Source organism: Musa acuminata, chromosome BXJ1-6 (assembly GCF_036884655.1).
Source record: "Musa acuminata AAA Group cultivar baxijiao chromosome BXJ1-6, Cavendish_Baxijiao_AAA, whole genome shotgun sequence".
Lineage (NCBI taxonomy): Eukaryota > Viridiplantae > Streptophyta > Magnoliopsida > Zingiberales > Musaceae > Musa > Musa acuminata.
In genome coordinates, this window is record NC_088332.1 from 37,472,231 (window position 1) to 37,544,319 (window position 72,089).

The 72,089-nt window shown below is 33.9% G+C and overlaps 4 protein-coding genes across 10 annotated transcripts in view; all 4 read right to left on the bottom strand.

Moving 5' to 3' along the window:
* Window positions 1-12,306: 12,306 nt before the first annotated feature.
* Window positions 12,307-17,903, bottom strand: LOC103989031 (sulfite reductase [ferredoxin], chloroplastic). The gene is made up of 8 exons (XM_009407764.2): window positions 17,577-17,903; window positions 14,878-15,657; window positions 14,502-14,798; window positions 14,175-14,372; window positions 13,767-13,901; window positions 13,459-13,575; window positions 12,876-13,034; window positions 12,307-12,786 (listed from the first exon to the last, which is right to left on the bottom strand). The coding sequence occupies exons 1-8, from the start codon at window positions 17,745-17,747 to the stop codon at window positions 12,727-12,729; spliced, it is 1,917 nt and encodes a 638-aa protein (XP_009406039.2). The 5' UTR covers window positions 17,748-17,903; the 3' UTR covers window positions 12,307-12,726.
* Window positions 17,904-29,291: 11,388 nt separating this feature from the next.
* Window positions 29,292-32,742, bottom strand: LOC135676810 (guanylate kinase 1-like). 5 transcript variants are annotated; one of them, XM_065188403.1, is made up of 11 exons: window positions 32,517-32,740; window positions 32,062-32,095; window positions 31,768-31,878; window positions 31,593-31,669; window positions 31,376-31,505; window positions 30,598-30,960; window positions 30,358-30,479; window positions 30,111-30,246; window positions 29,969-30,014; window positions 29,782-29,887; window positions 29,292-29,698 (listed from the first exon to the last, which is right to left on the bottom strand). In XM_065188403.1, the coding sequence occupies exons 2-11, from the start codon at window positions 32,062-32,064 to the stop codon at window positions 29,584-29,586; spliced, it is 1,209 nt and encodes a 402-aa protein (XP_065044475.1). In that variant the 5' UTR covers window positions 32,065-32,095; window positions 32,517-32,740; the 3' UTR covers window positions 29,292-29,583. The 5 variants fall into 5 exon arrangements, with proteins under 5 accessions (XP_065044475.1, XP_065044474.1, XP_065044473.1 ...); XM_065188402.1 differs by having other exon boundaries at window positions 29,782-30,014; window positions 32,535-32,742; XM_065188401.1 differs by having other exon boundaries at window positions 29,782-30,014; window positions 32,517-32,742.
* Window positions 32,743-38,411: 5,669 nt separating this feature from the next.
* Window positions 38,412-54,199, bottom strand: LOC103989034 (uncharacterized). Of its 2 annotated transcripts, none has more exons than XM_065188406.1 (5): window positions 53,926-54,199; window positions 46,068-46,379; window positions 41,836-42,037; window positions 39,205-39,433; window positions 38,412-38,965 (listed from the first exon to the last, which is right to left on the bottom strand). In XM_065188406.1, exons 1-5 carry the CDS (start codon window positions 54,007-54,009, stop codon window positions 38,734-38,736), a joined length of 1,059 nt encoding a protein of 352 aa, XP_065044478.1. In that variant the 5' UTR covers window positions 54,010-54,199; the 3' UTR covers window positions 38,412-38,733. The 2 variants fall into 2 exon arrangements, with proteins under 2 accessions (XP_065044478.1, XP_009406043.2); XM_009407768.3 differs by having other exon boundaries at window positions 46,068-46,382; window positions 53,926-54,196.
* A 12,521-nt stretch (window positions 54,200-66,720) lies between these two features.
* The window catches only part of LOC135676812 (vacuole membrane protein KMS1-like), a 9,991-nt gene continuing 4,622 nt past the window's right edge, over window positions 66,721-72,089 (bottom strand). The window contains exons 3-8 of one of the 2 annotated variants that reach the window (XM_065188408.1): window positions 71,888-71,966; window positions 71,005-71,310; window positions 69,169-69,320; window positions 68,732-68,848; window positions 67,288-67,473; window positions 66,721-67,201 (exon numbers count right to left, since the gene is read on the bottom strand). In XM_065188408.1, coding sequence (XP_065044480.1) covers window positions 67,037-67,201; window positions 67,288-67,473; window positions 68,732-68,848; window positions 69,169-69,320; window positions 71,005-71,310; window positions 71,888-71,966 — 1,005 coding nt within the window. In that variant the 3' untranslated portion in view covers window positions 66,721-67,036. Of the gene's footprint in view, window positions 67,202-67,287; window positions 67,474-68,731; window positions 68,849-69,168; window positions 69,330-71,004; window positions 71,311-71,887; window positions 71,967-72,089 lie in introns of both variants that reach the window. The other variant, XM_065188407.1, reaches the window with a different exon arrangement.

Sequence of the window (72,089 nt, forward strand, 5' to 3'; positions counted from 1 at the left end):
AAATTGATTTTCTTAATCATGTGGACAAGTGAAAAAAATTTATCAATCAATTAAATTATCAATTAATTTATTATTTAAAGAGTGATGTGAATTTTAGAAAGTAAATTATTTGAATTTCATTTTTTGTGTATTAATCATAAGAAATAAGTATTATAATTATATCTTTATGTGTGAAAGTAAAATAAAAATAAATTAAAAATAAAAATTAAATTATTATTTTTTTTTAGAAAAGCTTATCTTCTCCCATATAAAAGACGGCTCCGCCTCTCTTATTCCTTACCGAACTAGTGGGAGGATTGAGAAGAGGATTTCTCGAGAAGAGGATTTATAGGAGAGGTAGGATCTTATATTCTTTTCTTATTAGTTTTTGTTTATATTTTAAAATTTTTAATATTAGAATTATTATAATTTATAAGATGCGTAATAAAATTTTAATTTTAAAATTTTATAATTAATAAATTATGATCATTAAATTATGATATTAGAATAATTCTTTAATTTAATAATAGTTCCAATACATTTAATTAGATATATTTATGTTTTAAGAAATTATATGTGAATTTTTATCATTTAATGAATTTTAAATTTAGAATCATGGATTTAAATTAGTTAATTCATGGAAAAAATAAATTTAAGATTAATTATAATTTTATAATATTTTAAAGTATATTAAAAATATTAAAATCTAATTTAATAAGCAGGATCATATTGGGATCTGATCTGAGTTAAATTGATTGACTAAACCAGCCCATTTAGCTAAGTATATTCTAACACATGTGGTCAGACATAATCTAACCTATATGTTTAGGTATGTTCCAACCCATGTAGTTAGATATGACCTAATCCATATGGCTAGATATAATCTAGCCCATGTGACTAGGTACAACTTTACCTATGTGGCCAAATATAACCTAACCTATGTGGCCATGTATAGTTCACGTCATGTTGTTAGAATAATTAATTAATTTAATAGTAGTTCTAATTCATTTAATTAGATATATTTATGTTTCAAAAAATTATATATGAATTTTTATTATTTAATGAGTTTTAAATTTAGAATCATGAATTTAAATTAGTTAATTCATGAAAAAATAAATTTAAGATTAATTATAATTTTATAATATTTTATAATATATTAAAAATATTAAAATCTAATTTAATAAGTATGATCATATTAGGGTCTGATTTGAGTTAAGTTGATTGACTAAACCAACCCATTTAGCTAAGTAAGATCTAACACATGTGGTCAGACATTATCTAATACATGTTTATGTATGGTCCAACCCATGTAGTTAGACATCACATATTCCATGTGGCTAGGTACAATATGTTAGGATCAAGAGCACTAAGAGGGGGGGGGGATGAATTAGTGCAGCGGAAATCTTTCGACGATAAAAAACGTTCGAATGATAAAAGTGATTTCGGTGTGAAAGCCGATTCTAAGATTACTTTAACTTAAGATCAAGCGAGATGACGTTAAAGTCAATCTATGAAAGTAGTTTGCAATTATGATGAAAATCAGAATATAAGCGCAAACTGAAATACGACGTTCGTATGATAAAAGCGATTTCGGTATGAAAGCCGATTCGTAAACCACTTTAACTTGAGATGAAGCGAGATGCAGTTAAGCAAAGATATAAAGGCAGTTTACAGTTATGATGGAAATCAGAACGTAAGCGCAAACTGAAATATGATGTTCGTACGATAAAACTGATTTGCGTCTAAATGTAGATTCGGAAAGCACTGAACTTTGAAACACGTTCGTAAAAGCATAGAAGGCAGTAAGCTATTGAGGAGGTTTGCAGTAAAGATAAGATACTCAAAGTAAATGCAAACTGAGATTTAGAGTGGTTCGGTCAATCTTGACCTACTCCACTTTTGGCTTCCTCCACCGACGAGGTCACCGATGTCAACTAGAGGCCTTCCTTCAATAGGAGAAGGCCAACCACCCTTTTACAGTTTCACTCCTTTTGACGGGCTTAGGAGACAACCCTTACAAAATTTTCTCTCCTCTCTTTAAAGCTCAGAACTTGGAAGAAAAGAGGGAGAAGAACTTTTGGCCTTTACAACAATTTTGAGCTCTAAAAATCACAGAACAAGATCAAGATTTCGGTGTATGTTGTCTGCTATCAGTGCTGAATGGGTGGGGTATTTATAGCCCCCAACCCAGTTCAAATTTGGAGCTCAAAACTGTCAATTCCCGGAATTCCGGGATCTGGCGGTTGCACGTCCTGACTAGAGCGATTGCACCGCTTGGCAGAGCTCGAAGACTGAGCCTCTGGGCGGTGCCACCTCTGTCAGGGGCGGTTGCACCTCCTGCCAGAGCTTGAAGACCGAGCTCGGGCGGTGCCACCGCCTGACTAAGGCGGTTGCACCTCCTGGCAGAGCTCGAAGACTGAGCTCAAGCGGTGCCACCTCTTTTCAAGAGAGGTTGCACCGCCCAATCTCGCTTGGAGACTGAGCCCAGGCGGTGCCACCTCTTGGCTAGGGTGGTTGCACCGCCCAGTCTCGCTCGGAGACTTAGCCCAGGCGGTGCCACCTCCTGGCTTGGGCTGTTCAACCGCCTAGCAGAAATCAGGGTCCGAATGGGTTGATCCATTCAGCCCAATTTGGGTTTTTCAAGGGCCCAATTGCCCCAAGATTAAGTTAATGGGATCAGCTCCCATTTCCAACTTAATCATTGTGCTAACTACGATATTTCCTAAGACATTTACTGCAATCTTGCTCCGGTGCGTCAATCGCTTCTTCCGGCGAGCTTCCGGCGAACTTCCGTGGATCATCCGATGAACCCTCGGTGATGCTCCTGCGGACTTCCGGCAAACTCCTGGACTTGCGACGATCCACTTGGGGAGTTCCGATGAGCTTCTTTGGCAAGCTCATGGACTTCTCGGATTTGTTCCCGTAGAACCTCCAACGACTATCCGAACTTCCGTCGAACTCTCAAACTCCCAACGTGATCATTGTCCTGACTCCAGCGTAACTCCTGCCACATGTCTTATTTTCATCATAGTTACTAATGCACACTTAAAACAAAACTTTGATCGAGACAATTAATCCTAAGCAATTAACCAAGTTGTCCGGCATGTCATTGGTCCCTCGACGTTTCGTCCGATTCTTCGGCGCATCGTCCTCTCCTGTAGCCTATTGCCCAATCGGCCAGTTGACTTTGCAACTCCGATATCCTTGGCACAATACCCGCTCTTCTTGGCTCGATGCCCGAGTCCACGGCCCGAAGCCTTCTGTCGATACGTCGACCGATCCACCGGCCCGACGTCCAATCTTCTGACATGTTCCTCCGGCACAACATGATTTTCTTGCTTTAATTGTCTCATCCTGATCGAAGCATCCTACGTTACTCAAAACGCAGATTAAATCATAAACATATATCAAGTAGTTTCATCATCAAAATACGAGATTCAACAATCTCCCCCTTTTTGATGATGACAACCACTTGATGATGGAGTTAAACTTAACTCCCAGAGTTTAAACAAACTCCCCCTATCAATATGCCATATTGATAGAACCTTGAATTCAAACTGAATTCAAGTCATTGTAATATTAATCATGAATACTTGCAACACGCCATCATGAACTAATGCATAAACTTAAGCATAACATCATACTTCTCCCCCTTTGTCATCAACAAAAAGGAGAAGTCCAACTATTTTTGTGTTTGGAATATTAGTTTAACTCATTGCATGAAAAACATAATATCAAGTTTTATCATCATGCAGTTTTGAAGCCAGAAAATTCAACAAATGTTACATCATGCTTAGAACATTCAAGCTATGAAGTTTTAGATATGCAAGTTTTACAACATACAAGATAACACTTTTAGAACATGCAAGCTAGCAATGTTATAACATTTTAGAACCTGCAAGCTAGCAAATTTTTGCTTCCTTTGCAATGTTTGAGCTCGCAATTTTGCTTCCATTGCAAGGTATAAGTTTAGCATATTTAATTTTCTTGAGATAGCAACTATTTGCTTCTCTTTATACTACAAGCTAGCAATTTTTACAATATGCAAGTTTTACTACATACAAGCTAGCAAAAAATTTCGAAAGCAAATGCAAGATAGCTTTCCTGTGTAAGCTTATGATTCTTACTTCCTATTGCAATGTGCAAGTTGCAAGTTTTGCTTCTTGAGATAGGCAAGCTTGTGATGTTCAAGATAACAAGCTTTTTATTCTCTTTTGAGAAGTGTCATTTTTGCTTTCTTTGCACAGTGCAAGCTAGCAAAATGCCAAACTAGCAAGAGATAATGTTTTACATGAGGCAAGCAAACAATTTGGCAAGTGTTACATTTGCATCTTCTCTTTAGAGGAGTGTAATTTTTGCTTTCATCTTGAATTGTGTAAGCTAGCTAGTTTGCCTCTTTTCATGATGTCCACGCTAGAAATTCTTGCTCCCCCTTTGTCTTTGTCAAAAAGAAGGGAAGACCCTTTTTTTTTTTTTTTTTTTCAGATTATGACAAAGGTAAGTATCAATTTTATTCGTGCATCATTATATATTCAAATTAAAACATACATAATTTCAAAAACCTTATTTTTCATGCACGATACCGAAAAATAAATCAATCATCATTAATGGGTATATCATACATGATACTCAAACATTAAAATTTTTAAGCATTTATCAACATGTTGATCATGATACCAAACATTCATCATTTAAAGCATTCATGATACATATCATATGCAATACATCATGTACATCATTGTCATAAGTATTACATGCATCATTTCATATTCATGAATATTTCATCATTGTATGCATCATGCCAAATCATAAAATATACAATCATCATTAATGCATGATTCCTAATCATCATTTATTTTGCAACATGATGGTGCCAAATTTGTCAAATTACATCCTACCATACATGATCGAAACTTCTTATTTGTATACATAAAAAAAAATTAATAAATATTTCATGTATTCTTATCATCACATAAGGAATATCAAGAAGAATTATTAGGTGATGAGATAAACATTTCATGAATACAGGGAATTGCATAAAAATCATATCATAAGTGTTTCATGTATTCATATTATCACATGAAGCATACAAGACAACAATGCAAAGAAATCATGTCATGAAGAATATCAATGTGAAAATTCAGCAAAGATCACATGATACAATCGCAAAGCATGATATAATTATGCAATATATTATGAGATGATAATTTATCATATCAATGAAAGATATCAATGAGGATCAATTGTTAGGATCAATTCGTGAATACCAAAGATATGATTCATGGTTCATTAAAATTCTTCTTAACAAGTTCACGATCAAGATTCATATAATTCATAATAAAGCAAATTGATGTACAATCATCACACAAGACATACAAGGCAAAGAAATCTTGTTATTTCTATATTATGAAATATATGATATCAAAGCTCATGATTCATTTGAAAAGATATAGCACAAAGAGTAACTTGAAACATTCTTATCAAGATCATATTTTCAAATATTCCAAGTATCAAGATATCAATATGACACTTCATTAGATTCTAAGAAATCAAAAGACAAGTTACACTTCATTTGAAGAATTCTTTTTTGATAAATGTAGGGAGCATAATGAACGATCTTGATTTATAAAGAACTTCATGTTATAATTATCAAGATCATGATTTTAATAATTATTTTCTTTAGCAAAGAATCACAAAAGCACTTTATTTTTGCATAAGAAATCTCATTGTATTGTTAGGATCAATATATGTATGTGAAACAAATCTTTGCAAGTAAAAACACTATCATCCATATTTGAAGATAGAATTTATAAGCAGGAATCATTTCATCAAATCAATTTCAGAAAAATATTTTATAATAAGTGTATAAGAAAATCCGATTGTTAGGATACCAATTGTTAAGCGAATCTGAAAATGAAATTAATACTTTCATGTATTCGGACAAGATTTTGTTATAGATTTTCAAGTTCAATCATGAAGATAAAACATGCTCATGATCATAAAAATTTTGTATCCAAAACACATAATTTCCAACATGTTATTAAGGCATGTAATAGTGTAAAATCATCATGGCAATTAAGTGATTTGAACATTGAATCAAGAAAGTCCGAAAAATAATCTTAACAAGTTCATGTATTCGAGCACATTTTTGCCATAGTTTTTCAAATACACTCATGAAAATAACACATGCTTATCATCATGTATAGCTTAAAATCTCATGCATAAAATTGTTAATCAAAATATCATTATGCATTTCTTCAAATCAAATATGATTTTTTTTAATCAAAATCGAGAAATAACAATGGAAATCAACGTAATACACATTATTTCTTCTTAACCATGATTTCATATTTTTAATCAAGATCATTTTATTTGTTTATTATAAAATATGTAATATTATCATTTTCGAAATTACTTACCATGATCATAATTTTTTTTTTAAACATGTAATTTTTAAGAAAATTAATTCTAAACAAAAAAAGAAAATACATCATGAAAGCATCAAGTAATTTCAAAATAAATTAGGGGGATTTCGATTACCTCGTTATTGAAAGCGATTAAGGCGTAGTTTGCCACCTCGCCTTTCTTGATTTTCTCCTCGTCTTCGGAGGAGCTCGATTCATCCCACTTTGTGTTTTTCTTCTTTGGCCTCTTCCTTCATTCAAGTTTATTGTTTATTTTAGATTTTTGTTTAATAAACTTATTAAGATTTAGTGTTCGAAGTTCAAGTTCATCATTGTCCTCATCACTTGAGTCATCGCTCAAGTGGTATTCATTTGTCCGGAGTTCCAAATCCTTCCTGTTCTTTGGAAGGTGATTTTGTTTATCATGTTCATCATGTGCATTGTGCACCATTTCATATGTCATCAATGAACCAATTAGTTCTTCAAGTGGTAAGTTGTTTAGGTTTTTAGCTTCTTGTATTGTAGTTACTTTTGAATCCCACTTCTTAGAAAGAGAACGCAAAATCTTGTTTACGAGTTCAAAATCCGAAAAACCTTTTCCAAGAGCTCTTAAACTATTGACGACATCCGTGAAACGGGTGTACATGTCGCCTATAGTCTCGCTTGGTTGCATTCGAAAAAGCTCAAATTCATACAATAAAATGTTAACTTTCGAGTCTTTGACTCTACTAGTTCCTTCGTGCGTGATTTCAAGTGTTCGCCAAATGTCAAAAGCCGTTTCGCACGTAGAAATCCAATTGAACTCATTTTTGTCCAAAGCGCAAAATAAGGCATTCATAGCCTTTGCGTTTAAAGAAAAATACTTCTTCTCCAAATCTGACCATTCGTTCATCGGTTTAGAGGGAAGTTGAAAACTTTTTTCAACGATATTCCATAAATCCAAATTCATAGAAATCAAGAAAACTCTCATTCGAGTTTTCCAATAAGTGTAGTCCGTCCCATTGAACATGGGTGGACGTGTAATAGAATGACCCTCTTGGTTTCCGACGTATGCCATCTTTTTTGGGTTTTAATCGGTTTGAGAGTAAACCCCGCTCTGATACCAATTGTTAGGATCAAGAGCACTGAGAGGGGGGGGGGGGGGGGTGGGGGGGTGAATTAGTGCAGCGAAAATCTTTCGACGATAAAAAACGTTCGAATGATAAAAGTGATTTCGGTGTGAAAGCCGATTCTAAGATTACTTTAACTAAAGATCAAGCGAGAAGACGTTAAAGTCAATCTATGAAGGCAGTTTACAGTTATGATGAAAATCAGAATATAAGCGCAAACTGAAATACGACGTTCATACGATAAAAGCGATTTCAGTATGAAAGCCGATTCGTAAACCACTTTAACTTGAGATGAAGCGAGATGCAGTTAAAGCAAAGATATAAAGGCAGTTTGCAATTATGATGGAAATCAGAATGTAAGCGGAAACTGAAATATGATGTTCGTACGATAAAACTGATTTGCGTCTAAACGCCGATTCGGAAAGCACTGAACTTTGAAACACGTTCGTAAAAGCACAGAAGGCAGTAATCTATTGAGGAGGTTTGCAGTAAAGATAAGATGCTCAAAGTAAATGCAAACCGAGATTTAGAGTGGTTTGGTCAATCTTGACCTACTCCACTTTTGGCTTCCTCCACCGACGAGGTCACCGACGTCAACTAGAGGCCTTCCTTCAACAGGCGAAGGCCAACCATCCTTTTACAGTTTCACTCCTTTTGACGGGCTTAGGAGACAACCCTTACAGAATTTTCTCTCCTCTCTTTAAAGCTCAAAACTTAGAAGAAAAGAGGGAGAAGAACTTTTGGCCTTTACAACAATTTTGAGCTCTAAAAATCATAGAAAAAGATCAAGATTTCGGTGTATGTTGTCTGCTATCAGTGCTGAATGGGTGGGGTATTTATAGCCCCCAACCCAGTTCAAATTTGGAGCTCAAAACTGTCAATTCCCGGAATTCCGGGATCTGACGGTTGCACCTCCTGACTAGAGCGGTTGCACCGCCTGGTAGAGCTCGAAGACTGAGCCTCTGGGCGGTGCCACCTCTGTCAGGGGCGGTTGCACCTCCTGCCAGAGCTCGAAGACTGAGCTCAGGCGGTGCCACCACCTGACTGAGGCGGTTGCACCTCCTGGTAGAGCTCGAAGACTGAGCTCAAGCGGTGCTACCTCTTGTCAGGGGAGGTTGCACCGCCCAGTCTCGCTTGGAGATTGAGCCCAAGCGGTGCCACCTCTTGGCTAGGGCGGTTGCACCGCCTAGTCTCGCTCGGAGACTTAGCCCAGGCGGTGCCACCTCCTGGCTTGGGCGGTTCAACCGCTTGGCAGAAATCAGGGTCCGAATGGGTTGATCTATTCGGTCCAATTTGGGTTTTTCAGGGGCCCAATTGCCCCAAGATTAAGTTAATAGGATCACCTCCCATTTCCAACTTAATCATTATGCTAACTACGATATTTCCTAAGACATTTACTGCAATCTTGCTCCGGTGCGTCAATCGCTTCTTCCGGCGAGCTTCCGGCGAACTTCCGTCGATCATCCGATGAACCCTCGGTGATGCTCCTGCGGACTTCCGGCAAACTCCTGGACTTGCGACGATCTACTTGGTGAGTTCCGACGAGCTTCTTTGGCAAGCTCATGGACTTCTCGGATTTGTTCCCGTAGAACCTCCGACGACTGTCCGAACTTCCGTCGAACTCTCGAACTCCCAACGTGATCATTGTCCTGACTCCGGCGCAACTCCTACTGCATGTCTTATTTTCATCGTAGTTACTCTTGCACACTTAAAACAAAACTTCGATCGAAACAATTAATCTTAAGCAATTAACCAAGTTATCCGGCATGTCATTGGTCCCTCGACGCTTCATCCGATTCTTCGGCGCAACGTCCCCTCCTGCAGCCTATTGCCCAATCGGCCAGTTGACTCTGCAACTCCGATATCCTCGGCACAATACCCACTCTTCTTGGCCCGATGCCCGAGTCCACGGTCCGAAGCCTTCTGTCGATACGTTGACCGATCCACCGGCCCGACGTCCAATCTTCTGACATGTTCCTCCGGCACAACATGATTTTCTTGCTTTAATTATCTCATCCTGATCGAAGCATCCTGCGTCACTCAAAACGCAGATTAAATCATAAATATATATCAAGTAGTTTCATTATCAAAATACGAGATTCAATCATAAACATATATCAAGTAGCATGGCCATGTATAGTCGAGGCCATGTTGTTAGAATAATTAATTAATTTAATAATTTTTTAATTTATTTAATTAGATATATTTATGTTTCAAGAAATTATATGTGAATTTTTTATCATTTAATGAGTTTTAAATTTAGAATCATGAATTTAAATTAATTAATTCATGGAAAAAATAAACTTAAGATTAATTAAAATTTTATAATATTTTAAAGTATATTAAAAATATTAAAAATCGAATTTAATAAGTAGGATCGTATTGAGGTCTGATTTGAATTAAGTTGATTGATTAAATTAGCTAATTTAGCCAAGTACGATCTAGCGCATGTGGTCAAATATAATCTAACCCATATATTTAGGTATGATCCAACTCATGTAGTTAGACATGACATAGTCCATATGGCTATGTACAATCTAGCCCATGTGACCAAGTACAACTTGGCATATGTGGCCAAGTATAACCTAGCCTATGTAATCATGTATAGTCTAGGCTGTGTTGTTGGGTATAACTTAACTCATGTGGCTAAGTATGATGCAACCAATATGATTAGGTATAACGCAACACATGTGGCCAAGCACAACCCAACTCATGTGGCTAAAAACAATTTAATTCATGTAGTTAGGCACAACCCAACCTATGTAGTCGGGCATAGCCTAACCTATGTGACTAGGCATGACTCAACTCATGAGCTAGGTATAGCTCAATTCAATAGTAAGACTTAGAACAACTCAAGTGGCTAAGTATGATCTAACTCATATGGCCAAACATGGTCTAGCCCATGTGGTCAAGGATGACTCAAGTGATTATACATGACCTAATTTGCAAGATAAGTGTGGTCTAATTTAGTGGTGAGGCTTAGCCCAATTTATGAGTGAGGCTCAGCCTAGCTTGTGAAGCTGAGCCCGCCCAACTATGTGATTAGTGCTAGACACATCATTGGTTCTCTATCTAACCCATCGTACCTTAACCCAACCTATGACTTAGAAACAAGCATGTGCAACACACATGACTCGTCCAAGTTCTATGTGGGTTAGTTCGATCTAAGTTAGCACTATGTGATATAACTAAATTTTCTCTTCCTTTATTGGTTTGAGCTTGTTAGTTGACTAAATCAAATAGGTTTGATTGATAAAAGTCGGTTCAAGGTGATTTCGTACTAAAACTTGATTAGTTTAAGCTTATTTGACCTAATTGAAATTAATCAAATCTAAATTAGACCTGTCTAGGATGATTTCAAACCTATTCTATAATGATTTGAGGTTAGTTACGTTATGTCATAATTGAATTGAGTTTGGTTTAAGTCAATTAAGCTATTCTAATTATGATTTTAGTTGTCTGAGGACTATTAAAGATGGATGCAATTTGGAAATGATAATTTATTTCTTTATATTAAATTGATATAATTATTATCATATAATATATGTGACTATATTGAGTAGTCCATATTAGAAGTGTAATTTATGAAAGGAGCTAGAGTCTTTCACAATTCGAAGCCACTAACAAACATAGTCTAGCAAATTATGCATTACGGTACCTCATAATATTTTATCATACTATTTCTTGGATATATATATATATATATATATATATATATATATATATATATATATATATATATATATATATATATATATATATATATGAATGGATAAATATAAATAAATTATAATAATTGATTATATATAAGATGATTCTTTTCGGGGATTATGCGTTATCAAATATGATGATTAGATGATCCATCTATTTATTATTGGGAAAAATATGTCCCCACTTGGATGAGTGAGGGATACCACTCTATTTGCTATTGGTAGGAATTAATCCCATAGAGTATATCTTTTTATTTGCTGTTGGGAGAATATACCATCGAGTGTGATGTATATTTTTATTATATATTATGTTTATCATCAAGATATATTGTATGTGATTGATATATAATTTTATTTACTGCATAAGAATTATAATGCGTTTATATATTAGTTAACATTGGTATATGTTTCATAAAGATTCTTTTATAATTTGAGTTTATATATTAGTTGACATTGCTATATGTTTCATAAAGATTATTTTATGATTTTTAAGACTCCTATCAACATGCATGATTGTTGTTTTTTTATCTTAATGTATTTTCAAAGTAATATATTATTTTATAATAAATCTGAGGTATTTTATAATATATCTTAGGCTTGATTATAGAAGACTTTTTCATTGCTTAGGTCCTACTAAGAACATACAATTTTTTAGTAAAAATAAATCTAAAGATAAAAAATTTGAATTCAAAGATAAATTTTTTTTATAAATTATAAAATAACGAAATGACAATTTATTTATTTTTATAAATCTGAAATGATTCGGTACACCTTTGAAGCCGCTCAATTTCTTAGTATCCTTCTGTGCTGGAAAACAACTAAAAAAGACGTATGACAACTCCCGAAATGGACCAAGAAGCTACTTACCTCAGTTGTTGACCCAGGCAGGCTTCAGTTTCCTCCACCATATGAATCTTTACTGCTCTCTACTAAATGATAAGCATGAGAAAAATGTGTTGAGATCACACCCAAAGTTACATCTAAATATGGTGGTTGTTCCTCACTTCTTGTCACAGTTCTCTTTCCATGGACGATGATCAGTCAAACCAAATAAACATCCAGTCTTTTCAGATCTCTAAACTAATATAGCAAAATACTGAATCATTGTTGCAGCTGTATCCCGAAAGGCTTTATTCCTCAGCAGTAATAGTTTAAGTAGGTTCGCTTCTAATCACTCGACAACAAACACAAACAACGAGCTCTTAGGCTTTAAACTTTCAACCACTGAAAGCAAAGTGCAAGAGAAAGAAAACATTCAATTGCCTCAGCAGCGTTAGGAACAAAACTTCAGATCAGTTCCCATATCATATTGTAAACTTTTGCCATTCAGTTGAGCTGCAACAGCTGCAAATAACCTGATTTAGATCAGTTCCCATATCATATTGTAAACTTCTGCCATTCAGTTGAGCTGCAACAGCTGCAAATAACCTCCATGGCCAACCGGATTCGTGACCTTATTCTGCTACTGTATTAACGCAGCCATGGCTTTTATATGTCTACCATCCGCAACTTGAGATTAAACTGCTATGCTGTCTCCAATGGACCCTCCCACTTCTCTACCAGCTCTTGCAATTTATCAAAACCCTGCAAAATAGTAAAGAAAATATATTTACAAATTTTACATATAATATCTGGTAATTGGTAGTATCAGGCAAATGAAATCTGATACTCACTATCCGAGTCGTGAAGCTGCCAAATGATTCACCCTGCAGGCGCTTGCTCTTCCAGCCGTAAAACAATGGCTCCAAAACCTTCTCTAGGTTTTGGACCTTCACCTTGTTCGTAAAGCATTTTGCTAACGAAGTCTGATTAGGTGTCCCACCAAGCCAGACCTGAATTGCATTTTAAACAGAACAATATAAGAATTTATGTTACCAAGGAAAGCTTGATGACTTGCATTGGCTAGTTGCAGAATCTGTATATTCTACAATTAGTAATAACTCAGGTTTTCAGCAAACAACACCACTTTTGGATGACTATTAAATGGGGATTTCACGTCCATTATGCTTGAGAGCAAAATGACACAAAGTTTTAGTTAAAACATATAAATTACACAAAATTGTTAAACCTGACTTTGATTGGTACAACTGGATAAACAACTAATGCTGTCAACATAGCAATGGAGTATGAACATCCTATGAAGAAATGGGACATACAATTCTCCCGGCTGATTTATCATTCAGATATTTCCAGTCTATATAATTCCACATATCTAACCATGCAACATTAGCACAAATCATAAGTGCATTTGAGTACCTGGTAGCTGTTGGGACCATCACCAACCAGTCCTAGCTCGGCCATGTAGGGTCTTGCACACCCATTGGGACAGCCTGTTACCCTTATCACAACTGACTCATTGTTCTCTATGCCTACCTGTGAAAAGAATAAGAACCCATTGTCACTTCTCAAAAAAATAAATCTTACCATTATGGAACCAAAAGTTGCATTTTCCTAGGAACCCGTTGTCACTTCTCAAAAAAATAAATATTACCATTATGGAACCAAAAGTTGCATTTTCATAATTATGTATAAATACATTAAGATGGATCAATTAAGGTACTAACCTTATTGAATACAGCTCGAATCCTTTTAAGAATTTGTGGTATCCCCCTCTCAGCTTCTGTTATTGCTAGTGGACAAAGTGGCAGTGCAGGACATGCCATTGCAGTTAAATTAAGAGGATCAATTTCCGTAGGTTGCTGCAAGACAAAACATAAATGCTGAATAATAAAAATACGAAACCATCCATATTTTCTTTTTGGCTATAAATACATTTACTTTCTTAGTTGTACTAAAAAGTACCTAGCCCAGTATACGTTATGAACCTACTACTAAATCAACTTGTTGGCTCTAATATCTCTAGTCCATTAGTAAACCAGACTTTCCTTTTAAAGACAGTCAACTTGGAAAATTTCTTTCATAGAGCAGAAATAATTTTCTTAAAGTGAAGAACAAAATATGACAAGCTTTACCAGTAGACCAGCTTGGGCAAGTGCTGCGGTGATAGGTTCTTCCCATGAGTGATGAATGTCGCACAAGATCAAATTCTGGTTCGGTGTAATCCGCACATTCAAGTTATACTTCTCAATTATTTCTCTTAGTGTTTTCTTCATATTCCCACCTATACGCCCGCTATCAATGTGTACTCCACAGAACAATGCACCATTACCCTGCATTGGCAGAGTAGCAATGAAAACATATTACGAAGATATAAACAGATATGGTCTGAAATGACAGAAAATTTTATAGTACCCATCAAAATGTGAAGTTAAAGGGCAAAACCGCACATGAAATTGTACCTGTTCATGCCATCCAAGGTAACTCTTGAATTCCCACTCTGGTAATTCTCTGAATGGCTCGAACTTCTTTCCATAATACTGCTCGACGACTGTGCGGAATTTGTCAATCCCCCATTCACCAATCAAATACTTCATTCTACTATACCTGCGGTCATCTCTCCTCCCATTTTCTCTTTGTGTAACAACAATAGCTTTTATAGCATACAAGATGTCTTCTTTTGGTACATAACCTAAAGGCTCCCCCAGACGAGGGAATGTGGTCTCCACCCTGTGTGTTCTTCCCATGCCTCCTCCTACCTACAAAAGCAAGTTGCAATGGTAAAATTGAGTAGATCACATAATAAAACATAACATAACCTGAAGTAAAATCTATTACATAAATATTGAAGCCTTGAGGTTCTCCATCAATATCAGAAACTACGACGACACCAATATCATTTGTCAGGATATCCACAGAGTTGTCAATAGGCACAGTCACTGCAATCTTGAACTTTCTAGGCAAGAATTGAGTGCCATAAATGGGCTCTGGAGAATCAGGGAAATTAGTCGCATGTGAGTTGTCATTACGAGCTTCGACTACTTCAGGGGGCTCTGCTGACATGATCTTTTCCCCATCTAACCATAGATCATAATATGCGCCAGCCTGTGGTGTCAAGAGTGCAGCAATATTCTCTGCAGTTTCCTGAGCAAAGACATATTCTTTTTTGGTATATGGTGCTGCAGGAGCTAATACATTTCTGTTCAGATCACCACATGCACCAAGAGTTGAGCCCATGTTTTTAATAATAGTGCCCATTACAGTTTTGAGGTTCTTCTTCAGGATACCGTGCAGTTGAAATGTTTGTCTAGTGGTCAAGCGGAGAGTGCCTGTGCCAAACTCATCTGCAAGATCATCCATAACCAAGTAGAGCCTGTTCGGTACTTTCCCACATGGATTCTTTGTACGAAGCATAAACTGGTAAGACTTGACACCACGTTCATCTCTGTTAGTTTGTTGATAACTTCCATGAAATTTGATCAGTTGGGTGGCAGCCTCATTTATGTTTGGAGCTTCTGAAGTTAACTCCTCATTTAGAGGATATCTAAGGAAATTGCTTTTCTCCTTGAACAATTCAACCTTGCTTCGCTTTACCTCAGAAGTATCTGGCCTTATAGGCTGCAAAAAGAAAGAAGGCTAGGCTGTCAAATGACATGACTTAAAGTAGCATTTAAATATAACATAATGAGGTACCTCTCAAGCTCACTGTTTAGTGAAAAAAAAAGGGTCCTTGTGATGACACAAAAGTGAAATGATTTATCTAAAACATATTAAGTTGAAGAATTGATGAAAGTTCTTTCTTTAGGCTGAATTGGGCTCCAACCTTTAGCAATTATAATATAAGCAGGATTATGTGGAGATCAGCAAAGGGAATAATTAAGAAGCTTTGCACAGACACCAGGGAATAGAAGAAGAAAGATAGGAAGAGAGATAAGAAGAGCAGTTTCACAAATCCACTAAATAGAATAGTATTTTACTAAAAATCAATCATTTTTCATGACTCAATGATTATGCTCTCAAAAATTAAAATTTTTTTCATAGAATTTATAGCGCTCCATGTAATGCTATTTATAGTTCATTAAACAATTCTAGAACAACGGACTATGATATAAGATATTCTAGTTGATCTGTAGTGTTACCAAAATTTCCTGTGACAGTATGATCCACTCTTTGATCCATACAATTATTCACTATCGTTCCCTCATTGATACTAAATTATAAAGTAAAATTTCCACTGTTTACAATCCTTTATTTAATGTCAATCAAGAAGGGATTCTATGTGAACTATAACTTGTTAGAGCAAGGTTGAATTTACTATATATTTTTTCTTATTATCTTCTTATTTTTTGCTCTTCTGCTTCTAAAATTTTCTTGCCTCTGACCATTAAGTAAACAAATTTATTTGAAAAATAAAATAATTTTATTGATCCTTTGCTGAGAGTTCGACGGCACTGGCATCATCCAAGCAATCATCTTTGCTCATTCCAATCCATGTGAAAATATGGTCGAAATTTTCTAATCCTCTTTCAAGAGGTGCGGAGAGGTATTTTATTTGCAAATTACAATTATTTCAAAAGATGCATGCTGGTAGATTCTAACCACATGGTTCAAGATAAAAGCTTATAACCAAGAGGAGCTAATCTAAACATTCTTACTCATGTGACCTTAAACATCGGACTTAAAACTGTATGAAAATATACAAGAATGCCTCTTTCTTAAAACTGCTCATGCACATATAGGTTTCGCTTGAATTTACGGTCAGAAGATAACTTGTAGCAAGGTCTAACAAAAAATAATATCTTTCCTGGGAGTATCATTCAGCATGTCATAAGTGGTTTATGACCAGTTTCTAATGATGTTAACGTATTGGTTGTTCCACAGTGTTCAATTATTGACCATAGTTGTTTAAGAGTACTTTCGATATTGCTTCTGACATACCTTGGATGTACAAAAAAATGTTCTGCATCATATGCTGATGCATTGGAGAACATCTAGACAAATGTTGCCAGATTGATGAAATTGTGGACAGAAGTATGGTACTTACATATATTATAGTACCAATATAAAAGAAGATCTTTCCTTCTTCAGAAAGGCTGACACTCCGGCATCCGCATTCCTAATTAGGGCATCAATTTCTTCTGACGCCTCTGGCAGATGGAACCGGTGTTAAGCCCATTTGAAAATTTTAGGGGTATCTAGTCCGAAGAAAAATTGATCAGCAAAAAAAATGTAGGATTTTACGTTACATAAATATGAGTTATGCTTAGGAATGACCTACAATGTTACCTAGGATTCTAGCCATCTTTAGTAGCTATTCAGTGAATATAGTGGGACTCCAATCGACTTAGAATTTATAATACTAATAAGCGAATAAGGTTCCCGACGTAGACCGGAGCTACAACTCCTAACACCGCTCGAAGAACGACAAAGAGAGGCTAAACTAACATTTCCTTTTACAATACCATCCACACGATCAATTTTCACCATCATCTGAACCAGAAAGAGAGAGAAAAACAAAGCAAATTCACAAATCTTACGGTGGAAACAGCCGTGACAACCGAAGAAGAGCTCGATGAGGACGCCACCGCTAAGCTCCAGGAAGATCGCCCAAATGGAATCAACCCCGACGACCTCAGCCCGCGAAACCTGTGGATCTGCACCCCCTGATCCGCCCCAACTCCAACCCCGCCCGCCGCTGCAGCCGCCATGAGAGATAGGCGAGAAGGCAGAAACCCTAAAGGAAATCTGGTCTTGAGTTGTTCGAGCAGGGCAGATCAAAGAGAGTGAGAGGAGCTAAAATCAGAGGACTGAGAAACAAAGCATAGATTTCCTTTTTGGAGGCCAAAAAGTTGATGGACGCGCGATATATCCACCCAATGTTTCTATATCCGATGTGTTATGTATGGATTTATTGCAGCGAGAATTCTGCGTTGGAATGGGTAATGGTGGGTGACAATAGCATGTGGGCTCCGGAGCCCAAGTTCGTCGAACCTGGATGGATTTGTTGATACTACGCGTATATATTTAAAGTCGGCAAGCAGAGTCGTGCACGTGTGTCCCGGTAGACTAACAAGCGGCCCATTCCCACTTCCATTCTATGGGTCGTAAAAAGCCCACTTAACGACGAGAAAGACAATTACCTCACCACGAGCAACATTTTTCTACCCATTTATGAACCACGAAGGCGGCAGTAGATATCAGTGGAGCCCGGTGGGTTCCGTTGGTTGCTCCTACGGCGATGTAGATGTTGCAGAGGGTAGGCTTCGAAAAATGGAATAATCATAAAGACTTGGATAATCATTTCATCGCCAAGAGATTTGACTTCTTTATTGACTTTTGTGGTGCATTTGTTCATGGGATTAGAACTATAAGAGGAATGTTAAAACTTGTTTTCCAATTGCGAAATCTAGATTCTCAAACAACGAATCATCGTGGGAAAAAGTTATGTGCGAGGGAAAGAGAGAGATGTATATTAACTTGATTTGCAAAAATATTTATCCTCTGAACATAGAGCTTGATCTGCTGACAATAAATTCTCTTCATGGGAGAGGGGTCATCATAGACTAATTGGAATCACTTGAGAATAATAGTCTCGCATGGGAACTAAATATATCATGTCTTGTACCATAATTTACTAGCTTAATCTTATGGGTTACAGTCATATTCAATTACCATGTTGATTCCGTTGATGGTTTGTCACTTCAGCATGGTTTATGATATAAGAGGGCATGTAGAGATGTATAAGAGTTCTTCCAAACGCTGACGTCACATGAAAACCCAGCCCTAATTTCATCAGTGGATGTATGACAACTAGATTCTCTATTGCAGTCATAATAATCTGCAACTGTAATTGCTGTAGCTCCGAAATATCTTTTATGGTTGAACCTATATATATATATATATATATATATATATATATATATATATATAGAGAGAGAGAGAGAGAGAGAGAGAGAGAGAGAGAGAGAGCTAAATTGTGAGTCAAAATTTAATACAATCCATATTTTATGTAGAGGGATAAACCACATTCTGTTTAACAAATCAAAATTTAATAGATAGAATTGCAATTATGACAAGTAATAATCTCCAAGCTTGATGTTTGTTTTTTTCTTTGTCCTCATTGATTATTACTTGTGCATGATCCTATCAAAGTGCCCCACAAGCAACGCAAGATGCCCAAGAGATATTGGTTTGTTCTAAGTCTAAAATATAAGCAAAACATGCACTACTCTGGTTTATTCGTTTACTTGTGTGACAAAATTCAAGGTTTGTTCAGCACAGCCAAGAGTAGTACAACAATGATTCACTCAAAGGTCTTCAAAGTTGCAGCTGATGAATATTTTTTTATGTGGCCAAAAACTCAAAGAGAGCAAATTATAGCAGTATCTGTCCCATCTATTTGTGATGTCATGATCAAATATTTTTAGTTTCCATGAGGAACTGAATGGAGGAGCATTGCAAGCAGTCAAAATCAACTCTGAATCAGTCTTAAGACATGATCTGGCACAAGGTCAACCAGGTGGAGGTAACCTTAGCTAGAAATATTCTGTTCCTCAGATCAATGATTCAGGCCATACTTTTCCAAGCTTCAGCGGAAATGGTGTACTGAAATAGGAAGAGTGAGCTGCATCTTATTCAAATTCCAGTTTAATGTAACTCCATGTAATACTGAATCAAAGATTCTCCCACTTTACGTGAGAATTAACATATAAGCGTGGCACCAATCAAACCTGCGCAGGTTTTCTATTTTCAAGAAAATGTGGGAAAGAGTGTAAGTATTAAAATCGTAATATACTATTATTATATAAAAATATTTAATAATAAAAATTAAAATTAAATAATAATAGTTTAAATATATGATACATGATACATATCTTTTGATGTTATTCAAAAAAGTTTTATTTGATCCAAGAATATATCGTAGATCCAAAAATTATAATGATACTAATAAAATTTTCTTTCTTTCTATCCGGAATTAGGGATAAAAATAAGACGAGAAAAGATATATAATCTTTTAATTATTAGTTGAGTTATATGGTCCATAAGAGATCTGATCCTTTTATAAACAAGAGTAAAGTGACTTGGATAAATAATTAGAAGGGTCTCTCCCATCGAGGTCATCTCTTAAGGAATCATATTATAATTATATATTCTTTTTATTAGTTGATAACTACAATCAAAATTTAATCATATCTCTTGTATACCTTAACTAATTAGATACAACTATATAATCTAGCATTCTACTACTTAATCTATTATTTGGTAAGATATAAAAATTTAAAAAAATTAAAATAAAATTTTATTTTAAAATAATATTATTTAATTAGATTCGAAATTTTTGAAAAATGTAATTTACACGTGTGCATAGATCTTATAAAACAAGCCAATAAGTATTAATAAATATAATAGTATATTAAGTTTAACTACTAATACGAGTCATAGTGGTTGTATATCATTAATGTCATACTTCCTTCTATGTACCACAATACTATTAGTCATTCCTAATATAATTCAAAATGATCTATGTAATTTATTTTTTTAAGACAATCATGTTATCACATTCAATCATAATATGAAAAATAAATAATTTTAATTATATAAATAAGAATATCAATTATAATGTCCACTCAAATATGTATTACCATATCTTTTATGGGTTATTTACAAACCCATTTATAATAATATACTCTTTCAAATACTTGAGACTATAAGGCCTTAGTGAATAGATCAGTAATCAATATAGTAGAACTCGATTTCTTCAATTATGTTAATTATTTTTAAACTTTTTTTTCTTTGACCACTAAATACTTTATACTATAATGCATAGAATTAATAGAGTACTTGCTATTCTTATAAAAAAAAAATTTTAAAACATGTCACATAATATCTTTAGTGACATGGCAATTGAGTCTAATCATACAAAGATAAAATTTCATAATCATAAGGCATGATTAGTGGCCTTAAAGCATATTATAAAATCAGTTTTTGTTGTCAATGATATAATAATGTATTGCATTATATTTTTCTATATAAATTATCTCTCCAACTAGTATAAATATAAAATGTAAAGTGGATTTCCTACTTATTGATGTAATTTACAAAATCAATATATGAAAATACTGTTACGTTAAGTTGGTTAAATTTTATATATGTGAGCATATATTTATTCGTCTATTCCATATATTTTATTATTTTCTTTGTAATCTTTTAGTGTTTGATTCGTAACTCTAATATCTAATATCTCTGTAGTGTTCTAACTATAAAACTGATATTTGGTCTAATATAAGTTTAAACATATAATAATATATATATTTAACTATGGCATACATAATAAATATTTTTCTTTTCTGATTCTTTTCTAAGTTATTTTAAAAAAAATTATTTTAATTAAATTTTTTTGTCATTTACTGAATAAAGTTATATACTAAATTTATCTAAGACTTGATCAATATATCCTTTTAAGATAGTCTTAGTAACCTTTGAGATATATTTCTGAACATCTCAATACCAATAATATGAGATGTCTCATTCATATCAAGCATCTTAAAATTTTTGATGACAAATTTTTTATTTCATACAATAAACCAAGATCACTATTGATAAATAAAATATCATCCGCATACAAGACCAATATAACAAACTTACTCCCACTAATCTTCATATATTAATACTGATCCATAATTTTTTTAAAATTTAAAGAAACTAATGATATCAAAAAACTTAATATATGGAGGGTTGTTTAAGGTTATCATAGATTTTGTAATTGTGCATACCAAAATTTATATTTATTTTATTTTTTTTACGAATCGTTTAGAGTAACCCATATAAATCTATATATTTATTTAGAAATTTTATTTTCACATTCATTTGATATAACTCAAAATCATAACATCACTAATGTCATGATGATTTTAATAAGTTCATTAAAAAAGCTAAATAAAATATCTTATTATGATCGATGTATTTTTTATGAGTAAAATCTTTGACGATAAGTTTGACCATTATATCATTTGATATTATCCTTTGAGTCATATTTATATAATAAACTTATTTATAGTTATTGGGCAATTCAATGAGTTCTTAAATAATATTCTGGTTCATTGATTTTAATTATCGATGTATTTTTTATGAATAAAACCCTTGACCATAAGTTTAGTTATTATTGTTGGGAAATCTTGGGGCGACATTACATACACAGTGAAGAATAGAAAAATAAAATCTTCAATTCTCAAAGATATGTTTGTCGTCATGCGAAGATTGATGCATAAAAATCTATTAAATAGAAAGTCACGTGTGAGATAGATTGTGTTACATAGGGAGATCGTATATCCCTGAATCCCTGCAGATTTCTAGGAGAGGGTGAAGGAGGTCAAGCACCCTCATCTCTAACAGTGATCCAAACAACAGGGCTACGATGATGCTCCTCAAAACTTTAAGCCTGCTCTAAGGTGGAGAGGGGGAGGAGAATAGGAGAGACAAACAAAAGACTCTAGCATATAAACCACTGATTCCCTCATATTTATAGAGGTCTTTTATCAACTTAATCCTAATGAATCATCTCATATTGGGTATTGGATCTCCATCTAACTACCTAAGCCTCTTAGATTAGTGGATCTCTATCTAATAATCTCTTATGGGTACTTATTGGATCTCGATCCAATAATTCAAGGGCTTATTGGATATCCAATAAGCTAGGGGCTCTAGCAGATATCTTACATCCGAACCTCTACTCATTGCAATACTTATTATATGTGTGTGGCCCTTTAGGCCTAATATCGAGCTGGCCGTGAATCATACCTGTCAGAACTCCTTTTAGCTCAGTGAATTATTATCTCCATAATAATTCACTTGACTCATTGATTGCAGATGTACTAGGCCACTACGTTGTAGTTTTCAGACGATACAAGGGAATCCAATCCATTAGACCTTTCTGTCCTCAGTTACCATATACCTATAATCCCTTATCCATCTAATATCCCAAAGATCATATACCGGGCATGGTGCTATCAAACCTATACGGTTTCTACTCGAGTCTTGCTCTAATCAGATTCTCTCGGAGAACTCTTTCTCTCTCAATCTGAATGACTCTAGCTATAGATTTGTCTGAGCAAGAACATATGGGACATTCCTCTCATGACACCGAAAGTGGATGATCCTTTATCGACACTCAATAGTCCTCGTATGGTTGGCTATCACTCCCAATGATCGATTGTGCTATATATGGGACATTCAAACCTATGAGTCCGATGTCAAAGAGTAGAGCACTCATACAGGACATCCTTGGTATCTCAAGTCTAAGGACCAGATACACCATTGAGACTACAAAATTGCTATTTAATAATAAAGTATCATCAACCATTTAACATTCCATAAGCAGATCAATTAGTGAACTCATTCTCCAATGTGTACTTGTACTGTATCCCTAGTGTCCCCACATGAGCAGCTATGAGACCAGCTGCATCCATCATATGGGCGGGTATACAACACACCAATCTGTTCGGTTATCTCAATGTCCATCTCGAGTAACTTATGATTGTGATTGTTTAGGATCTGTATTTAAAGGTGAATCGATCTCATTTTCGTGATCTCATCACGATCCGATTCCCATTACACAGATCCAATGACATCACAATATATATATATATATATATATACATATATATACATATATATGCAATAAGCAATATAAAGTGATAAATGTCAAAATATAATAAGCAAAAAGACTACGTGTCAAGTCACAAGTGTCATCACTTACGTGATTAGCTTGCAGGGTATATATGACTAGCAATTATATGATTCGATATTATCTTTTAAGTCATGTTTATATAATAGACTATTTTTTAATTTAGTTATTAGGCAATTGAGTTCATAGATACTATTCTGGTTCAACGATTTTAACTTTTTTTTATTATATCATATAATATTTCAGAATTATTACTTTATGTGAAAATAATGAAGAATTCTTTTATTCTTATATCATAATATAGTTTATATATATATTTGACATAATTAAAATTTTAATTCTTTATATACATATATAAATTATCTTATTAAAATTTTACTTATCCTTAAATATAATAAATTTTAAATGAGTCAAACTAAGAATAAATAAAATTAAGAATAAATTATATGTGAAAGGAGTCAACTATATTGATAGATAATATTCTTAAGCGTACAACTTTATCAACCATATTGAGGATATAATCTTAAATTTTTAAATACTATCATACTCAATTTCAATCAGTTCTTTGATTTAGGTGTTAGTTAATGACTTAATAATAAATTTAAATTAATTTTAAATATTCTAATGTGTTAGCTATAGACTATAATGAAGTCTAAATATTATTAGTAATTATTATAAAACTGAATCTTTTAGAATTTTTAAATCATTTATTTTAATTATTTATTTTAAAACCTTTAATAGTTATTTCTATGATCTTTTTAATTAGTCTAATCAAGGTCTAACACACAGTGTATAATGTATATGCTAAAGTCATTTATAATAATTTAATCCAAAAATATAGAGACAATTATAAGAATATAATGACGAAAGTATCACTATAATAAAATAATATAAAATTAATAATTTAAATTTGTTAATAAATATTAAACTATTATATCATCTCTATTTCATATTTGGGTGAAATATTGACATATCTAGTATTTACTCAAAATTATTTATGAATGACTGATAACATTCATATGGAATAGTATTTCTACCTTTGAGTATACAACCCAAAACTGTAATAATATTATCATCCTATCCCATTGCATAATTATTCAAAGTATATTCTTCTTTGGGATTATCTCTTTATTATATATATCATTATAAATATTATTTTTTTAATATAATTTAAGACTAAGTTATTGGTCTAGGCAACTTTGGCAACTATAAGACTAATACAATAATATAAAATATAATTTAAAATATCTTATAAATGATAAAATCTCATAAGTTTACTATCTCAAGCGGCATTAGTAGGTACCAATTAGATAAAACATAGGGATATGAGTTACAAATAATATTCATCAAACATAAATAATACTTTTATATAAAAATAAATATTATTTTATAATTTTAAAAATATACGTATAAATATCAAATAAATATCCAAGAACAATAATTAGATTTTTATTTATCATATGTAAAATTCATCAATATGTCATATGAGAAAACTAATTCCAAGAAAATTATAATTTATATTTTTTAATTCCATATGGAATCCTAAATTAGACTAGTCAATCCTATTTAATTGGGTAGACTCGGAATTTTTGTAGTGCTCGAATTTCACACATATTGAATTTTAACTAGCATATTATAAAAGCATAAATAATATATATATGTTATGCCCACTTAGTAATATGATTTTAGATCAAAAATATCATCTTTGTCAAATCAAACTAAACTCAATTGAAGTTGTTGTAATATTAGAATTATATTAGTAAAAGAAGAAAAAAAAGAAAAAAAAATTTTAAAGAAGGCCTAATGAGATTGAACCTTACACCTAAGGGAACCTCTTAAACACTTTTATTTTATTTTAGCCTTTTTTTTTTACCTAAGTCATGATATTTTCTCTCATTCTTTAGCTATTCCCTTAGCTTTTCTTATGGAGGCTAGGAAACGCATCTCTAGGGTTGAGATGAGAAAAAATATATTCTTCCCTTGCTAAACTTAGGGTTTCAATTATACAGATTACAAACTAATATTTTCAACTCCTCTTGAGTAACCTAAACTTTAAATTAATATTTAATTTTTTTGATATATTTTGTATGATTATCTTATAGTTTTAAGGTAAATTTAAGGACAAATTCAAATTTTTTGATTTCTTAAGAGGTAAAAATATCCTTTAAAAAAACCTGATTCTCACACTATTATCGCTGTCGTTGTGTTCCATTGCACCCACACACATGAGTCTCACCGATGGTACACCGACCGCCTACCCGTCACCTATGGTGGTGCAATTATTCTCAAGTGATTGACACATGATTATTCGCTACATTATGTTGCTGCGCCCATGCACGTCTATGTGCTGCCATGTTGTGCTATGTCATTGTGCCCATATGCGACTGTGTATGAGTTGGTGACCACACCATCACCGTGGCACAATTGTTGGAAACTCAACCTTCAATGTCCAATTGGCGTCGGTCGTGGGCAACAAATACTGCCACAACGACATTGCTATAGCTATCACACACAATGGTAACCACTGCAGTCACTACATATAGTGGCAATCGTCGTAGCCTACGACGTAAGTTGTCGCACCCTACGACGCTTCTACTGCATATGCAATCGCTACCTGCGATTGAACTGGTGACCACCAGAGGCCTTGCCCTCAACAATATTATCATTGATAGCAAATTGTCGATAGTGCTCCATCAATCAAATACGAGGAACATCGCATCATCCGTAAATAAGCAATAAGACGGAAAAGATAGAAAGCATATTGACAATATAAATAGACCATTCAAACATCGTAAATCAAAACCAGATAATACTTTTTCATAAGTGAAGGGTGATAATAAACAGATCTAAATACACAATAGATATAAAAAAAAATATAATCTAAAATATTTGATTTCAAAACATAGCTTTGGTGTCAATTGTAAGTATAAAAACTATACTATACTATTGTTATATAAAAATTTTTAATGTTCAAAATTAAAATCAAATAATAATATATTAAATATAGGAATATGTACCTTTCGTTGTTATTCAAAAAGCCTTTATCTAATATGTAGGTGCACATATTAGCGATGGATCTACAAAAAAAGCTAGACTCATTTTCTCTCTTTCTATCTTTCACATAATCACTACGAGCGATGGATCAAAGACAAAAGGGAAATGAGAGAAAAACTATAATATATTAGATTATATTTGTCCCTATAAGATCCTATCCTTTTTATATATGAGAGCAGAAGGACTAGGATAAATAATTATGAGAGTCTCTCCTATTAAAGTTACCTCATAAGAAATTACATCATAATTAAATTTTCATAACTGAATCATATCTATAGTATATCTTACTTGATTACATAATTTAACAAAGAGGAGTACATTGGATTTAAGTCCATCAATGTGGTACTTAAGCAGGATCCATTCTTAATTACATAACGACCAAATCTGCTTCTTGCTTCACTAGCTTTTAATGACCGAAATAAACAAAATGGGATATTGTAGATATGGCCCCATCCTCTTAGCTCAGGATGTCTTCGACCCTTTTTCTTAGCTCAGGAGAAACATCGACTGTAAGGGGGCCCGTCCTCCACCCTTTGTCTTAGCCCAGGATATAAACATCGAGCAGAACCAACAAGCACAAAAACACACCAAGCAATGCCTCATAAAGAATATTGACTGGGCCCTCTGTGAATGCAACATCCCTTTTCATCCATTCTTGTGTTGTTCTAAAACCAGTCAATGCCTGCTTTGATACCATGGGTTAATCCAATCTTTCTGGTAGTCCAAATGTCTAAATGTCCAATTTTTTCCTCTCATATATCTTTGTTGGAATGACTAAAATGTAATGTTGTGTTCCACAATCTCGGTAAGATCATTATATATCTGATAAGCAAATACATAATATGCTAACCTGATTTTTTAATTTAATCTAAATGAATGATTAAATGCTACTACTAATACCAAGTATCCTTTTAGGTTTAGGTTACTCGATATTCTTAAAGTTTGAAAGGGTTCACCACAGACTTTATTCCTTCATGACACATTGTGGAGATTCCTGTCTTTACCAAACTAAGATTTGTCTAACTGGCCATACAAATTATGCAAGCTATTAAGTCATTAAGTGAAAAAAAAAGGATTTGTGGTGTTTACTTTTTTTTTTTGAAGTAGTAAGAGATAAAGGAAGGTGGAGAAGAATTATTTTTGACATCATCTGCAACATTTCCTTCACTCAATCTATGTCAAAACACCACAACCTATGCATCTGTATTTAAACTTGGATCTCTCTAGGTGGCTATGGGACCATGGAGGAACTCTTTAGAGATGATTGCTCATAAAAGTCTGCCAAAGTTGGGCAAGTTTTGAGGCCATGTGAATCATTGTTCTGTACAGTATACCAAAAACTCACTTATCTCCTGATATGATGCACTCAACAAGGAAACTAAACAGGAGGCTGATGCAAGAGGCATGAAATGATGCTGCAATTTCTCAAGCAGATTGGTGGTTTTGTTCTTACGAGAAAAACACATTTACTGGTGAGTTTATACATAACCAGAAGACAAGTCCATGATAGATACTCCAATCATTTTAATAGTTGATTGCCCATGCAGATCTCCTAGGAATTATAAATATCAGAAATTTTCTGAACATGGAAAGAGCACTATGTTTCTGAACAGCTACTGACCAAATGGATCACACACACACACACACATATATATATAAAGAGGAAGGGGTACACACACACACACATATATATATATATATATAAAGAGGAAGGGGTTGAGAATTTGGGGTAGGCTACAATCCACTATAAGAAGAGTAGATTAGAAGAAAGTGACCAAACAAGGGAGGGAAATCTTTTCTGTCCAAAATGTATTCTGCATTGTTTTTCCATCTGGGTGAAGTATATTTGTTCAATCATGCTCTAATTTCTTTGCGGTGTTCTTTCAGTCAATTTCGTGCCTTTAATTTTATAATTTATGATATAATTTTGATTGGTATGCTGAGTTGGAAATTATCAAAATAGAGTTACTGACGGATTCAACTAAGATTTAGGCAATATCACAATAAATTCTTCTTTTCAATCACTTTGAATAAGAACATCATTCAGATGTCACATTTTACAGAAGATAAATCTTTCAGTCACATTAACAAACCAAACAAATAAACTTAAAACAAGATAGGCATTTTCTTGACATTTTATCTCTAATGAATAAGAACACAAATTATCAAAAGAGTTATTGACTGATTCAACTAAGATTTAGGCAATATCACAATAAATTCTTCTTGTCAATCACTTTGAATAAGAACATTCAGAGGTAGCATTTTACAGAAGAAAAATCTTTCAGTCGCATTAACAAACCAAACAAATAACCTTAGAACAAGATTGGCATTTTCTTGACATTTTATCTCTAATGAATGAGAACACAAATTATCAATATAGAGTTACTGACTGATTCAACTAAGATTTAGACAATATCACAATAAATTCTTCGTGTCAATCACTTTGAATAAGATCATTCAGAGGTAGCATTTTACAGAAGATAAATCTTTCAGTCGCATCAACAAACCAAACAAATAACCACAGAACAAGATTGGCATTTTCTTCACATTTTATCTCTAATGAATGAGAACACAAATCTTGTTTATAAAATCAGAATTTCGTAAATCATGCCTTGCTAAAGTCCATCACTCTCACAATAGTAACGGATATCTTAGGAACAGCTACCTAATTGGAATGCTTGCCAGAAACACATATTTCTCAGTGTAAGAGTTCAGATATTAATAGCTCTTGTGACAGTCTAAATCAGTCCAAAAACGAGTCAGTGCTGGTACAGATGTCCTCCGTCGGTTGCTTAATTCATGGGATGTCAGAGTTGTTTGATCCTGTTAACACCATCACGTAATGACTCAACTGTATATACATTGAGTCCTCTTGTTCGGCCAGGAGCACCTCCTTTAAGTGATGATATGTCAAGCATAAACCTACCCAGATAACAAGCAGAAGAGTCAGGATTAAGATCAGTTGTTATTGATGTGTTATCTGATGACAAAACAGGGTGACTTACAAACTAGGTACTTTTACACCAGTGCCATTAGTGCCACAGTGTAAAAGGATTTTTGGATCCGCCCTAGATTCCATGTGAGACACATGAACTTTCAAGTTCTTTGTAGCTGCATGAACAAGGTGATATATATGTTTTTCTTCCAAATAGTAGCATAATACCACAAAAGCACCAGGAGCTAGTAACTTACTTGGTTGATTTAGGGTATTAGCATTTTCATCAGAAGCAAGTAATTTCTGACAAGAAGAAACAAATCCAATTGAGACATGGTTCATTTGTCACATAATTCTTATCTAAAAGATATGTTTTTTCCATGAAAAGGAAGTAGGCACCTTAAGAGTCTCATAGCATGTTTCCAAGTCATCGTTCACCAAAATATGATCGAAAAGACCAGGAGATCTTCCTTCATCAAGCTCTGCTCTGGCATTTCTTAGTCTCTTCTGGACCTGTTCCTCAGTCTCAGTAGCACTGTGTAGAATGACTAGAGAAGCATTATGATAAATTTTCTAGGTCCATTGCACAAATCTCTGATGAATTCATGAGCAGAAATATTTAATATTTTCAAATGAGTATCTATACCGTGCACGTAGACGCTCCTCCAGCTCCTCAAATGATGGAGGACAGATAAAGATAAATATAGCATCAAGAGAACTTGCCCTCACTGATCTAGCTCCTTGAACATCAATGTCCAGAATGCATCTCTGAAAACAGAAAACCTTCCAAAATTTAAAAAGCGCAACACCAACAGAAATGTGTAATTGAAAAATCAAATATCATTGTTGTTTATATCCATGTATTCATGGAAGATTCAGCAAATACCTTCCCAGAGTCTGTAACTGCCTCAACTGCTTCAATACTTGTACCATAAAGATTTCCATGAACTGATGCAAATTCAAGAAATTTCCCATCTCTTATATCTTTCTCCATAAGGCTTCGCTCGGTGAAGTGATAATGAACTCCATCCAATTCCTTCTCTCTTGGTGCTCGAGTTGTGTGACTAACAGAAAACCCATATTTTGATGGAAATTCCTTCATAAGTTTGTTTATCAAGGTGCCTTTGCCAACCCCAGAAGGTCCACTGATTACAATTGGTTTTGGGGCACTGCCAATGACACCCTTACTCCAGGCAACTACTTCTGTTCCAAGTAATTTCTTTTGCTCTTTAACAAAAGGGGTATCCACCTACCAAATTATCCAAAGAAAAGGTGACCAACAAAAACTAAATGAAGGACAGTCTATCATCTAAATTCTGTGAGCACGTATAAATAAACAAAGTCTTGCACCAAAATGATTCCAAACGCATGGTACCAACACACTAACATAAGTAGGCCTCTAATGATGAATACTGAATTGAACTGACAATGGTCTATACACACCAAAACAAAGATCTGTACAACATGCTGATTTCTCCATGTCATTAAAAAGACTATCACTTAAACCACACACATGATTCCACTAAATAGCCTCAGAACATAAGAAATTGTTTGCCATTACAACTTTAAAAGAGATTGTTACTCAAGATAAATATTCCGAAAACATGAAGTTGTTGAATGATATGCACAACAGAAGAGCAACAAAGCTGAATCCACACTCTTACCTCAAGAAACCAGATGCAATCATCCAATGGATAATCCTTCTTTACAATCAATATCCGTCCATTGTTCAGAAGAAGAGTCGAGTGACCTTTCAGTTGAACAGGTTTCATACCCAGGACAGTAGGAATCAACCTGTTCAATTCAGTTAAAGAATTAATTGACCCAATCTTAGACATAACCTGAATAACCAAAATTAGAAGAGGCTAATATGCATCATACCATGATCTTGTCAAATTATCAAAAATTTTGACATTTATCCATGACTTGCCTCCATCCTCAGATCCTTCAACTACATACTGAGCATGCAAGTACAGGCTATTAGATCTTGCATGACATATGTTACACTAGTCATTAGCTTGACAGATTGACATAAGCCAGAATAATAATGTCTTACTGTCTTATCATCAACAATGGTAGACGTCTGATAGTCTTTCGATTCAGAATCACAAGCAACAGGTAACTGCCCATCCAAGCTGTTCAAAAGATGCTCAGGTGCTTCTTCCCCCTGGTCATCAATTCCCAAAAGATCCAACATTAATAGACATTTCATAGACCATATCTATATTTACAAACACCAAAGAACCAATCAGGCAAGTAACAAATCCATTGTAACAGGCGGATCAGAATGCAGGCATATAAATAAGAACGAATGAATCAGAGTGCGAACATATAAAAAGGATGAACTGACCATCAAAATTAGTCTTGCTTCTACAAGCCTGCCCCTGAACAAAAAGAAAAGGGAGCAAAGCCAATCAATACAGAAACAGATCACACAAACAGAACTAAATAGTTCAAACTTAATTATTTGAAGTCAACCAAGACCTAGCAAACAAATCAAATACTTCAACGAACAATTTGCACCAAAATCAATAAGATCCACTGTCCCTTTAAAAGAAAAATACGATCTTTTCCTACACATCACAGCAAAGGTTACTCCTTTCTTTCAAATCAAGATTAAGAACAGAAAACTATGTTGAAATTCCATAAAAAGGATTTTTTTCTCCAATGTAATAATCAACTAATGCCAAAAAGAATTGCCCAAGGAAAAGGAATAACCACCAAAAAGAATTCCTGAATCGAAAACCCGAACACAGGCACAGAACAAACAAGGCAGGCAGGTAAGAAAGGAAAGAAAAGGAATACCTGAATCTGAGAACCAACCTCGATCCGTGTGAGGTCTTGGAGATCTGGTGTTTCTGGTGTCAACCAAAGGCTGGTCCAGAGAAAACAGCTCACGAACAGCCAATCTTATTGCCCTTTTCCTTCTCAATTCCCTACTTTCTTCCCACCGATCTCCCCCTCCCCCTTCCTTTAAATAGAGGAGGCTGTTGGCCTGTTCTCGAAGGAAGAAGCGCGCTCTCTCTCTCTCTCTCTCTCTCTCTGGCCAGAGAAGAGAGGAAAAAACCAAAAGTGAACCGCTCTTCATCGGGGTACTGTGAACCGGTCTATGACCGGTCCAGATACGACAAAGCTATGTGCAGATGCAATCGCGACCGTCCATTTCTTCCAGTACGACGGCGGCCTGGTTTAATTTGATGGTGAGGACAATAAGTGCGAGAAATTTTGTGGCAACATATGTAAGCAATAAATAGGTCTGTCTCCCTATCAAGAAATAGATACTTGGATGCAAGTGGAATCGGATTCCAATCCAATTAATAATAGAAAATGGTTTTGTATGGTAATAAAATTTAGGTTTTCTACAAGGAAATTAACTTTAATATTTGAACAAAATAATTTTTTAAAAATAATAATAATATTATTATTATTAAATATTTCAATGCGCCAAAATTTTTTATCATCATTATTATTACTATATTGTGAGCTTCAGATTCGCCCACAAACCAATGCTTCGCATATAAATCATGAATGGAAGGGAATGCATAATTTCCATGCTAGTAAAATCTCATGTGGATCTTTTCTTAGAGAGAGACTGATGTACTATCGCGGATGGACCCACCGTATACTAAACCCCAAACATCGTATCACTAAATCGCATAGCAATCTAAGTTGAGTTGAGTATATAGATTTTTTGGAATGCGAGTGACTATGGAAAACCAGAGAGTTTTACTGTTTAAATATATATTTTTTTTCTCTATGAAGAACATTAGAGACAAGGAAATTTTGGATTCGGATTTAATTTTAGGCACCGACAAGACTAAATTTATATATCCTTAGTGGTTGAAATTAAAATCATACTTTCGAAGAAAAAAATGAAAGAAAAAAAACCACTGAAACGAAAAGAGTCAAAGTGGAAAAGAGAATTCTTTTAAAATGTTGCTTAGTAACAATATCGAGTAAGATATTTCGAATATCTATTTCTAGCTACCATATTTAATTCAAATCTTAATGCATTTTAATTGGTTTAAGACGAGTTTACATAGGAAAATAGGTATGTGTATTTAGTTGAATTCAAATTAAAGTAAAAAAATAGTGGGGAATCCGATTAAATAAATTACATGAGGAGAGATGGCTATGGGACCAAATCTAACCGACCAAGTTGGGGGAGGGAGAGCATTAGGTTCTTTTTCTTGTTGTCCCAACATGCAATGTTTCTTTCTTGCTCATATCCACAGTCATGTAAGTGGTAGAATAGAATACCACCTAGATGATGCTCAAATCACCACCTCAGCCATTACGACAAACTCAAATGCCGAGATTGACTTGGTCTTCTTGATGAATACTGCTGGCACACACAAGAACAAAGAAGAGTCCTCCATTATTTATTTATGTCGGCCACACTTGCGATGGCTTGAGTAAATCTATATTTCTTTACATATGTAATGATAAAATTACTTCTTTATCATTTATATTATAAATATTCGAGTCAAAAAAATAATTATTACATTTGTATAAAATCGTATGCACTGATCCTAAGTTTGTACCTCTACTTGTACGGTTAACATGCATAAATGTATACATGCAATGCATTGCGTTATAAATCTATCGTTGGATGAAACAATATAATGTCTATAAGAATTCAACTTTAGACATGGGCTCATGTAAATATATCGACGGAGAATGTGCTTTAGTACGTACAAAGATATACAATCATAAATCTATAGGCTCTCATATCTCAAATGACTTCAGTACTATATATCCATTTTGAAAATAGTATTTTCAATACTATATAGTGCTATAGTGACTTGGAAAAGGACTCCTTTAGCATCGTAAATAATGTCAAAAGGGGAGTTTAGCATATTGTTTCGACTATAAGACCACTGTGATATCACGTCAGCCCCAAATCAAATGGTCCCATCCATATCAAAATTAAAAAAATATTCTTTCTAACCATTTTGATTTAGAAAATCTTATTGAAAGACACATTTGTATCAACCTAACACTAAAAAGATGATAAAATAGGTGATAAATAGTATTTTAATTATTTAACACAAGATGAGAGTTCGCATTGGATCGAGATTTACTTCTACACTTGTCACATGTTATGATGTCAAAAAGATAAAGAGTTTGAGGAATGACCAACAAAACTATATTAAGGGTGTGCCTAACAAAAATATAATGCCTAATTTTATTAAAGAGTTTAAAGAATTTAATTGAGCCTAAGTCATGGATAATATGGAGAATAATTTTTCAGATTATCTAATCATTATTTAATCGTAGCATCATACATAAAAATATTAAGATAACGAGTATGGGTAACATTTCATCTTAACATTAGGACTATCAATTACCTATCTTGAGCAAAAGAACTCTCTTGTTATGTTAGGATAGAGTTAGTATCTACGTCACCTATTAACGATTTGGTTAGTATGTTGATCAAATGGACATGATATGTTCAGTTTAATCTCAAGCTCATATTCTCATATTCTATGTTCTTATTCTTTATTTGACTTTTGAGTGTCACACAAGTTTAATAAAAATATTTTTAATGTTAGTGCTCATCATAGTATATTAATAACTTTTTAAATGTTTGAATATATCAACTAAATTGGTAAAAGTTTTGATAATTTATCTTAAAATCCTAAATTGAAACTCCACCTTTTTTTTAGGTGTTCTTCGAACTTACGGCTCTATAGCACGAGGAAAATGAATCGGGTCAGCTCCGCTCTCTCTATGGGAAAGATACTAAAAGATACTAAACTTTGACATATGAATCAATATAACATACCAAAATTTCTTTCTTGTATTCGTATGCATTCTCATCTAAGCACATCACTACTCTCCAACATGGCAACAAGCAATTCTCCAAGCACCTCAATATCATCACACATGTTTCATCCTTCTTTGCATAAGAAGATGGTATGATCAGTTCTCATCGCAAGTTTTTCCTTGGTAGGTGAGGTGGCTAATAATACCACAACTATTTGCATGTGTTTCCTCGATGCATGAGTTAAATCCAAGAAAAACATTTTGGATTGGGATAGAAAGGTCAATTGTTCTCGTTCTTGGCCACTTGTAGAACGACTCTAAACGTGAAGCATACTGACTTCCTTTTTATTCATATGTATACATAATTTTCACTGTTCGAGAGAAGAAAAAGATGTTACTTCCCCCACCTTCCACACTATATAATAAGATTCAAGAAAGACTTGGAAACGGAACTCCATGTCATCGATCAATAAGATTCCAAAACCTAATGCATTATTGAAAAATCAAATCATTGATTTGCTAAGTTATTTATTAATATTAAGGAATATATGATAACTAATCAATAAGGGTTGAAATAATTACGACAACAATAACAAGTGGTAATGTCCAAACCATTTGCGAGTAACTATATGAAACTTTTGCTATCATTGTTCCTTATGAAAAAAATATACAACTATTTAAACCAAAGAGTATTTAAATATTTATTTTAATTTAAAATATAATTTTTTTAGATTTATTATTATTATTATTATTATTTTATTAATAATTATTTCATCATTTATTGCTATGACATTTATATCTCTCGTCAATATCATTCTAAATATATATATTTTTATTTTATCATCTATCAAAGTTACACATATCATTCTAAATATATTATATATATATATATATATATATTATATGGAGGGTATGCCAATAATAAGTTAAAGTCTCAAGGACAAGGCCTAAAATAATTAATCACTTTTATAAATCAATAGAATTAACTATTAGAACCAAATATGTAATGGATACATCTCCCATCCCCAACTTGGAATATTTTACAGCAGCGCACACACTTCCCCAAAATATAAAATAATATAAGAAAGTTGAGCCATCACTCCAGGAGTACTAAACATTTGTCATTATTATTGGTGGGGAACCTCCGCAATAACTAAAATATAGCAGGAGATTAGGATTCCTTGGATTGAACAAAGACGTTTTGAAATGGTCAACTCGAAGGATGCTCAGAATACTGACAGCCACGTTGAACACCCACTTTCCTCGAAATCGAACTCTGTACTATGAAGATCTGCTCTCTCGACCAGAGCGGGCAACAGCCTTATGGCGAACGGATTTCGACCTCGTCGGTGTGGCGCATGGCGCACGGCAAGAGGATGCGGAAGGAAAAGGCTGAAGCTTGTTTGGATTAATTAAAACAAGGAGACGAGACGAGAGGCTTCGTCGTTGGCCTCAAGTTGACCGGGGGAGGTCGGCAGATGCACCGAATTGTTCGGCTTTGTCATCTTCCTCTGCCCACCCTTCACTTCACGCTAAAGAAGAACAAGTCGAAAGAGGAGGTGGTGGACGTCCTCCGCTTAGATCTCAAGCAACTTTTGCCTTCATATGTCTTCTCGTGTTCAACAGTTTGACTTGAGATGATGGCGTTAACAGCTGCGTCTGTCTCTTCTCCAAGTCTGGATTTTATAGTCAATTATATCTATCTGATTCATTTAAATATAATTAAAGTGTTTAAAGTTGAATTGAAATATTTATTAACTGAATTTGAAAGATGAAAAGGGAAAAAAAAAGATACAAGTTGAGGGTTTGGATTTTGGAATAAGCTCAGGCCCACCTAAGCAACATTTATCAACTCGATGATCAAATTTGGGACCAAATTAGGTTTGATAAACGTTCGGACTCGTAGATAGGATGAAATTAGTAAGTATTTCTAATGATTGTTATTTCTCTCTTTTTATAGGTTGTCTTAATTAATTGAATTGTTGTAGGTTTATTATAAAATTTTAAATTATAGTCTAATAATGAAACTTAATGTATTTTACTTACAATGTGTGTGTATCGTTAACAACAATTATTATGTTAATGTAATGTGTTTATTGTAGTTAAATCTCTTCTTGGCTTCCTGTATATCGTTCCAACTTAAATGTTTTCCAACTCAATCGAAAGAAAGAAAGAAAGAGAAAAAAAAAAAAGACTTTGCCTTTGGAAATTTTTGGTCAAATCACTTTTCTGATTCAAACCAAGTCAGCGCTGATCATTCGTCATTGTGGTATGAAAATAATAATTTTTGAAGGGTTTGAGTTTGCTAATAATATATTTCATCACCATGAATATCTAAATAATTTCAAATGGACTCATTTATGTGTCAAGTCGGACAATTTAACAAAAATAATTTACTTTTTTGGTGTCATCCAATTTGGTCCAAAAGTATGAAGCTTTAAATCTTTAAGTTTCAATATCACAAAATTGATTTGACAACATCAAACAGATAATTCGATGTGTTTTTTTTTTGAACTAGGAAGAAGAGTCCACTATTAAATGTCACACAAAGACATCACCACGACGCAGTCTCAATAAAGAAGATCAAGTGGATAATTGATATATTAAAGGAAAGATCCTCATGAACCTTCCCATGCAACTTGCGTTCATGTTGGCAGGTCATATGAAATGAACATACCAGGCATTTTTATTGCGACCACATACCTTTAAGATTTTAGCAAATCATCAGCATGTCATTCTGATCATGTATCCAACTGTCTCACAAATCCTAGATCTATATGGTCTCAACCAAAAGCATGAATTCTTATCCACGGGCAAACCACATTCCATGTTACATGAAATGCAACTTTTGCAGCATTTATTTGTCGGAAACATTTTTAAAATGCCTCAACATGAACGATCCTGAATTAATATGATATCTCGACAACAAGATACTCATCAAATCCTTAATTCCATTGAAGCCGCGGGTCCCATGGTCTCAACAAAAAAGCATGAATCCTATTCCACATACATATCACATTCCATGTTACATGAAATGCCACTTTGGCAGCACGTATTTCTTGGAGACACCTTCAGCTTGACATGCAACTTCAATGATCCTTGAATGACAAATTAGTATTCTATTCTGGATGACAAGATACTCATCACAGAGGAAACCACACTCAGTCCTATTTACCGACATGATTCAGCATCCAAAAAAATGACACGAGGGTTCAAATGTCTGCTGTTACATCTTATGAATCTTCAGCTCATTCTAGGTCTCTACTTCACCAGCATCATGATCATCAGTGCCAGATGAACTAATATTCCCCATCACATTATCATCAGTTAATTCTTCAGCATTGGCTGCTTGGCTCTCGTCCTGTGTATAATTTATGTCTGTTGCATTATCCACAGGGTGTTGCTTCTCCATCATCCCAGACAATGCCAATTTTGGAGACCACTCAAGAACATCATCAATGATATTGTAAACCTTCTTTTGGTATCTGCAGTAAAGAAACCACCTTATATGTAATAGCAAAAAGGGCCACAAGGCAAGCAGTAAAGAGGTCAATATATCTTGAGACTCGACCAGAATTCAAGAATGTAACTAAGAAAGCTTTCCATCGGTGGCAAAATAACAGTTAAAAGGATTTATAGAGTTGGCACAAACAGTTGAAGCATTTTAACGATTGTCAATATAGGCAATTGATATAGAAAGTATACAGTTGGAAAAAAAAGATACCTAGCTCTTGCAGCCTCATCAGGAGCGTGATGCCTAAGCAACAATATGAATAGCACAGCTGCAACAGCATATGTAAGCCTGGATGTCCACTTTGGGGGTTCTTCTTCATCCTTCTTAGGCCAAAACCGAATCAACTCCCTAAATGTTGTTTCCTCAGCATTGATATTGGGGAAAAACCAAATGCGTTTTCCCAATACGACATAGAGAAAACCAAAGATTGCTCCTCTCACTGAAAGATGAAGAATGAAGCCAAAGAACATCAAAGAAAGGCCTTGTTATTTGGTTACTGTCAAGCATACAGCCACATCACACCAAGGAAATAAAGTGCCTTAGATTTTTTTGTCAAGGTGCATAAATAACCTTCTCTTAGTTGTCACTAGCAATCAGATTATTGTGGGGTTAATAACTTTTAACTTTTTCAGTTACTGAGCGTCATCACCAGAATAAGCAAAAACAATGGAGTTCCAACCAAACTAGAATCAAGGAAACATATGAATTATCCATGACACTAAATCATAACTATATCAGCTGAATTAAATTTGCATTGAAAAAATTAAGCCAAAGGCTCTAAATCATAACTTCATAAGTATTATTTTCCAAGCAAAATTCAGAAGCATTAAATTTTGAGCAATCTTCCTAAGTTCTAAGTGCATATTAATTATTATGTGATATGATCAGAAAACGATATATCAACAAGAACATTAAACTTTGAGCAATATAAATTCTAAGCATCTTATGCGATATGAATGGAAAACCTTATATCAACAACAAAATATGGGTATCAGTATTTTGTACTCTGTACTTGAAATATGATTGAAGGAATAAAAATATAAAAGATATTCATTGATGCTAGGCATCATAAGATGCATTACCTCCAGTATAGAATAGATATAGTGCTAAGGGGTGGTTGATAACTCATCTAATTGCATTCACCTCAAGCAGGATTATATCCTATGCGTTAGTATTATATGAACCTCTTATTCTGCTTCTCATTCTTTTCTTTTTAACCCACCATTTTCCTAATACCATCACCTCAGGCTGCCTTCCAGGTTAAACTGATTTGGCAAAGGTCTCATCTAAAGTTGTCCATTATGCCTGCTTAAACAACCTCACAAGGAGATTTGATAATTACTCTACCTCTTTGCCTCTATGATCAACTCTCTTCTTGATAGTGAGAAGTGAGAACTACCTATTGGAGATTCTATTTGTGGAGAATTAATAACCCAAAAAAATCTGTCTAGATTTTATTCCTTTGGTCTTGGCTTAAACAATGTCTTAAGTTGTAGCTCTTTTACATTTTATTTCCTTTTGCAGTTGTTTCTTTAATGCAATGAGTTTAAGTAGGCTACACCCTATTTTTTTCTTAAGAAAAAACTTGTCATAGAGAAGTCTATTACTTCATATAAAATAAAAGCACAAAAGGGAATCCATGTAAACTGACTTCTTTATTTCTATGGTCCACAAAATCCATTAACTAAGATAATGTCTTGCAAAATGGAGACCTTAACCCTCAAAACAAACATAATAGCTGTAGAATGTATCATCTCTGTGTAGACTCACTTACCATTCTATGCTAGAAAACTTTGACATAACTTTCATTCTTCAGGTTATTTGATCTGACCATGTCTTGTAGCACATATCACACACTGGTATATACCAGCAGAAATGTTTATTCGTTATAAACAAATCTTTGCATTGACCACTAATTTCTTTACCAAAAAAAGAACATCCATGAATTGTGCGAATTTGCCAAATTTGGATATCCAGTATTAGAATGCAGTGGTGTAATATAAGCAACAAAGAGTATCTTTTTCTTGTTTCTCAGTGACATAGGGGCAGAAACAAGTCGAGCATGAGGGAGTTAGGCCTAGCTCAAATTTTGTTCATTTATGAAAGAGTAACTTGAGCAAATAAATTTGAATTCCAACTGAGTTCTAAGGCTCATGGGTAACCTCTTTAGAAAACTTTTAACAACCTGCGGTCCTGTCTTTCATATATGTTAAGTACATCTTGCCATTAATCTCAAACAAATAGTTAAACACTTCATTTTCTATAAACTGTATGATTATGACTATATCCAACAAGAAACAATTGTCAAGCCAATTGGCATACATCATCATAGTTTGAACTATATCATGCTACAAAGATATCATTGCTGGAAGTGCTGACAGAAGGTTAGTGCTGCTTTTGGCCTATGCTACTGCCACAAGAGCATGTCAATTGGCATAACACGGCATTGTGTGGTGTCACAAAGGTTATGGACATATACATCCTTGCCATGAAATGGCAATCCTAGCTAACAAGTGTAGAAAAATATTTCATAAACATAAGATAATGTATGATGATGGTAAACAAGTTACTTGTATATTAAACGAAACAGAAAAGAGCTGGATAAACATCTATAATGTCAACTCCTATTGAGATACATATCATGCCCACATAAAAGGAGGGAAAAAAAATAATCATTCAACAGGCAGAAGCAAAATTACCAAAATACTTTAGCACATATACAGCAAAAGGTAAGCTTGCTTCCTCGACATTCAATTTCTTTTATTCAGTAAAAAGTTATTTAGAGTTCCTAGATAATAAAATAGACCAAATATCAAATAGCATTGACATTGTGGAACTTACATAAAAGAAGGGTGACCAAGAATAATAGAGCTCCAGCACAGGAGTAGAGAACAACAATCTTGCACTGGTAAGGGTAAACAGGAAACAAGCACACAGCAAGTGCAACCAGCGGCCAAAGGAATGAAAGAATTGTCTGCCATAGAGTCCGCCTTTTCATAAAAGTCCATGCAAAAAAACCATCATTTTCAGAGAATACTTGCTCCTGCATATAGAAATGAAAATGAAATTCAGTTGAATAAAACTAATTAGTCGAGAAGAAAATATAAAGAATGACAATTATGTCAAGATTTACTCCATATATTTTTCTTATTCTAATATGCAAATATAGATAAAAAATGGACAATTTTGCAAAATCATTACACCTCAGAGACAAGCGCTCAGCAACAGAGTTCCTTAGAACATAAAATCATTTATAAAACAGCTGTATGGAACAAGATCAATGACAAAGCAACAACAAAAAGCAAAGAATCAGGAATCTGTTGAACAATCATGTATGGCAATGCCATTATATGCTTGATCTTCATAATCAATGAACATATGTAGGTGATAATTAAACAGCAGATGTATATGATACCCATTGACAAAGTAAAATAGACCTGAAACCATAAAACACATGCTTGATCTTCACATACTGCTGACAAAAAAGCATAATCAAATCAATGGCATCAAGTGTATAAAACATCATATTCAAATGCAAATGAGTAACTGTATTATTGATATGTTTATTTAAAGTATGTTGATGAAAGTAAAAGGAAAAAAAACTCAGATACAGATGGAAGTTTTTGTTATTTCTACAACAGCTATTAGTGATAATAGAATGACAGCAAGATTGTTGTAGTAGGATTCTGAAATATGTTGGTGTAGCACCTTGCATGACTCTGCTACACTGGGATCCTTTTGATCAGATGTATACAATAAAAATTTTCCAGTCTAAAATCAAGCAGAAGGGTCCTATGGTATAATAGAATACAAAAGCAAGATTGATGCTGTTACACTTGACACAGAAAAAGAGGAATAACAAATTAGGGAGAAGAACAAGACAAGATAGAGAAACTTCCGTTAGAAAAAAGAGAAAAAGATAATGTAGAATTCAATAGACTTCAAAAAAAAAGTATATATCCATACTCCATCTCCAACAATCATTGAAAACATATGAATAGGCATTTCAGTGATAATGTGAAAGTAATTTTAGTAGGAATCTGAAGGATGGTAGTGTAGCTCATTACATGTCTCCGCCACACAGGGTTCTGTTCGATCAGATGTATAATCCTATGTAAAAAGGGTCCAGTTGTACAATAACATACAACAGCAAGATTGATGCCGTTACACTTACCACAGAGAGAAAAATAACAAATCAGGGAAGGGAATAGGACAAAATAGAGATAGAAACTTTCGGGGAAAAGGGGGAAAAGATAATAATGGAGAATTCATTGGATTTAAGAAATCAGAATATAATCTTCTATTTTCTAAAAGACAACAGCCCTAAGTTATATAAATACTTTGACCACACCCAAGTCTAACTTAAACTAGGATTCTACGAACACCTTGAAATTTATCAAAATAGCATCCAACAGACAATTTGACTTTTACACTTAACACCAAATATGCCTAAAGTAATTTCCAACTTTAAAGGAAGATAAAAATAAATACTTATAATATTGTCCAAAAGTACTTGAAAAATTTAGAAATACAACCTAGCATATACCTAAAGTCAAACTTATCCTAGTTACAAACCAAACCAAGATCAAAATGCACAAAAAATGCCTTGCTGTAAGCTTGTACCAATTGATAATGGATCCTCAATCTAAATGCTACAAGCTGATGATGGGAATCACAGTTTCTCATCAAACACAAGAGTGACAGATGGCACCTCTGCATTCTTGTCAAGAACTTGAGCTATACTTCAATCTGTAGAAGTGATCTAGCTTTGCAATGCAATTGCAGGAGAATGCCGTCTACAAACAAGAGGTCATAAAATTGCGCCATCGATTTGCAATGCCATGCAGGAGAATATTCATATGCAGGAGAATGCCATGCAGTATTTGTACATCATGGTAAGCAAATAGATCTAAATGCAGCAAATCAAACAGAATTTATTCAACTTAGATTCCTTTAGTTTCAGCTGCTCCAGCAGTTAAACAAAAATCATAACATTTGTTAATTCAATGACATGTGCACAAAATTACTGAAACCCAAGCAACTCTTGATCATCTAACTTTAGACTGAATCATGAGGACCGCAGGACTCAAAATTTTGTGCTTTTAGAAAATGCCTTGCATAGTCTTCGTACATGTAGAAGCACATCAACAAGCAAATACAAGAGGGTGCCATTGGTCATGACCCTTCAGCAATTTTGAAATGAGATTCAAAATGCTAGTCGATTGTGAAGAATAAATCTCATAAAACAAAGTCACAACATATATCATATAAACATTTAGCTTTTATTCAAAATATTTGGGGTTTGTTCAAGCAATGGCTATATCCTCATGACATGATACTGCAAAAAATTCTTCCATAATTGTTCCATAACTCCTAATTGTTCTTACATATCATCAACCAGGCAGTTTTGCACCTCGAAATTTGAATCCATATTGCATCATCCTATATAGGTTAAACACTTGAGATCCATCTAGTTCATCCTAATATCCAAGGTCTGCCATACCGAAGCGTACCGCCCATACCGGGCGATACGTACCGGTCCGACAGGTTACCGATACGCGGATCGCTCGGTACTGCTACAGTGCTACAGTGCTATACTGTAGCACTGGTACAGTATGAAAAGTATAAAAATTGTTCGGTACACCGGTACCGTACCGAGCCCGGGTCGAAACGCCGGTACAGTACGGTACGGCGAACCTTACTAATATCAATGCTAATAATATAAAATATGCATCTCAGCCCATGCAAAAATATCTATATTAAATATCTTCAACAGCTTATCATAAAACATCCTGGTCAAAGTCATAGCATCCATGTTTTATTATCATATGAGGCTTCAAATCATCTACATTTGGTAAGTGGATCTGACACACCATCATCAAATCAATGTTTTATATATTAAAATATAGGTTTCGAATTCTCAACCTTTAGTAAGTGGATTTGGTACACCATCACTAGACGATGTAAACGAATTGGGTGTATTTTTATACCTTAAATATTGGTCCGGTGGTGGTGTAACCCACTTACAAAAGGTTGAGGATTTGAATCCTCATCTAAAATATTTTCACCAAAAACATTTGTATGGTTGTAATGTATCAATTCTATTTACCATAGATTAAAGGTTTGAGACCTCATTTGATATGTTTTCAAAAGTAGCAGTAGTGGCATACCTAATCCATTTATCAAGAGTTAAGGGTTTGAAACCTCATCCAACATTTTTTTCAAAGTGACAACAAGCTAAGCTAGTAAAGGCATTGTCAGATTATTGCAAGGCCTTGGTATCAAATCCCCTTTCATCACTTAATTCAGCAAAAAAGAACTATATTTCATCACTTACTAATAAACTAGAACTTCATAAAGCTAACGAAGTGGTGGAGGATCTGGTAATGGAAAGATAAATAAATCCTCTGGCTACTGGCTATTTAGCACTAACTACCTGAAATAACTTAAATTTTTGTTATGATCTTGGTAATTCAAAAACAATAACACATTGAGATTTCAAGGTAAATTCCTAACTGGAGAATTTCAGGAAACCAAAATTTTAAGAAGCATGCAAGCAATAGATGTGCAAAAGAATAAATCAACAGCATATAACTCGACTCTTCTAACAGACACAGTGTAACAAGAATAGGTTTTCATGGACGTCAGACATTGATTCTGTATGGAAGTTTAGCAAAAATGAAAAACAAACTAATTAGATTAAATTTCACCAAATCATAATAACTAAATCATTAAGGACTTTCTGTCCAATTAAAATGTGAACAATGCTTCAAGTTATAATCATAATCAATAAGGACTGTCAAGTCCAAAACTTCATGTGAATAAGTGTTTCTTCCTGCTGGAATTTTTCAGATCCTCAGTGTGAGGACCTTTTTGGATGAGCCCACTTCTTGTTTTGGGCCAAACCTCATATAGTAACAACAAAAGTACAAGATACTCCATGGAAGCAGAAAAGCTTGTGTATCTCAATAATGCTTAAAAATAACTGTTGAGGAACTCATATATTGGGGAGAGAAAAAAACAAAATAATCAGACTGCATGTGATTTGAGTCTATAGTTAAAAGGGTACTTACAGAATGTATCTGCAGATGAGCTGGCCATGAGGATAACTTTTTCTTCCCAGGCCTAATAGTTTTAACCACACGGTCACATCTTACCAAAAGGTTCTTCATTAATAAGGTATTAACAATATCCTCCACCTCTAAATCCTTATCTGAATCTAGGATTTGCTTAACCTCTGGATGATTTCTCAAAAAGACGGTAATGTCTTTCCCTCTAAAGTACTCAACTCTTGTTTCTTGCATGATAGCCCATCTTGATTCTAGCTTCTTATTGTCTCTAACCTTCTCAGCAAATAGCTGAAAAACATCTTTACTCGAAGATGTCTTCTGCAAATAACATGAAGCATGTAAGACAAATCATGCTAGTAGTTTGATAGAAACATTCAACCCCTTCATCAAACTTATTCAGAAAAAAAAGAAGAAAAACTAAGACACCATGTGCTAATAAATACAATATGCTGCTTGACAATCAAAATCCAAAGAGATAATTAAATATGTTTAAACTATGTGCTAATAAATTCTGACATAATACATGCAACAATATGGCCTGCCAGTTGACAAATCAAAAGGAGTTATTCATCCAACAAATAGCAAGTTTCAACATAAAGGTGCCTAATCTTTTCTCCAGGGACATGGCCCTTAAGTTGATTGGGGACACAATCCAATGGTAGCACCTGACAAATTCAGGCTCATTAAGTAATATAAAGTGACAATGAATATAATTGTCTTTCATCATTTTGTCTTATAATCACATCCTAAATGTAAATTTGCCTTTGTGAAGAAAAAGTAACTAAAAAACAAGTCGAAAGAAATCAAGCACAAAGGGGGTATGACATCAAGAATTCAACATAAAGCACAATTTCCCAGTTACATCATCCATTAAGAGGACTTTCAAGAACCACATCTCAGGACTAACATTGACCCTTTGCCTAAATAGGGTCCAAGTTATGGAATCCCCACTTCCATGGGGGTGAGATCGCATTCACTGGCTCTACATAGAACCTCCATTGAAAAAGGTCTCATGCATCATGGGTCACCCTTTTATCTCAAGACTAACATCAAGTATGTCAGAGATAGCATCATCATTCACAAGAAATAGTTTTTGCAGCCTTGTGAAATGTCATTCCATAGTGTAAAAGAATCCAAAATTTAAATGATCGAAGTAACATACCAACCAAACCAGGGAAAACAAGTCTGTCCAGCAACAAAGAACAAATTACAAAGTGATCTATCTAATAGTGTGTCAAATTTACATCGAATATAGAGAGATTGAACGACAAATTAGAATCATACATTTCATCAGCATTCCAAAATGGGTTTTTTTCAGGCATTATATAAACGATACCTGCCAAATAACTTTATAAATACCAATCTATCAAAAGACAACTCCAGTTTTGCATATAATTTATATGTATTTTAACAATTAAGCAAGATTCACAGGTACATAAAGCTAAAATCATAATTAGAATTTAGAAATATATAAGAAGTTTCACTTTTATAATTGTCTTAGTACCAAAACAGGCAACTCGTGAGCCTCATTTATATAGAAATTATTAGCAATTATTGGAACCAATGTTCATTGTGCCGCAGTTTACTAGGCAGTATGTATCGGTCTGATAAGGGACCGACACGTAGACCGCCCTGTATTAAGCGATCCATGGCATATGACCCTGTATCGCTAGGGTGTGTACCAAACTAAATCAAAATCCGACCATTACCAACTTGCACTAATCGGTAACGGTCGGTTTTCAACCGATACCAATCAATGGTTGAGATATATTGAATTCAAACGGTCCATTTGATCGTTTGAACCAGATCTATGGGTTTTTAAACCCTTTCGACCCCTTCATTCACTCTCCTTTCACGCTCTTCTGCTCTCTCAATCTCTTTCTCACCCACTTCTTTCTCTCATTCTCTCATTTGCACTCTCGTAAACTCCATAAGGTTGCAATTTGTGGATTGGATCAAGCTTGGGAGGCTAATTTGGAAAGATTAATACCTAAGTTACAGGAAGAACTCTCTAATCAAAGATACATATTCTTTTTCTAGATTTTTGTTGATTTATGAGATGATTAAGCTTATTTTATGTTCTCGATGTCTAATATGTTGTTTAAGGCCTTTATGATGGTAAGAATAGAGTCAATTAGGGAGTAATTATGATTTTTAATGCTGTGAATAGTTTGTTTAATGCTGATTTAATCGACATTAGACACATATTGGGTGATATCTTTGTATTTCATGCATATTAGGGTGATTTATATGTTTGTGAACATAGAATAGGTTTAATTTCGGAGCAATTTACATTTATTTCCAACTTAAAAATCCTAATCTAAGTTTTTTTATTTTTAGATAATTTCAGAGTAATTTTTTGCCACCGATACGGGGCGACAAATACCGTGTCGCTGGCCGACACGCTGACTCAGACCGATAAGGCTAACCTTGACCAAAACAATCACTTTCTAAAATTTTATGCCTGGCCAATTTCCAACTCTTATGATTAGCATAGTTTAAGATAATTTGGGGAAGAGATTTTCAAAAAATAAGACCATTAAATAATACCATAGAAATAATGAAAAACTCCATCGAAGATGCAGTGGGAACAAACCCCAAGTATTCTTTAATCTCCCACTTTCATACCTCAATAAGGATGTCATTTAGCCTTATAAAGTACTCGATTTTTATCTTTTTATTGCTTTTTTACATCGGATAAATTTTACTGACAAATTATGGCTCCTAAATGCATGGCTATATTCTAGATCTAAAAACACTAAATATAAAATAAAGTACTGGCTAAATAATTTGTGAAAACAATTCCTCCATTTTACTTATTTTTTACATAATATAGAAGCTCAACATCTCAATTTTTCCCTTTTCTTGTGCAAATATATATATGCTTCACTCTATCTTTTGTCCCTATCATAGTGTAAGACTGTCGTGAGCCTTATTTTTGTGAAACTACCACTTTCTTGGTCTTTCTTCCTGATAATTAAAAATATCTAATTCACTTCCATTTTAATACCCATTTTGCTATAATTATTTTTTAGAGTTTTCACCACTGCTAACCTTTCTTCAATATGAAACCACTACCTTGACATGATGAGCCATCAAATCCCACTTGATATTAGTGTGATTTTCCTCTAAATTTAAGTATCATCATTTAGTTCAAATATACTTATTTATCTTCCTAATATGAGTCTGAAATCATCAATAATTTCTATTAATTTTTACTTCTGTTATAATTATATAACCTTTTAGCTTCTGCAATAGTATTTATCCTCCTCGTGATAAAATGTTAATTTAACATATTTATGTGCAAATAAAACATAATATATCTATTCCTATTCTTGAAAAATATATAGAAGACAGCAGCATCTGAAGTCATGTCTCCCATTTCAATATTTTGCAATATTTACATATTCAAATTATCAATGTAAGCATTTAAATTTCCTCAAAAAATTTCCAACACCAAAAATGATTCCTATGAAAATTCATCTAATCCCGTTTGGGCATAAGCATAAGTACTAACCTCCTGATACATATTTAACATTAAAATTGTGTCACTGATTCTTTTAACATTTACATTATTTTCTTTCAAATGTGCTTTAAATTGAGAGATTATAGAAGCAAAATCCAAGTGAAAATCAGGAATAGCCATAGAAAATAAAATTGTAGAATTCAGACATTGGTTTCTGGATGAAATGTACAATACAACCACTTCATCTTAGGATGCATTGAGTAAAGGATAACAACAGAATTTCTAAACCCCTAATTTTCATCTTTTATGCCACAAACCTCTACAGACTACCACACAACAGAACTATTTAATAATATGTAGTGCAAAAATCCAAAATGTAATAAAAGTATTTTATGTTGGATCACAGTGCACATTATTGTCCCAAAGAAACATAGAGATTTCCTATGTCAGTGTGAACCCTACCAAAGAATGCAAGGGGCTTAAATATAGAAATATAGAACATGTAACTTTATGTAATTAAATGCAGTTTATGGTTTCTTTTTGTATATATATATATACATATATATAAAGAGAGAGAGAGAGAGAGAGAGAGAGAGAGCGAGAGAAATTAATAGTTTATTAAGGCATACTTTTCCTGGTTCATTAGGCCTTGGAATCTACATCCTACACATGTGAACTAATTTAATTGGAGGATCAACAAAAGTGTTAGTCACTTTAAGAAGTCAATTGAGTTAGATTGAGCTCAAAGTAAAACAGGCTGATACTTCATTCAATCAGCTAGTATACCCGCATGTCTTATAAATAGTGCCTCCCTCATATAGTCGATGCCCATCTAAAAGAAACCAGTGATACTGACAACAGGGGGTTTGTAATGTTGTTTGGCTGAATATTAGAGATTTTAAATGGATTCTTATGTAACTGAAATCAGTTATTGGAATGGTTTCTCCAACTGCCTGCTTCAATGTTTAATGAATAAAGGGCTAGACACTGTGAAACTAGAGTCCACTAGGCAAGTTTTGATCTGTAGTCATTTATTATCAGTTGTTGAACATTTATTTTTTTCAATAAATTTCAAGTTTCATGTTAAATTTTGTATACAAAATAATTTGCTGGCATGTTGACACTTAATTAGCCTCTTGATCCTAAAATAATCATCATCCCCTATCTCTTCGATGTAATATGCAATTTCAGTTATTTTATCAAATATGAAACTGAGTCCTAGAAAGAGTTAAAAGCAGTGAGTTAAAAGTAGCCACAAATCAGATGCAAACAGAAGTTAGGAGATATTAATCCAGCAGGTATTGACCAGTTTCTTATGACAGTTTCACTTCTGTTTTTTTTTTGCACAGCAGCCCTTAAATTCTCTTTACTAAATGCAACAGACACACTGGGTGATTGACTCACCATAATATTTTCTTTACATTAGTTGATACTAAATGCCAAAATCCCAGCAAATGTGACATTGAAAGTTGTTTCCATAGACAAGCTGTTTCAAATCCTGAAAATCAGTCGAGAATTCCTAAATCTGCGACGCAAATATTTGACCAAAAAATGCTGGCTTGATCAGGTGGAAACATTATTTTCTTCTCTCATGGAAATCTTTACACAAACCTACCCAGACTTGCAAGGAATTCATAGGATTTGGGTGTTAACTTAATTAATTTGCTTTATACAACAGTTACATGTCACCTAAATTGTGCCCACCTTTAGATTGGCTGTGTTAATTTTAACAAATGAACTTGGTGCCTATCTACTTTGTTAATCTAAGCATATTAAATCATCTGCCAATTGAACATTTCAATCACTTTAGAAAATAGTAAATCCAAATGGAAGACCCCACTGTAGGTTCCTTGCTCTTGGTTTCAGCAGGTGCCATCCTACTTTTCCTTCTTTGATCACACTTTAACTCAACTTTATATGCAGGAAAATGGAAAAAAGTGTAAGTTATAAGATTAAAGACATTTGGCCTGGTAACATGCCTGCACCCTACCAAAAGTAAATATATAGATAAGAAGTGAGGCAGGCACCCTTTTCTTCCCTCACTCACACACACACACACACACATCCCTCTAGGTTTTGGATGCTAGTTTGATTTTTGATAAGCAATATTTATATGGTTAAGTTTTTAAGTGGCTTAATTATCATAAATGTGTCCAGCAGATGCCAAATATAAGGCATACTATGTTTAATCATTAGTTTCTAATCTCTACATCATTAGAATCTAGATAAGATCCCAAAAGGAGTTAAAACAGCAGGTTGATAGCTCTCAAGAACAGGTAGTGTTGCAGGTTTTGGAAAATAAAAATCATGGTACCGATTCGAAGGATAGGCTCCTAGGGCTACTATTATGAACTTCTGTGTTGTGTATTCAGTTAGTTAAAATTGAAAGAAATATATGATTATAAGCCAAATTCATCTAGATCAATTAAAAAGTCCTATGACTGAAGCCTCATACATAGTTTAAAAATCTTGGGGTGACCAGCAGCAATAAAATCGAGAGTGGCAGAAGCTAAACCTTAGATTTACATCAACCATGAAGTTCAAGACAAATGGACATCTTCCTGCACTAGACCCTTCTTGAGGGTAATATTTATTACTAATCAAGACAAGAACCAGCAAATTCTTTCTTGTTGTTTCTGATCTTCGCTTACCTCTACCCACCACTAATCTCAACTCACTCACCCTATCTAATGGTTCCATTTGTATATCTTTGAACATGTATAAACCGCATTTCGATGGTTTTTCCTACATTTTGTCTTTGATCGGTAGTATCAGAATGACCCCTAAGGCCCTAACTATTCACAAATAAAAGCATTACCTATTATATTTTCTTAGTAGACCCACAAATCAGTAAATTATAATAAAATTAGTTTTGATGAAGTTGTACACTGGTTATCAACAACTTGATGCAATCCCCCTCCGACCATGCTTGAAATGGACTATAGAAAGGGTCATAAATTGACTAGACTTCTTTTCTTTTTCCTCAATTGTTAACTATGATTTTTTTTTACCTACTCCAAATTTTTTCTTCCTTCAAATTCTTCTTTCTACTGAGTGATGTAGAAATGAATTGACCACTACATAATTATTCACTCTTGATCAGCTTAAAATTTGATTGACATAAATATGCCCAAGATGTGTTTTTATACATTGAAATCATGGATGGAAAAGAGGGATGATAAGAAATGTGAGACTAAAGGATGAGACCAGCCATTTTTCCCAATATCCCTCCTCTATCAACCTACTTCTTATATAGAAGGTGAGAGGAAGGATATATTAAAACAGATGAAAAAAATAGCAATTTCTGCCAGCAGTTTAGCTATATATTAGACATTTTTCATTGAAGAAAAAATAATGGTTTTGCCATTTCAAACTCAATGCAGTCATTCTCAGTAGTTATCTTCTCATAAACTGAAGATGCTAGCATAAATATGGTTTCCTTCATCTAAATCTTTACTCTTCGACTTCACATGCAAATATTTGGTAATCACTTGGTCCTGGAATGTATCTAATCCCAATGCACTTGATAAGACTTGCAGCAACTAAGACAAAATAACTATTGGTAGTTTATCTAAACTTCATTCAGTTTTTGGTCAATGAGTCAAAAATATAACCATCCTATTCAAGCTTCATCACTTGTAGGACATTCTATAGAACTGATCTGTAGTTGGTAGCCACAAAACCAAAAATAAGCATACAGGACTCAACCATTTGCATTTTTTGTTTTCATAGTAGCAGCACAACCAAATGGTCCAAGAAGATTTCCTTCCATGTGGGGGAATTTTGGATAACAAGAAGCATATAGCTGGACATGTGTTTAGTGGATCTTTTGTTTTTAATCTCATCTTTTATTTTTACTTTAAATGTTCTATTCTTATTTTCAAGCAAGAAAGAAAAAATGCATATATACATAGGATTTTCAACGAAATCAAAATTTCCATCATTACAACAAAATTTCTAACACGAAAAAATAAGTATGGAACTACTTCCGCCATTTATACTACTACTTGCCTATAATTTGGACTTCTGTTCAGAACCTATCGAACAAAATAAATAGGCAGTTCATAACCACCAAAATCAACAACCAAAACAATCAAAGTACGAATGCACCATCGGGCAAGAACTTTCAGCCGTAAAAATAATTGCACCTAATTCTGCTCGCGTCGGCGAACAGACCGAATAACCCTAACCATAACAGCAGTCGCACAATCAAACTTCATTTCGCTGAATAAAATTGCAATATATACAAAAAAGAAATTGTTCCCCAAAAAAGCAAGATTCATAAAGAAACGAAATCTCAAATCCAAACGCAATGAAAGGAGCCGGAAAGGAGAAACGAGATGGGAAAAAAAGAACAAGAAACCACAGAGAAGAGGTGAGGAAAGAAGATCAAACCTTGGATGGGGGATCGGAAGGATCTCTTCCCCCATTTTGTGGGACTCTCCGAACCCTCCTTTTATCCGTCGCCGACTTCGTCATCTCTCCCTCCCTCCTAATTGGTTTCTTCGTGTGTATCAAAACCCGAGTGAATCGGGATTAGGGTTTCGGCCCGCGATCGGTTTATGGGGAAGAGATCGAATCAGAGACCACCGGACGCGGCCGGCCTGCGGACGTGGACCGCTCCTGCCAATTTGGGCGCAAACACATGATTCTTTTCTCAGATCGCACGAATTAAATACACATTCACGGATCTCATTCCATCCATTTCATTCGCGTTTCCAAGTAAAACCCGCTTTCACCCGGGCATGCTCTTTTACACGTGTCAGTCACGAATTTGATCAACGTGTACTTTAATTCGACCTTAAATGTGCCATAAATAATACATATATCAAATGAGTATAAGTTGGGGATTCAATCCTCGACTCAATTCCAATTGCAATTCCAATTGCAATTCCAAAAAGCTCAACAGCGACCGATGTGGGTTGGCTGATCTATTATGTCATCGAACTGTAACCGTTATTATTAAATATTTAATTTAATAATAATATAATTATTGATTCATAATTCATTATCATGAATTTCTTCATTTATTATGATTTAAATAATTTCAGTTTTTTATTCCTTATACATAAAATCGTTATTATTAAATTAAAGATTTAATATCATTAAAATTCTTCGTTATGGTTCAAACGTTACAAATTTGAATTAATTCTTGAATGTTATGATTTGGTGATAATAAATGTTCTTGATGGGAGAATATCTATATATATATATATGAGAATTTTGGTCCTTGGGCTTAATCATCTCTTTGAAGCGAAAGACTTTCCTACACTATCTAAAGCGAGAGTTCTGAGCCGAGAAGTACCAAAGTTCAAGAAGAAACCTCTGCAGAAATTCTTGGCGACAATGGCTGGAGGTACGCTATTTTGTTTCCGCATCAGTTTTTATTGTGTTTCTATTATAACAATTTAGAAACACAAATTAGTTTCAGTGATTTCTTACATTTGGTATCAGAGCCTTTTGACCTCTGCCTTGATACGAAAGAGTTTTCATTTTTTATGCCATGAAAATGATTTGATTTTGGTTTCTTCGGAAACTTCTTGATATATTTTATTAAAAATCATGAGGAAATATCATTTTCAATATTTTAGTTGGTAAAATGCTCATATTATGTATACATATTTATTTATATTAAATTATGCTTATGAGCAATTTTTATGTTTAAAATGTCTAGTGATCTATATAATCTTAATTAATTAAGAATTAGCCACAACATCCTTAATTAATTAAAATTATATATAAAGTTAAAATAAGGATCACATAAATAATTAGATATCATATCGTGATTGATTATATTTCATATAATAATTGTTATCTCACTAGATCTTTTATTATATTTAATATAATTAATCAGGATAAAATATCAGATTATTTTCATAATTTACCCACAGGGATTATGAATTGGAATATAATTTGATAGTTTTATCATAAAGACCATATGAATCTATTTGAATTAAGAATTTAGCCCACAGGCAATTTTTATGTCATGAGATTCATATTTTTTTGCATGTTTCACATTGGTAAAACATGTAATTTAGTCTATTAAGCTTCAAATTTTGATATAAGCATGTTTGATTTTATGCAGTTTCTCAAACTGTTAATTTCTCTGATATTCGATGTGATATTCCTGAACTTAATGGTGATAACTATAAGATATGGAAGGAGAGGGTTCTCCTCCATTTAGGGTGGATGGATATCGATTATGTTATCAGGAAAGACAAACCACCTATAGTCACTAATACCAGCACTCCAACTGAGATCACGTTATATGAGCGATGGGAGCGATCCAATCGGCTCAGCGTGATGTTTATCAAAACTAAGATGACTGCTGGCATACATGGTTCTGTTGACCAACATGAAAATGTCTGAGACTTGCTAAAAGCTATTGATGAACAATTCGTCACTTCAGATAAGGCACTAGCAAGTACCCTTATTATGAAATTTTCATCCCTTAGACTCACCAACATAAAGGGTGTGCGTGAGCACATAATGCAAATGCAAGATATTGCGGCTCAACTTAAGAAACTTGTGGTTAATATGTCAAAATCCTTCTTGGTGTACTATATTCTGAACACCCTTCCACCTTAATATAGCCCTTTTAAAATTTCATACAATACACATAAGGATAAATGGTCAATTAATGAATTAATGACCATGTGTTCAAGAAGAAGAGAGGCTAGTGATGGAATTGGGTAAGAGTGCATTGGTAGTAACCACTCGAGGAAAAAACAAAACTGACAAACATCAAGCTAATCAGAAAGCTCATCAGTAGGGAAAAGGTAACATACCACCCCAAGCTAATATCAAGAAATAAGCAATGTGTTTTTTTTGTAAAAGAAAGGGACACGTGAAGAAGGAATGCACGAAATTCCAACAATGGCTTGAAAAGAAAGGTAAACCAACCTCATATGTATGTTATGAATCTAATATGGTCAATGTTAATATTAACACCTAGTGGATTGACTCTGGATCAACAATCCATATTGCAAACTCTTTGCAGGGTATGCAAAACCTAAGGAAGCCAGTGGGAAGTGAGCAAAGCATCTTATCAGGAAATAAGATGGGCTCACATGTGAAAGCAATTGGAACATGCATTTTAACTTTAAGTAGTGGTTTTGTTTTAAAATCGGAAAAAACCTTTTATGTACCAAGTTTCTCACTAAACTTAATTTATGTTTCCAGACTCGTACCATTTGGGTATTCCTTTAATTTTAAAAATATATCATTTTGTTTATTACATAAATCTGATTATGTTGGGAATGATATTTTATATGATGGTCTTTACCGTATTTTATTACAAAATGATAATACTCAAAGTTCAATGCATGTTCACGTTGGCATTAAGAGGTGTAATATTAATGAGGACTCCTCTATACTATGACATCGGAGATTAAGACATATCTCCATAGAGAGAATTAAGATATTAGTTAAAGATGGGGTACTTAGTACTCTTGATTTTACTAATTTTAAGACTTGTGTGGACTGTATTAAGGGAAAGCAGACTAATAAGTCCAAAAAGGGTGCTAATAGGAGTTCAGATTTATTAGAGATAATTCATACTGATATATGTTGTCCAAACATGGACATACATGGTCAGAAATACTTCATCTCCTTTATAGATGATTACTCACGATATATGTATATATATTTGCTTCATAACAAAAATGAAGCATTGGATGCCTTCAAAGTCTTTAAGGCTGAAGTTGAGAACCAATGTGGTAAGCAAATTAAAATTGTGAGATCAGATAGGGTGGAGAATATTATGGTAGATATACTGAAAATGGACAAGCACTTGGTCATTTTGCTAAGTTTCTTCAAAAACATGGGATTATTGCCCAATACACTATGCTTGGTTCTCCAGACCAGAATGGTGTTGTAGAAAGAAGAAACCGAACCTTATTAGACATGGTGCGGAGTATGCTTAGCAACTCCAGTCTTCCTGAGTTCTTGTGGACTGAAGCACTAAAGACGGCTGTGTATATATTAAACCGAGTTCCAACCAAGGCTGTCCAAAAGACACCATTTGAACTATGGAAAGGTTGGAAACTGAGTTTGTAACATATGCGCATTTGGGGATGTCCGTCTAAAGTCAAGATATATAATCCACAAGAGAAGAAACTAGACCCGAGGACTATTAGTGGGTATTTCATTGGATATGCCGAAAAGTCCAAAGGTTACAGATTCTATTGTCCATCTCACACAACTAGGATTGTGGCATCAAGAAACGCTAAATTTCTTGAGGATAATGTGATTAGTGGGAGCGATCATTTCAAGAACATAGTTTTCACACATGATCATATAGAATCTCAACCTTCTACATCAAATGATAGATTGGTTATAGTTCATAGCACTCCTTAAGTATAAACTAGTGTTGAACAACTAATCATTGAAATTTCACAAGTTGTTGATAGTATTCTAATAGATCAAGCAGTTCAGGAATTACAACAAGCTCCTGATCAACTAGTTGAACCACAAGTTCCTCAAGGAACCATTGGTACAACATTAAGAAGATCTACTAGAAATAAAAGATCAGCAATTCCTAGTGATTATGTTGTATATCTACAAGAATCTGATTATAATATTAGAGCCAAAAATGATCCTGAAACATTTTCACAAGTTATGAGTTGCAAAGAGTCAAATTTGTGGCATATTGCCATGAAAGAAGAGATAAATTCCATGATGAGCAATGGAGTTTGGGATCTTGTAGAGTTGCCTAATGAAGCAAAGGTTATTGGTTACAAATGGGTCTTTAAAACTAAGAAAGATTCATTAGGCAACATTGAGAGATACAAGGCAAGACTTGTTGCAAAGGGATTTGCTCAAAAAGAGAGAATCGATTATACGGAGACGTTTTCTCCTGTATCTAAGAAAGATTCTCTATGTATAATTTTGGCATTAGTTGCTCATTTTGACCTTGAATTGCAACAAATGGATGTGAAAATAGCATTTCTTAATGGAGATCTAGAGGAAGAGGTTTATATGAAACAACCTGAAGGTTTCTCCTCTAGTGTTGGTGAGCACTTGGTTTGCAAACTTAGGAAGTCCATATACGGCTTAAAACAAGCCTCCCGCCAATGGTATTTTAAATTTCATGAAGTGATTTCTTCATTCAGATTTGTTGAAAATCCCATGGATCAATGCATATACCAGAAGGTTAGTGGGAGTAAAATATGTTTCCTTGTTTTATACGTAGATGATATTTTGCTTGCAACCAACGATAAGGGTTTGCTGCATGAGGTGAAACAATTCCTTTCTAAAAATTTTGACATGAAGGATATGAGTGAAGCATCTTATGTCATTGGCATTAAGATCCATAGAGATAGACCTCGAGGCATTTTAGGTCTATCACAAGAAACCTATATTAATAAACTTTTAGAAAGATTTCGGATGAAGGATTGTTCACCAAATGTTGCTCCCATTGTGAAAGGTGATAGGTTCAATTTCAACCAATGCCCAAAGAACAACTTTGAAAGGGAATCAATGAAAAACATCCCATATGCTTCTGTCGTAGGAAGCCTTATGTATGCTCAGGTCTGTACAAGACCTGATATTGCATTTATTGTGGGGATGCTAGGTCGATATCAAAGTAATCCAGGTATGGACCACTGGAGAGCTGCAAAGAAAGTGATGAGGTATCTACAAGGAACCAAAGATTATATGCTTATATATAGACATACAGACAATCTTGATGTGATTGGTTACTCAGATTCAGACTTCGCCGGTTGTGTTGATTCTCGTAAATCAACATCAAGATATATTTTTATGATGGCCGATGAAGCTATTTCTTGGAGAAGCACTAAGCAGACCTTGACTGCTACTTCTACCATGGAAGTTGAGTTTGTCTTCTGTTTTAAGGGTACTTCACATGGTGTATGGATTAAGAGTTTCATTTCTGGGCTTAGAATCATGGATTATATCTCTAAGCCATTAAGAATTTTCTGTGACAATTCAGCTGCTGTCTTTATGGCTAAAAACAATAAAAGTGGAAGTCGAAGTAAACATATCGATATTAAGTATCTAGCCATAAGAGAACGTGTAAAGGAAAAGAAAGTGGTCATTGAGCATATTAGCACTGAATTGATGATTGCTGATCCTTTGACTAAAGGCATGCCACCTCTGAAATTCAAGGATCATGTAGAGAAAATGGGACTTGGTTCCACTTTGTAATGATATTAAAACTCTTATATATTATGCAATTTTCTCATTCATGTGCACATTATTTTGAGAAAAATATATTGTTACAGGACCAAGAATAAACATAAGGTTTATTCATTAAGTAATATTGCCATATTAAGATTAAGAAACTAAATACATCGTGATACATGGATGATAATACTCGCTCTTAGAGGACTTATCGCTATGATTCGTGTATTTATTTATTAAGAAAGTTGTTCAAGAAAAATTAATTCAAATTATTAAGATAAACGTATGGACCAAGTGGGAGAATGTAACCGTTATTATTAAATATTTAATTTAATAATAATATAATTGTTGATTCATAATTCATTATCATGAATTTCTTCATTTATTATGATTTAAATGATTTCAATTTTTTATTCTTTATACATAAAATCGTTATTATTAAATTAAATATTTAATATTATTAAAGTTCTTCATTATGGTCCAAACGTTACAAATTTGAATTAATTCTTGAACGTTATGATTTGGTGATAATAAATGTTCTTGATGGGAGAACATCTATATATATGAGAATTTTGGTTCTTTGGCTCAATCATCTCTTTGAAGCGAAAGGCTTTCTTACACCATCTAAAGCGAGAGTTCTGAGCCGAGAAGTACCAAAGTTCAAGAAGAAACCTCTACAGAAATTCTTGACGACAATGGCCGGAGGTATGCTATTTTGTTTCCGTATCAATTTTTATTGTGTTTCTATTATAACACGAACCAAATCCAAGCCACAGCTTTTCCATACGTACGTTCTAATATGAAACTATTTTAATATATATTATTAATAATTATTATTATCAAGTAATTCATGTCAAAAATATTTGTTGAGCTTTAAGAAAACTTGGCATAGATGACTTGATCCGAGATAATTTTGCTCGACTTGATCTTCAAACTTGAGCTTTTGGAGTTTGAAGTATCACCGTGATTCCTCGGAATAGTTTTGACCTACAAGATGATATCTTGTCTTGAGCTTTCGATTTGGATGTTGATGAAAAATCCCAACTTGAGATCTTTCGATTTGATCGTTCTCTTATGAGACTTATGTCCAACAAGATACGATAAAGTGAGCTAAGTTTGCCATCCTTCCGACGTTACACAAACTTGTGGTGTTCTACAATGGATTTTATGCAGTCAACAAAGCTATGTTAAAGTGAGCCAAGATTGCCATTGAAGTACAGGAAAAGAGGTGTTTGTTGCAGGAAGAGACCAGCTGCACAACATCGTCAATCTGCATCCACTACTGAAGTACTTGTAAGATCATTCTTCGAAGACTGTTGAACTGTAAGCTGATTCGGAGTTTGATATATAAAGACTGAAAAGCAAGATTAGCTCTAACTCATTAACATGTAGGTATTTGGATTTGATGAGTCAGATTTACTTGCATGTTTGAACATGACACATATTTAATTTTTTTTTAGTTTATAATATATTAGATAATTATAAAATTACTCATTTACTCATTTACCTATAATTATAATATTATATTATATTAGGTATTGCCCAAGTGTGCACCATGCAGGAGTGTACCATTGCGCTGTCTGTACAATGCCATATGGCATTTCCTTATTGGTTGGGTTTAGATATAAGTAAACCACTTCCAAGCATAAAAAAATATATACTGAAATTTTGTCAAAAAATTGGCAAAATATTATGAGAAAAACAGAGAAAGACAGGAAAAAAAAAGACAAAAAGAAGTTTTTTTCACTTTCACTTATTTCATTATTTTTTCTTTATTTATGTTAGTGTAGAACATCTTTAGATTTTTTATGATGGTACTTATAAAAGAATCATCCTAATTATATTTTGAGTGACTCTTCGATAATGTTTGCACGGAGCTAAGGAATATGCTTAGAATAGTACTTGCACGTCTTCGAATTCATCTCTTAAATTTTTTATTTTAATTTTAACATATTTAGATTTATTTTTATTTTAGTATCATTGCTCTAATATTTTAATAGTATTCACCTACGATTAAAACTAAATGGGGTACTAGCCCAAAAATAAAAAAAAAAATTTATTCATGTTAATCTTTATATAAGTGTTTGATTTTTTGTTAAATAATTTAATTTAATTACTAGGTTAGCATTATGAAACAAATATTTTATAACTGTTACTCTCGTTACTTTGTTGGATGATTATTTCATCATTTTAGATAGACTTCCTGCCTCTTGGTCCAAATTTGATCAAGATATTAGGATATCTCAAACTACTCAAAATTTTAAGTCTATTATCTAAGTTATTAGAATAGAAAACTAATATCCACAAAGAGAAACTCTAGAAAATCAAATATAAAATAAAGTCAATATGACTATATGATTGAATCCTAAAGCCATTTTCAAAATAATAGAAACTCTAACTAGAACCAAGATCATAACTTTAATGTGTAAAGTAAAACTTCAAATATAAGGGTAAAAAGTCTAAATTAAGATTCTTAAATCTTAATCTAAATTCTAACCTTAACCCTGAATCCAACTAATTTTAAAACTCTCATCGTTCCTCTAAACCCAAAGGGAATAAGAAGCTAGGAAAAGATTGCTTTTGCTATGTTTATGGTTGGGGCAATCACCTTGCTTCTACCGAGAAAATAGATGATTTTTACAAAGAATGACTCCTTTCAATCTAAACCTCAAGTCAATATAATTGAGATTGAACCATCAAATTTCTCTTTCATATTTGTTTTCTTTATCATAATTGTGAATCTAACCTATCATAATTCTAAATTATGACTAGATTTTGGTGTAAACATCCATATTTCTACTAATCAAGAATGATTTTTTTTTTTACAAAATCTCAAGTAGAGGAAGTGTAACTATAGCGAATGGAACATCTGTGAATGTGTTAGGAACATGTCAACCTAAAATTTATTTCAGGAAAGACATTTTTATTTCAAGATATGATGCATCTAGTAGATATATGTCAAAACCTAATTAGTAATCTTTTATAATTATGATATTTTATAGGTTTGGAAGTAAACCAAATTGTAATTTTTAAGGGAGATATATATAGGGAAAGGTTTTGAATGTGAATGACTTTTCAAATTTAATATAATAATTCCTTCAATCTACTGACAATTTCTTGATTGAAGATTACAATTTAGTTTGCTTCCAAAATTAAAATTGTTAGCTATACTATTAGATTGAAGGACTTTTCTGGCGTGATAGAGGAGGTGAGGACAACTCTAATGAGGTGAGGTCATTTCATAATTAATGAAGTCATTGTTTCCTATTCACCTCGTTCTATTGATATAACTGAAAAAAAAAAATCTTTTAGATATAGTTAATGCTTTGATCCTTAATTTATGAGTATTTCATAACTTATGAGGGGAGGCTCTCTTAACGCCATATACATTTTGGAAGAGTTATAAACTAAAATTAAGTTATTTTTGAATGTGGAGATATTTTCCAAAACTCAAGTGAAGGAAGATAGGTCCTAAAAGAATGGATGTAGCCTTTGTAGGATGCTATAGTGGTTCCTATAGTAAATTCTAAAATCGTAAAAATCTCAAATGACACTTTAATGAAATTATTCCTTGAAAATATTTTTTTTAAAACTATATTATTTACTAATATTTTAAATGATATTTCGTCATCTTTTAGAACACCTATAAAATCTAACATTCAACCTAAACCTAAGATTAAAAAGAACTCTAGTGATTATTTTATTTCTTATATAATAATAGATATACCAAGTTTATTTTAAGAAGCTATGTGCTCTTCTAATGCTTGTGTCTCTAAAGAGATGAGATGATTAATAATGAAATAGAAATCATAATTATTAATCACACTTTAGATTTTTATTAATTTACTATTAGAATTATAAAGGCAGAGGTGAATTAGAGCTTTCGAAATAAAGTTCTAATTTAAAATTTTTTAATTAATAAATTTATATCGAAAATGAGTTTAACTTAGAATGTAAATATAATGGGCAACTAAATCAGTTTGTAATAATAAGAAAAAAAATAAAGAGAAATACAAACCAAATTATAGTGGTTTAGTCGTCTCGACTTATATCCACTCTTAATTCCTCTTCCCTCGAGCTCATTGGCTTTCACTATTAATCTTCTTTTCAATAGTGAATATTAATTACCTTGTTACGATCTTATCTCTTTTTTATAGGCTAGGAGAGAACCTCCGTACCCTTCTTTTACAAAAGACCTCACGCCTCCTTAGTATATCCTCTAAACTCAAAGAGGAAGAGACTCAACACTCTTCAAGAGAGTTTATAATATTTTTATCCTCAAGAATTCTTGTTCCTTTCTTACTTTATCAAGCAAGCATGAGTAGAGTATTTATAGACCCCAAATGACTTCAAAAATAGAGGCAAAAATTTAAATCCGTAGATTTTCGGAGTATTGACAATATTACCGCTTGCATCGGATGGTACTATCGCTTGATAGAGCTTGGGAACCTAGGCTCATGGGGTACCACCGCCTGCCTAAGTGGTACTACCGCTTAATAAAGCCTAAGAACATAGGCTCTAGCGGTGCCACTGCTTGTCTAGGTGGTACTACCGTTGCCCTGGGCGACATTACCGTTGACATTGGAGGTACTATTGTCGAGATTCCCAAAAAAGCACAACCCGTGCTTTCCAGCTCATAGGCAGTACCCTCGCCTAGCCCAATCCTAGGACACTGAATTAGCCTTGCAATAGGCCTAATTTGACCTTGGTTCATGTCCAATAGACTCCTAATCAAGCTGACATGGTTACACCCCAAAATTAACTCAATTAGATTCTAAATGATTTCGATCTAGACTTAATAACTCTAATTACAAGGAAGCCTTCAGCACATTATCTGAAATGTCATCTGTTCTTTCGGTACTTCGCATCGTCTTTCCTTCGACGTATTGTTCGATCCATCGAAATATTGACCTCCCACAATATTTAATCTTATTGGCGCATTACCCGATCCTTCCGACCCGATGCCCAAACTCATGGCACGAAGTCAATCATCTGGCATATCGACTAATCATTCGACCTAACATCCAATCTCTGACATGATGCTCTTCGACCCAACGTCTGATTCTCCCATTTCAACGATTTACATTTCGATGGTTTAAGTCTATGATCTAGTTTCTCTTGTGTCACTTATCTCAAACACTTATTAGTCCATAAACTCATCAATTGATTTCATCATTAAAATTTATGATTCGACATTTATCTCTTGGAGCTAAATCCCTGATTATATATGGATTTTCAGGAAGAAGATTAGGATTAATGATATAATTGAAAAATACAAGGCCAAGCTTATTGCTTAAGGTTTTCAATAAAAAGTTTGGCATTGATTATTTTGATACTTTTGTAGTGCCAATTAGTACCATCCAAGTTATACTTATTTTTGTTTTCATTTATGAACTCTTTGTTTATGAAATGAATTTAAAGACTATCTTTCTATAGGAAGATCCAGAATAAAAGATATATATATAAAATAATAAAAAAAGATTTTTCATGCCTAAATAAGAAAAAATGTATGCAAGTTGATCGATCGCTATATCGACTCAAGCAAACGCAACATAAAAAATTTGATTTTATAATTTTACTTTTTAAATTTCAAATCAATAAATTTGATAATTGATTTTATTAAAAAAATAAAAATAAATTTATATTTCTCTGTCTTGATGATATTTTAATTCTTACCATTCAAGGACTTTAGTTCCATATATTAATAGTTGAGAGATTTATCTCTGACTCTTATACTCTCCCCTTGAGAGTTTTACTAAAGGAATTAAAAGAAAGGTTAGCCTAAACTCATTTGCTCGAATGAGTTCATATGTGCAACATTCTTTTGTGGGTTCAGATATTTGCAATGCTAATGCCAGCTCATGCTCTAAATCTTCCTATAGAAAGTCATACTGCCCATCCGACAACTAGAGCTGTGTATTATAACATACTGCTTCATTTCCATTTTCTATGTTACTGCTGAAGTGTCTTTCTTGGCAATGAGGCATGGGGTGACTGCTGTGTGAAGCGTCCCTTGTAATTGTACAGAAAAAAACAGTAATTATAATACACAATTATGGTATAACAATGTCAAACGAGGACTCAGCTGGCAGGAAAGAAGGGATAGACTCGAGCATGACAATTGGTGCAACTTATGCTGATGCAGCAAGTTGTTAAGATCATGTTGTCTCCATGACTTATACATTTGAACATAAAAGAAAGGTAAATTTGCGCATGTATTCCCGTTTTTTAGTTATTTTCATCTGTCATTTTAAATTTAGGTTTCTCACTCTCACATACAAATAAACAAATATATAGATATATCTGAATTTATTTATTTTATACTTAGGTTGTACAGACATATCTTTTATAAAATTATAATATGTCAACTCAACAAATATCCATTAGTTGATGCAATCTAAAAAATTAATATCTATCCAACGATCGAAGCATAGGGTGAAAGAGGACTGCCTAGTATTACTCTAGCCTTTCGAGATCTGATGCATCAACGCAGGTGCATCCAAAATCGATACACATCTTTAAAAGGGTTTATTTATATTCTCAACAAAAAAGCTGATTGCTAAGACTGCATTGCTGCAATGGAGCCACAAAAATTATTGATGTAAACCACCAGGTTGACAGGGTTGCATATTCATTCCGTCATTGTATTATTTGATACATTGAGTGTTTTCTTTTCTCATGAATTTTGTTTGAATTAACGCCAAAGAATCAATCTTTTGACAACATGATTGATAATTAACTTAGTGTATTAATAAAAGAAGTAACAGTTGCGTCACAAACACAGAAAAAAATTGTGATGCGAAAAAATGTAGATCTGAGAAGGATCGAGTTTGGTAATCGGAATTGGTAGTCATAGACAACAGAATAGATCCAAAATCAAACTAGGAAATCCATCTAAAGATTGTTATTTCCCCTCTCGAGACAAAGAAAACAACTATTTCAATGCAGCATCTAATGCACCAACACAATCAAAATGGTAAATGAAAACTTTAAAGAATGTAACAAATGAATGGCAGCAAGAAAAGTACTGCTACCCACAAAAGCAACTAAGGAATCATTAAGATTGTCATTTGCTAATGGTACTATTTTTTTTCCATCTGTTTGGAACAACAAATAGTCAGTGACCATGAGAATTTGCAGATTCTCATGTTTAAGCAATTAAGAGCACAATTGAATGCACAACATGCATTCCCCTTCAGGCAAGACAATAAATAGAATTTGCCATCAGATTCCAACCCTGTACAACTTGTGGTATTTTTGTGGAACAGTGAGATTCACAGAGTATGTAGCACAAGCAGCTGCTGAATCTACTTGATGCTGCTCAACTGTGAAAAGATTAGTAAGAAACAATCCCATGCTTGGTTCATGTGGATTTTAATGCCAATTTCTTGTTGGTCAATTCCAATTCTTGCTGCTCCTCGAGATATCTTTTTGCCGTGGCAGTCACTATTTTCACGAAGAAGTTCATGAGCATAAGCCATATGAAAGTATTCCATATTGTGGTAAAGGACAGGTTCCACTGCTTTGCCTAAAAGAACCAGGAAGTACAGTTCAATATGGTACCACAAAAGAAGTGCCTGCCTACATTGAAAATGTAACAAAAAATTGATCTACCATTCCATCCGAGAGAGTGGGTTCTGGAACTGGAGTTGATAAATACTTATTCTGAACCATGTGCAATTTGTCAATTAAGCTGGGCAGCACTGACGAGAAACCAGGGATGAGGCCAAGCACCCATATCAACTCATTCTCCAACCATTCCAAGAGTTGATTATTGCACAAAGAAATAATAAAAACTGTCTGTAAAAGCATACAAAAGCTTAGTCCAATCATTCAGAGCAGCAAAGCTACAAAGAAAAATCAATCAGAAATGCTGAAAAATAAAGCAAATAAGAGATCATAAGAACATTGCACCTTACACCACTATAAATTTAGATGTATCAGCTTTTCCTACAACCTTGATGCTTTGAACAATCCTTGTTTGAATCACCTATAATTACATGGAATCTGGTCTATTGGGGAAAAGGTAAAAGTTCCAACAGCTAGGGAGTGGGTGTCTGGGTGTATCAGATTATCCATGTGGAAAAAAAGGACCTCAGATCCCTTTTTCCATACTGCTGAGTACCATGTGAGTGTTAGGGATTTTCAGTCTCCTATTCATCTTTGGTCCCCTCCTGCAGACATTGTTCTGATGCCACTCCACTGCTGATCTGCTGCTGCCATGCGGTCATTAAATGTCTCACAGAAGCAAGTGAGACAGTGAATTTGGGGACAGACATTGCAGTTCTAGGCCGGTGAACCCAGAGCTTGGAGCACATCTGGATCATTCATGAGATCATGGATTTTGCAATGCTTGGTGTTGCTCTTGTTTGCTGCAGGATGTCAAAGAAGGGTCGGGATTGGCGGCAGTGGTGGTGGCAGAGTAGATGGACAGGAGGACGAAGGATACAGAACGTTGAGTGAATGGCCATGGCAGCAGACACGGCATCAACGACAGCTCTGACACATTGCAGAGATGAGCACCATGTGGAGATGTCATGTTGGGTAGCTAATATGAAAGCCAGCAGTGGCAGAGGGAGGGAAAGGCAGTGAGGATGGAGCAGAAATACAGGCAGCTAACTTATGTGGTGCGCTCAAGTATGCAAAGATGGAGGAGCACCTACAATTTCCACCCTAGAGGTCCACAGCCAACCAAGGTACATACATCGTGCCCTCGACTTCACAGGTCACTGTCATAGAAGAATCCAAATACATGGGTCTTGATTGAAATATGTACGACTAGTTTCATTTGGAAATGTGTTTGTATCTCATAGATTGACAGTGGAATCCTGTGGAAAAAATTTTCAATTGGAAGTTCTCTCCAAAAGCCAAATGGGCCCTAAAATACATCACAATATTTGTTGAACAAAAGAAAGCAATCTCACTATTTTTTATATATATTACCAAGAAAGTCAATAAAACATAAGATAATAAGTGAATGAAGAATCAAATACCCTCAAGGATAAAATGATCACCTATTTTATAGGAATGCAGTTCTAATAGAAGATCAAGAAATTACCTGAATGTGAGTCTTTATCAATGCCTTTCCAATCAAGGTTGCCACAAAGAATTTCCAAAATGAGATTCCAAATTGCCCACACATGATACCAGCGAGATCAAAAAGTGGGTTCGGCACCTAAATTGCAGCACCATTTAGACGATAGTGATGCAATTTTCATGTAACAATCTTGTATGTAACTCCGGAAGCTCTACTAAAAAAATACTAGGAACTGATAATTTCTTCAATTAGAAAACTGTTTACTTATTAAGAACTAAAATTCAACAAGCAGAAGGAAAAAAAGGAACATTTATCCTCAATGGAACTACTACTGAGCCCGTTGACTACCTATTCAAGATCTGAAAGAAACAATTTTTAAGATAAATACTTGGGAGAATATGCATGTAATATGCAGGTGAAATATTATACTTGTTACATGGAAAAGAGAGGAAGCTTACTGAAGCAAGTACTAATATTGTCAGGAAGTTAAGATGCTGAGAGTGAGTGAGTAGCCAGATCTTAATTTGCTTCAAAGAAGAAGATACAAAACCATCTGTTGATGAAGCTGGACTAATCTCCTCCATTTCCAAATTGCTTCCAGACAAGCGTGCTGCATTGCCTTTTGTGTTAGACAAACTGATATCAAACTGACCATTCTAAGATTGGAATTAAAATAAGATATCAGTAGGAAAAGATTACCAAAACTGTAAATGCCTATAAATCCTGGATACTTAACTAAGCAAAATACCAGATCATAGAATATAACAATAAAAATGAAGATTTTGTTTAGAGTAAAATGATAAAAAAAAGAAAGAGGATAACAATGATGTATCTAAGAAAGATAATGCAGCGAATCTAATACTTAGCTACTCAATATCGTTCATTCAGTCGATGCACCATTACTGATTTGGTTGACAAAGTTGCATTCTGCATTTAGTTCCTTCAAACTTATGGTTATCAAGAAATTATCCACCGTACATGATCCAGTCCATGATAACAGCATTTATTTTGTGATGAAAAATCTGATGGCATATTATCATATCACAGGCACATCTGTTATAGGCTTATAGCTCTTTCGAAAGACCATGTTTAAAGGCCTGATGTCCATAAACAGATGGAAAGCCTTAATCTAAACTATGAGAAAAGGTAGCAATCTAATAGCTTGGTATTGTGGTAACAGGCACATATTCATGCCAATAGCTTACTAGCATCAGTACTGGTATCAAGTGCCTTACGAGTCTTAGACACATACTGGCTACATACCATGAAGTTAGTGACGACAAATTCATACAGGCCCAAGAGTAGTATTCTTCATTTCCCAACTTGCGATAGTACCTCTCAGTACCATATAAATGCAGCTGCCCATAAGTCTTTGTAATTGCCATCTTGGCATCATCAATCAACTATTCTTTTCTTTGATCGTGAATGCACAAACACAACTCCACTAATGCCAAGAAATAAAGGATCCATTGGAAGATGAAGTCCCACTTCTTATCTCAAAGAGTTAAGTTCAACTTTTTCTTATTTCTATCAAGTTAGGGAGTAAAATCTGCCCCATACTAAGTCTATATTGCATTTAAATATACTTTTCACTCTGAATAAAATTGCAAAAAAATAATCCTTTCTCATGTTGATAAAGAACTAGATGTGAAAAATTAGTAAAAGTACTAACAAAGATAGCCTAGACAAGTGATGCTAGATCACAATAAAAGGTTTTATCCTCTTCTCTTGCACTGAATGACGTACTTAGTTTTCGTAATTCTATATGAACACCAACAAATTCCATAGAACACATATCTTGTATTAATATACTTTAGTATAGCAGATTGCACTAAAACTCAAACAGTTAAAGAACTGATCAAGGTGTGAAAGTCTGATTTTACCCATAAGCCATTTAGTCCATCCTTTTTTCTTTTGAAGGTTTGAGCTCAGTATCTTTGTGCCTTCAAATCAAATCTCAGTAGAGATGAAGAGATGACAAAAGAAAATTATTACTTCCCAGATAAATCTTCCTATGTCCATACAGATACCCAAAATCTGATCGTCCTACTTACAGTATATGTGGTATTTGCTCAAGAATTTCTCCAAAAGTTTGGCTTTGAAAATTTTTCACCTCAATTGTAGATTAATGACACAATAATATTATAGAACGATATTGCTAATATAGGCATGAAGACCATATAAAAGTAAATGATATTACTTTAGCTCTAAAACAATAACAAAAAACACTGCACAAAGAAGCCATATCACAAGAATCTAAATCATGGTTTATGTAATTCAGATAGAAAGGATACCTGCTCTTGAGATGAAATAAGGAGGAAGCTCTCCAAGGGCAGTACCCAAACCCCAAAGAATGGCCTCTAGCTGAACCTGAGGGAGTATACTGCTGATTGGAACCTTAACTAGGGAACCTGGTAATGATTGATATAATGGTGGACCGAACTCAGAACAGTTCTTTTCAAGCCATGAAGGTCGCCTTTTCAACTGTATTGTATCATATGGAGCACTTTTAAGATCAACTCGACCACACTTCATGGCCTTGATTGTAAAAAATGCAATATGGGGACCCAGATACAACACAAAGGTGTGCAATCCAGACCCTGAAAAAAGCAAGAAAAGTTATGCATCATGATGAACCAGTTCCATATCTCATACAATAGATGAATACAAAAGTCATGAAGCCTAGAATTATTTAATTAGTGTTAAGAAGCACATGAACTTTCATGCATCTTATTTTGATTATTTAATTATTTAATTAAATAATCAAGCACATGAATTAATTTGTGCATTAAACAAATAAGAATTATTTAATTATACGATAGCTCTAATGGAGTCGAGGCATCTAATGAAGACAATTAACAGTCATATATAGATGTGCAAAAGTAAGCCTATGCAACAGTCATCTTTGTTATTTTGGTTCCGCTGCTCACTTCAAACATTATTTCATTGTGTATTAGCCTCCGAGCTGCAAAATATCTAGATAAGTTTTTCTCGATCTACTGAATCACACACAGGCTATACCATTAAAGTTAACCAGAGAAAAGATGCATTGCGAACCAAGATGATCATTAAGATGTCTCTTATATGGACGTTCTTTTCAGACTATTATCAGCCAAACAGCCAAAATCAATCTGTTCAACCTAATTCACTAAACTCCTACTTGCAACATGCACTTACCCAGCCCAATTGATGATGCCACACCAAGTGCCACCCACCACAAACCAAATCTTGTATAGCGAATGAACTCCTGAACATGCTGCCATCATTGAAGTGGACACGGTGAACAACAAATAAAATAATAAATTTATTTCAACAACAAAGTATCAAGGTCAACTAAAATTCACAATAGATTGAACAAACTAGTAAACCTTGTTATAAT

Excerpts from the sequence above, each read along its gene's own strand:
- LOC103989031 (XM_009407764.2), bottom strand. The coding sequence starts at position 17,747 with ATGGCGGCTGCAGCGGCGGGCGGGGTTGGAGTTGGGGCGGATCAGGGG. Across the intron at positions 14,373-14,501 it reads ACCTTGGATGGCATGAACAG|GGTAATGGTGCATTGTTCTG; the intron begins GTACAATTTCAT and ends CTGCCAATGCAG. Across the intron at positions 13,576-13,766 it reads TTCGAGCTGTATTCAATAAG|GTAGGCATAGAGAACAATGA; the intron begins GTTAGTACCTTA and ends TTCTTTTCACAG.
- LOC135676810 (XM_065188402.1), bottom strand. Across the intron at positions 31,506-31,592 it reads GATAATTTGACAAGATCATG|GTTGATTCCTACTGTCCTGG; the intron begins GTATGATGCATA and ends TGAATTGAACAG. Across the intron at positions 29,699-29,781 it reads GGTGTAAAAGTACCTAGTTT|GTTTATGCTTGACATATCAT; the intron begins GTAAGTCACCCT and ends TTATCTGGGTAG.
- LOC103989034 (XM_009407768.3), bottom strand. The coding sequence starts at position 54,009 with ATGACGAAGTCGGCGACGGATAAAAGGAGGGTTCGGAGAGTCCCACAA. Across the intron at positions 39,434-41,835 it reads CTTGGTCACCCTTCTTTTAT|TGAGAGGAGCAATCTTTGGT; the intron begins GTAAGTTCCACA and ends TTCATCTTTCAG. Across the intron at positions 38,966-39,204 it reads GATGAGGCTGCAAGAGCTAG|ATACCAAAAGAAGGTTTACA; the intron begins GTATCTTTTTTT and ends TCTTTACTGCAG.